We start from the raw sequence: 60948 nt of genomic DNA, 5'->3' as shown, positions 1-60948 counted from the left end.
TGTGGGAGGGGCGGGGCATGTGGGAGGGGCTGGGGGAGAAACGGGAAAGGGGGAAACAATGTACTATTTTAACTCCAATTATTTAACTGTTAAAAAACCTTTTAAATTGCTTTTTAAAAATCAAAAACTAGGACAGTAAAGATGTCGCAGGTGCTAGTCTCCAAGCCTGGTGACCTGACTTCGCACCTACCTGGCAGAAGGAGAAAACCCATTCTGCAATCTGTCTGCACCCCTCCCACCCGCAGGCCAGGCGCTGGGCGAGCGAGGCGGGATACTACCCCACTGAGGGAGCAAGCGCCAGGCAGAGTTGGGGTGGGGGCTCTGCTCGTTTCCATGAGAACAGGTGTGTTTGTGAGGCAGTGACACGAAATACCTTCACCCCACGCTCGTTATTCATTAGCTCATCCAAAAGCCTACCGCGACTGCTTAGAGCCAGAGAGGAGTGACGCCCAGCAAGACTGCGCCATCCCATGGGACTCCAGAACCTCACGGGTCCTAGAACTTAAACAGCAGATGGGCAGGGGCACTTCTCTCTCTCTCTCTCTCTCTCTCTCTCTCTCTCTCTCTCTCTCTCTCTCTCTCTCTCTCTCTCTCTCTCTCTCTCTCTCTCTCTCTCTCTCTCTCTCTCTCCTCTCTCTCTCTCTCTCTGTCTCTCTCACACACACACTGGTGTCTCTGTCTCTGTCTGTCTCTCTCTCACACACACACACACACACACTCACACACACACTCCATGTTGGCTCACTCACAAGGATAGTTCTCATCTTTATTGCCCTGTGCCTACTGAGCACAGGCCGGGCACCTAATTATTTACAGAATTTTCGAGACAGAGGGCCCACCGAGGTTCAAAAAAACACTATGTGACAGAACACAAGCTCAGTTCAACATTTTAGATCATGCAAGCACATTCCACAACACTGAGCTGCCCACATTATGCCAAAAAGAATTTTGTGTGTACTCAGATCTATAAATTCAAAACTAAGCAAGTAAAATAAAAGATTTCTTCTAATTTTTTTCTCACTAAAGTTCAAGGAAAAGGGTCACACACACCCAGGGAAAACTCGTTTCTGTGTTAATCTTTTAAAATTAGCCGTAGTATTGTACTGGCTTGTTTTTATGGCAATTTGACAGTCTAGAGTCTTCAGATTGGCCAGTGGGCAAGCCTGTGGGCCATTTCCTTAATAACTGATAAGGGAAAATGCAAACCATTGTGGGTGGAGCCACCCTGGGGCCTGCTGGTCCCGCCGTCTAAGAAAGCAGGCTGAGCAAGGCATCCAAAGCCAGCGGTGAGCAGCGCCCCTCCCTGGCCTCTGCATCAGCTCCTGCCCTACAGGCTGCAGGCTGGAATAAACCCTTTCCTCTCCAAGCTGCTGTTACCTTACAGTCATGGGCTACTCAAACAGTAGTCTAGACTTCAGGGCTCAGAGCCACAACCCACCAGGGTCGCAGTGAGCGTGTGACACTCCCAGGTGCTGGAAACCAGCTGATGCTGGTGCTGCCAACCCAGGGAGCAGAGCTGTCACCTCCCCACGATTTTCCGACCATCGTAAGTGTTTTGTGGCCCCAGATTAAAGGGAGCGATCAAAGAGCAAGGGTACAGGCTGCTCTGAGGGGGCCAGAGAGACTTTCCCATGTGGTGGAGACAGGAAGTGTGTCGGCGGCGGAAGGCACAAAGGGCCTGGCCTCCCCTCGCTGCCGAGGGCAAGGGACGGTGTACAGTGGTGGCGGGAAGTGGCTTGCCACCCTCCAGAATGAGCACAGGAAATGAAAACTCAATCGCCCCATAGGCAGGCTAGATGCAGCAGGAAATGGCAGGCCATCCCTTGGTCCACACAGTGCAAGCCCCTGCCTTCCACCTGAGTCAGCAAAACACAGCCCTGAGAAGCGGGATCTGCGGGGAAGCGGGAATGAGGCATTTCCCTAACCACGGAGGAAGAATCCTCTGCTAGTCTTCCTGTACACAGGGGATGGAGACCCACACAGCAAGCTAAGAAGCCTACGGCAGATTAGTAACCTATGGTGCATCTTCAGATCTGAACTCAAGACTCCAAGAGTAATGTGCTTCATATGTTGTGAATGGGAAAACACACCAAACGTGTCTGCCAGCAAGGCTAAGTTAGGGAAACCACAAGCCCTGAGACAAAAGCAAACCTGATACTTGGGAACTCAGTACCTGTCCCGTGTGGCTCTAAATCATTGTGAAATGCAAATCTGCGTGCGTATTAGGGGCTGCTGCAACGCCTTCCCTGACAGTTATTACTCATTCCCAGCGGGCTGATTTTCTTGAAATTGGAACACTTTTCTTATTTGAAATACCTATTTATCGAATATGGCAAAGCTGCATGATGTCTGTGCATGAGTGTCTTGGTCATCTTAGTCAGTTTCTAATGTCATGGCCATACACAGCACCCACGCCAGTTTTTGTCGTTATATTGAACCAGCCATTCCTAAAGAGCTTGCTAACCCTGTATAGACCCACCCTCAACCTTGGATGCCTCGTTAAGCGGAGAGCTAATAAAGAATGGAAGCTCAAGCTCTGTCAAGCTCCTGAGTAATTGCAAGATACACCGAGGCTGCAATCACTGCTCCAGACAGCCTGCGTGGCAACTTCTGTGTGCACAACAATCACCCGGGACCCTGTTAAAACACACAGATTTGCTTCTGCGCTTGGGGGTAGGGCCAGGGAGTTTCCTTTTCAAATAGCTCCCGAGCAACCCTCCCAACCTGGCTGCAGCTTCAAGTCACTTAGGTGACTCCAGCTGTAACCCCCAAAGACTGACTTGACCCAGAGTGACCCAGGCAGTGGTGCAGAGTCCCCCAGGCTATGTTAGTGACCCAGAGTGATCCAGGCAGTGGAGCTGAGTCCCCCCAGGCTATGTTAGTGACCCAGTGTGACCCAGGCAGTGGTGCAGAGTCCCCCAGGCTATGCTAGTGACCCAGGCAGTGGTACAGAGTCCCCCAGGCTATGCTAGTGACCCAGTGTGACCCAGGCAGTGGTGCAGAGTCCCCCAGGCTATGCTAGTGACCCAGGCAGTGGTGCAGAGTCCCCCAGGCTATGCTAGTGACCCAGTGTGACCCAGAGTGACCCAGGCAGTGGTGCAGAGTCCCCCAGGCTATGCTAGTGACCCAGAGTGATCCAGGCAGTGGAGCTGAGTCCCCCCAGGCTATGCTAGTGACCTAGTGTGACCCAGGCAGTGGTGCAGAGTCCCCCAGGCTATGTTAGTGACCTAGTGTGACCCAGGCAGTGATGCAGAGTCCCCCAGGCTATGTTAGTGACCCAGGCAGTGGTGCAGAGTCCCCCAGGCTATGTTAGTGACCCAGTGTGACCCATAGTGACTCAGGCAGTGGTACAGAGTCCCCAGGCTATGTTAGTGACCCAGGCAGTGGTGCAGAGTCCCCCAGGCTATGTTAGTGACCCACTGTGACCCAGGCAGTGGAGCAGAGTCCCCCAGGCTATGCTAGTGACCCACTGTGACCCAGGCAGTGGAGCAGAGTCCCCCAGGCTATGCTAGTGAAGCCCCGCTGGAGGACTTCCGGTGGCACAGGTCATTTGCTAAGCAGCTCCCATATATGGTAAACTTGCTGCTCCTGAGATGGACACAGGGCTCACTGGGCACCCAATGCCTAGACTTTAGCCGCCAGACCTGTATTCTAAGCAAGCTTTGTCCTTAATGAGATCTTCTGTTGTCTGTTTTTTCTAAGACCCATGATCTTAAGCACAAATCTGAGCTTCATTTCCTCCCCCCTTAATGAGGACTGGGACCTCTGAAGACAACTGCAAGTGAAATGAGACTTGTGGGGAGCTTTGGAAAACATGGGATGCAAATCAACACGCATGCATGTGCACATACCATGGACAGGCAAACACACAGTCACATACCACAGGGACACCTTCTCTCATACACACAGTCACACAGACAGACAATACACACAGACACTTGCCTGACTTCACAGACACACACAGTCACACGGTCAGTCTCTCTCTCTCTCTACACACACACACACACACACACACACACACACACACACGTACTGTGAAAGTATGCACAGTCCAGTTTCTGACAAGTGCTTAGTGGTGCAGTTCCAGACAATGACGGACAAGTAGAGGATTAACTGATCCAGCAAAAGGACAAAGGACTGCCATTTTCCAGGTTGTCAGCACTGTCTTTTGTCGCTAACTTCAATGACAGCTACTTAATGAAAACAAAGGTGAAGGTCCACAGTGGCACATCAGCATCTCATGGAGAGCTTGTGAGCACACAGAGCTGAAGGGTGACGCTCTTCACACAAGTGTGAGAAGAAAAACGGCAGTCAGAGGCATGGTGAGGAACGGCAGAGAAACTTTGTTTAATTTGGAGAGTAAGGGTTACACTTGGGGAAGGCAGACTCCGTGTTAACAGACACACGTTGTAAAGCCAGTCTGACGGAGCAAAGGGAGGGTCTCTGGGCTCCCCATTTCACACCCAGTCAAGGCCACAGTTAAGCACAGATCCGAAGAATCAATGTTCAACAAGCTGTCATCTCAAGAATTCTTATCCGGGGACATCAAAGAGTGAACCTGAAAAACAGAAGCAGAAGGGTGAAATGTCACGTCCCAAGGCTTTCATCTAAACTGTAAACCAGAGCGTGGGACAGCCATGGCCCTCACTCATCCTGAGCACCAGACGCATTTCAGGCAGACTGCAGTAAGCGAATAAGGGCAGCTGTTTTCACGAGAGTGTGTGAGTGGTGTCGATAAGACAATGCCCACACCTACATTCCAAGCTCACCAAAATGGCAGCAAGTGAGGAGCAGAAGAAACCGGCCTCCAACTCTCCATCACAGCATCCTGCCTGCATCAGCATCGGCACTCAACATCCTACACCAGCATCACCATCTACACCAGCATCACCATCTGCACCAGCATCAGCATCTGCACCAGCATCAGCATCTACACCAGCATCAGCATCTACACCAGCATCACCATCTACACCAGCATCACCATCTGCACCAGCATCATCTACACCAGCATCATCTACACCAGCATCACCATCTACACCAGCATCACCATCTACACCAGCATCACCATCTACACCAGCAACACCATCTACACCAGCAACACCATCTACACCAGCATCAGCATCTACACCAGCATCAGCATCTACACCAGCATCAGCATCTACACCAGCATCATCTACACCAGCATCACCATCTACACCAGCATCAGCATCTACACCAGCATCACCATCTACACCAGCATCAGCATCTACACCAGCATCATCTACACCAGCATCATCTACACCAGCATCAGCATCTACACCAGCATCAGCATCAGCATCTGCACCAGCATCAGCATCTGCACCAGCATCAGCATCTACACCAGCATCATCTACACCAGCATCAGCATCTACACCAGCATCACCATCTACACAAGCATCATCATCTACACCAGCATCACTATCTACACCAGCATCAGCATCTACACCAGCATCAGCATCAGCATCTGCACCAGCATCAGCATCTGCACCAGCATCAGCATCTACACCAGCATCATCTATACCAGCATCAGCATCTACACCAGCATCACCATCTACACCAGCAACACCATCTACACCAGCATCAGCATCAGCATCTACACCAGCATCAGCATCTGCACCAGCATCACCATCTACACCAGCATCACCATCTACACCAGCATCAGCATCTACACCAGCATCAGCATCTACACCAGCATCAGCATCTACACCAGCATCAGCATCTGCACCAGCATCAGCATCTACACCAGCATCAGCATCTACACCAGCATCAGCATCTACACCAGCATCGGCATCCTGCAAACAAAGCACATATGTCCAATTTGAGGACAGACTCAATACAGAAAGTCAGATTCCTCAAAACTTCACAAAGGGCCAGAGTCATTAGAAGTGCTTTCTTGTTTACTTAAAGTCAGCTCTCTGGGTAAGATGGGAAGTGACTGGGCTGCTACTTTGAGCTGGGTGGACTTCTGACTCTGAAACACTTGAACCTGAGACACTAAGGCCAGCCCACATAGAGAGGAAAGAAAGCATCTTTGGCAGTAGTTTTCAGAAACCCAACTCCCAAAGAGCAGTTCCCTTCTTTTCCAGTGAAGATGTATTTAGCGAGATGTATTTGACAAGAGAGGCCTCGGGATTTCTGAAATGTTAGCTCAGCACAACTGGGCCCAGTGGACAACTCAGAAGAGCCCTTTTCAACTGTAAAAAAAAGGCTATCAAAAACTGCCACAAACTCCTCCCTGAGAGTGAGACACCAAAATGGGGGTGCCATCTGCCCGGCCTGATCTGCAAGGTCAAGTACAAGGGACGATGAGGAATACACTGTCTACAGAGATGAACTCGGTAACGCCAGGCAGCCCGCCTCCTGGGATGGGCTCTTTCCCAGCATGCTCTCTACTCAGACACTATCTGGACAGCTGCCATCAAATCCATCCTTCCCTGGATTCTGATTACCCAATTAAAACTGGGACTAGGGGTGACATAAATCAAAGACTACTGTGCAAAACTCCCAGGGGCAGAGTTCAGTCTGAATCACTCTAATGTTACAAGGCCCAGATCGTAACTTCTAAAAATGAAGGACACTCCAGAAATCAACTAGACTAATCCTCTCATCTTAGAAATGACAAAATAGACCTTGATAGCTTGGAAATTTTATCCAGAGCTGTGCTGTCCAACCTAGTAGCCAGTAGCTACACAGACTTATTTAAATTTAGTTAAAATTAGGTGAAATTATGGGTTGGGCTGGGGATATAGTTCAGTTGGCAGAGTACTTATGTAGCATACATGAAACCCCAGGTTTGAGACTTAGCCTCCATAAAACTAGGCATGGAGGCACATGTCCATAACCCTAGAATTTGGGGAGTGGAGGCAGGAGGATCAGAAGTTCAAGGTCTTCATTGGCCATATATTGAGTTCAAGGCCAGCCAAGGATTCAGAAAAAAACCTGTCTAAAAACATAAAAAGGAAATTAAAATTTAGTTCCTTGGTTAGCGAGTCAGATGTCCATCAACCAGCATCAATCACATGACTAGTGGCCACTGCCGTAGGTAGCGCAGACCAGAACAAGGTGCCAACGCAGGGTCACCCTCACTGGATGAAGTCAAGTCTCCCAGTCTGCATTCCCGTATAGCTCTCATTACCATAGTAATGATGCCTGGCTTTACAGAAACTTCTAAGGGTCTGTGTTTCTCTCTTCAATTTTCCCACTTAAAAAAAGAAAGGTGGTGGTACACGCCTTTAATCCCAGTTTGAGACCAGCCTGGTCTACAAGAGCTACTTCCAGGACAGCCTCCAAAGCCACAGAGAAAATAAATCTGCCTTGAAATCGAAAAAGAAAACAGCAAGTTTAAGATATTTTAGCAAACACAATCTAACAATATACATACCATACATATAATATGTATGTATAATATATGTACTATATTATATAGATATGTTTTATATTATATGTTATATTAATTATATTTAATACAATTAATTTAACTTATAATTATATATTTATGTGTGTATTTACAATCATCACTCAAAAGCTCTTGAAAAGAGTGAACAACACACACTGCATTTAGGCTCCGGGCGTCCACTATGAAGAGTCCACTCAAGTCATTTAGTGCCAAGGACAAGTCATTTAGTGCCAGGTATAAAGTAAGTTTGCGGTTCCGTCTCCCCACCACAGGGCAGGCAAAAAAAATGGCATGCACTGGCGTAAAGGTGGTTATGGGAGAAACGAGAAGCCGGGAAATGCGGGGATGGCAGCAGCAAGCATTTTACAGACGGTGGTTCTGTAACCCTGCACAATAATTCTGAGCAATCCCACTTCAACGTTCCGCCTTCAGTGACCAGACTGTGGGAATGTGAGTAAAAAGCAAAACCAAATGATCCACAAAAGTGACCATCATAACGACATCAGTGAGAACAGTCATGAAGGCCAAGCTCCTCACTGTGCAGGCAGGGAAACTGAGGCCTGCCATCAGCCTTAAGGTCCCGAGTGAACGATTTAAAACCACGTGACAAATGCAGATGTGAGAGGTGTGCACTGTGGACCTGAGCGCCCAGAGACCAGGGTCCTGTGCAGCCCCGTGGGTGACTGAGACTTAGGGTTGAGTCACCAGGGGGTGAGGACAGGAACAGAATTCTCAGCAGGATCTGCCTAGCTGAGCCAGGTACAACAGTGACCTCCTGTATCCCACACTCAGGAGGCAAAGGAGCAGATCATGAGTTCAAGGGTAGTCTTGACCACAGAGCGAGACTGTCTCAAACAAAACTGAAAATAAGTTTAAAGGAATTTAAAAACAGGGCAAAGACACCTGATAAGTCCAACAAGCTAAGTTCCAGCCCCAGGGCCGATGTGGTGGAAGGAGGGAAACCATTCCCATAGGCTGTCCTCTGATCACGTGCCAAAGCTGCACAAGTGCACACACATACACACATACATACACACACATACACACATAAACACACACACATAAACACATACACACAATACACACACACATACATACACACACAAACACACACATACATACACACACATACGCACACATAAACACACACACATAAACACATACACACAATACATACACACAAACACACACACATACATACACACACAAACACACACATACATACACACACATACAAACATAAACACACACACATAAACACATACACACAATACATACACACAAACACACACACATACACACACAAACACACACATACATACACACACATACGCACACATAAACACACACACATAAACACATACACACAATACATACACACAAACACACACACATACATACACACACAAACACACACATACATACACACACATACGCACACATAAACACACACATACGCACACATAAACACACACATATACACACACATACACACACATGAACACATAAACACACATACATACACACACAAACACATACACACACATACACACATACACACACATGAACACACACAAACACACACACATCTGTGTCTCTCTCTACCTAAAAAGATCAACCAAAAGAGTTCAGTCACCAATTAAAAGTCAATTAATATTTTTAACTATTAAGACTAATCATACAGGACCTACTCATCAATTGAAAAATTAAAGACTGCTGCCAGCAGGGCTCACTGTTGGAGGCAATAAAGGGTCTAGAATAACAGCAACTGACAGGAAGGGCAACCCAGTGAACACGACCCTGGGGTGGTGCTGAGGGCTCCTAGCTCAGCACTGCCCACTGCTGGCCAGGATGTAAAGCAACCCCTGGTGAGCATCTGAGCTCACCTGAGCCTCTGCTGCCCTTCTATGACTGGAAAGGAACTAGCTTAGGTCATTCCACCAATGTGCATCCACTAGGTGGCAGCAGAGCTTAGAGGGTAACATGTAGGCTGGAAGGTAGCCCCGGCTGCAGCTGATGTCCCAGTCCCGTGAGTGTGTAGGCAGCACTAAATGGACTGCGGTGGGTAGCTAGGCAAGGTAGACACCAACATGCACAAACCCACACAGACACACACATACATAATTAAAATTAAAAAGAACCCTGACATTGGGTCTGGGCGATGCCTGTAGTTGTAACCCCAGCATGTGGGAGGCAGAGGATCAGGACCTCGTTTGACATGACCTTGAACTCCCAGGGACCCTGTCTAAAGGCAAAACAAACAAAAGATTTCTCACAAGGCTCCATGGGTCTCTCAGCACCTGACCTACAGATGGGAATGGCAAGCTCATCTTTCTGAGGGGACCTGAAGATAAACGACACTGCACAGCACGGAAAGCAGCATCCAGCGGGAACTGTCTGCTCCTCTCGGCAACCCTCAACCACACTGCTTTCTACAGCCGATGCCGTTTTCTTCATCTGCCTTTTCTTGTTGGTTTTAAATGTCAGCTTCAAACTAATTAAACACCAGCTACATCGCAGATTTCTTAAATGCCCAACTCTCGATTGGAAATTAAGAAGGTTAAGCAGCGGCGTGAGAATCTAGCCCACATTTCATTTCATAGGAGTAAGGAAGCAGACTGACAGTGTCTCATAAATAAATGTTTTCTCAGAGCATTGAGTGGTATTGTTTTGTTTTACTTGGTTATCCTACCTTCTGAGTTACTTTAACTATTGAGGCCTCACTTGGAAACTACGTTTAACATGTTTGGCACTGTAAGAATACACGTGCGGGACGGCATAGTGCCATCAGGTGGAAGGCGTCTGGAAAACGGGCTGGGCGCTCCCCAGAGAAGGCTTCCTACCTTTCCTAAGAGCCTGTTTCCTCCAAAGTGACAGAACACTGCCATCTGGGACTGGAAGACTCTGCATTCTCTGAGCCCATAATTCCCAGCTGAGCAGGTGGCCCTGGGCTGTTAATATGATCTGCACTACTCCGTTTCTGCTGAGCCTGCTTTTTTGTCTGTTTTGTCATAATTTTGAAATACTGAGTTCTTGGAAGCCAAGTCCTCCTCCAATCATGACAGCACTGGGAAATAATTTTCTATGATCTGCTATCTTTCTGAGCCTTGAGAACACCCTTGAAATGTGTTCTGTCCCTTCTTAAATACATACAGTAACTCATCTAGAAAACACCTTCACAAATCTAACCCGAGGTGGTCAACACCGGGGGCTCCATTTTCCAGCTCCACTCAGGGGATCCGAAGGAAATGGTTAACGGTGGGAGCTGGGATTCACTCATCACTGCTTCTCCCAGGCACAGTCACCCCGTTCTCCGTCCCTCACAGTACTCTGTTCTGACCTCCGCTAACAAACTAATCAGGCTATGTTTTAACTATATGTTTATGGGTCTTTTACCTTACTTAAGACAGGGCTCATGTTGTTCAGGCTGACCTCTAACTCCATATGCAGCTGAGGATGAACTTGAACTTCTAACCCACCTACCTTAGCCTCCTGAGTGCTGGGATGACAGGCATGTATCATTATGTCTGGTTTGTGCAATGCTGGTACTGAACCCACAGCACTCTACCAAATGAAATACATTCCCTGTGCGGTGGTTTGAAAGAAAATGGGCCCCATAGGCTCATAGGGAGTGGCCTTGTTGGAGTAGGTGTGGCCTTGTACAAAGAGTGTCACTGGGGCTGGGCTTTGAGGTCTTAGAAGTTCAAGCCAGTCCTAGTGGCTCAGCGTCACTTTCTGCTGCCTGTGGATCTAGATATAGAACTCTGAGCTTCCTCTCCAGAACCATGACTGCCTGCACACTGCCATGACAAAAATGGACTAAGCCTCCGAAACTGTAAGCCAGCCCCAATTAAATGTTTTCCTTTATAAGAGTTATCATGGTCATGGTGTCTCTTCACAGCAATAGAAACCTCTTTTTGTTCACACTTTTTAAGATATAGGTCTCAACTGTTCACTTTTAAAGGCATTTTCCTTTCCTTGCATTTCCTTTCCTTTCCTTGCACTTGCATTCCAGTGTTATAGGCACTGTCTAGGGATGAGGGAGGGATGGAGAGCAGATCAGGTCTCCAGGGACTGAAACTGAATTAGGATGGTAGGATGAAGTGGTTCTCAAATGTTTTCAATGACTAAAGCATCCCAACAAGTTACCACGACCTAAAATGAAGGTTTTACCTAAACAAAGAGGGTTCTTTAAAGGTGGATTTCCGTGCCATTTGAAGCAAGTGACTAGTTCCTGCTAGAAAACGAAATGCGGGCACTGCCTCATCACTGCATGCACTCTGCAATGCGTCACTCTGATGAGCGCTCTGATGCTTTCAGTGCAAAACACAGGTTCCCACGTAGTGTGCAATGAGATTGGTCCTCAGATAATTTCCCCTAAAAGGTTATTATTTTCTAAGATTCTCTTCTCCTACCACTAGAAACAATAGTCCTAAACTTTATGGTGTAAAGACAAAGAGCACAGACATTCACTGGGGAGTTGCACAAGCACCAGGCCAAAGCATCAGTAGACAGAGGCCACTCTCTATAACCACACAACGCTGCAACTGGAGAAGCTACTGGGCTGTCCTGGGCCCATTTTCTCATATAAAAGGAACAATATTGATACATGTATGAAAAAAAATCCATGTACCTACCACAGCTTTAAGACTAATTCAGAGGTGTGGCGATCTGAATGAGAATGGCCACAGGCCTGTGTGTTTGAATGCTTCCACCAGGAGGTAGAACTGTCTGAGAAGGATCAGGAGGTGTGGCCTTGTTGAAGAAGGTATGTCACTGGGGTGGCCTTTGAGGTTCCAAAGCCCATACCACTCCCAGTTAGCTCTCTGCTTCATGCTTGTGGCTCAAGATCTAAGTTCTCAGCTACGGCTCCAATACCCAGTCTGCCTCCCTGCTGTCATGATCTCTACCATTGCAATCATGGATGCAAACCCTTGAATACCACTTTCTTCTACAAGTTGCCTTTGTCATGATGTCTTACCACAGCAAGAAGAAAGTAAGACAAGAGGAGAGGGTAAAATAAGTCATACAACCTACGAAAGGGGTAGGGTGGAGAGGCTTTCAGTTCTACAAAAGGGATCTAGGCCCACTTGTGTTTCTCTATCAGAATTCTGTAAAGTTTGTTTGAGGGGCAGGCATGGCTTTAGTGCCCAACGAGAGATGAAGCAAATAAACCAAATGCTATCAGTCTGGCTCCAAATCTCCTCCCAAGTTAACCCAACTTTATCATTTAAGTTTGGGACACATACTAGTAAGTACCAACTGTTACTCATTCACACTACTCTGAATGCCAATCATGTAACAATGGCCACATTTAACAAAAATGGCTATCGAAATTGGAAAAAATTTCAAGAACAAATCTAAAAGCAAACCCTGCAATTTATTATTCTTCAAAAATCTTTGGGTGCGCCGGGCGTTGGTGGTACACGTCTTTAATCCCAGCACTCAGAAGGCAGAGGCAGGTGGATCTCTGTGAGTTCAAGACCAGCCTGGTCTACAAGAGCTAGTTCCAGGACAGCCTCCAAAGCCACAGAGAAACCCTGTCTCGAAAAACCAAACAACAACAAAAAATCTTTGTGTGCACACCTCAATCCCAGAAGGCAGGAGCTTGCAAGCCTGAGATTGGCCTGGGGTACATAGAGAAACCCTGTCTACAACAAGAATAAAGGAAAAGTTTTCAATTTTGAATTAATTTCATTCATAGTTACTAGTAAAATACATATGTTGTATTCTGTACCTTAATGATCTGCAGGACACTAAGAATAGACTGTTGAGAACAGCAGGCTGATGGCCATGCTGATAAAGCCCATTATGAACCTCCAGGAAATTCTGCAAACATCTCACAGTACTCTGAGAACTCATCCAACTAGGAGCAGAGCCAATCTCCTCTAATTTCACCTGCTAAAATCAACACAACAGGACAAGGACTGTGATCACCACTTACATTCTGCCAACCTCCAACTCCGTGCCTAAGGAAATGGGAGCAGCTCAGCCAACGAAGTTCATGACGACAAGGTGCAGGATAGTGCTGGCAAAGAGGAAATCCGCAAAGGCTCGCTCTGGAGAGATGCCTTGGAAATCCGCCTTGTTCTGGGGGTTGATCTGTATTCTCAAGCAAACTGGGTAAGAAACAAAACACAAAAGTCACTATCTGGAAGTATAAAACAAGTGATTTCTAATCAGTATACAAATACAACCCATGATGAAAAATCTCCTCTAACAAAAAGAATGCGCATGTACACCCAAGAGGCACACACAGGAATGATGCCGCCAATGTGCACCAAGCTAGAAACATTTCATGTCTAGTCACAGTACAGACCAGAAATTATATATAGTGCATGTAAACAAAGAAATACTATATGGCAATGAAAAGGAACTTCTGTTAGATACAGTTGAATAAACGTCATGATATGTTAGGCGCCACAATCCAGACATAAAGAGTACATGCTACATGATTTCATACGTACAGGACCTTAAAACTAGACAAAACAGTCACACACCTGTAGTCCCAGAACTTGGTGGGGGAGAGGGAAAGGGAGAACTGCCCCAAGTTTGACACCAGTCTGGGCTACAGAGTTAAGATCCCGACTCAAAAAAGCAAATAATAACAAATAAACTAGCAAAATAAGTCAGGACAATGGTTCTCATCTTTCAGGGACAGAGAGGAACCCTGTACGGTATGACAGTGTTCTCTGTCTTGATCTGGATGGTAGTTAAATCAGAGAATTTTAAAACTCATCCCAAGCTAGGCAATAACGCAGCATACCCATAACCCCAGCACTTTCCAGGTACATGGAGAAGGGGATCCACTCAACATCACCCTCCACTCCACGGCAAGCTCAAGGTAAACCTGAACTTCATGAGACAACTGTCTCAAGAAACTAAAACTAAAAATAGGGCTGTGAGATAGCTTACTGGTAAAGGCACTTACCAACAACCCTGATACATGCATGCATACATGCATACATGCATACATACATACATACAATGAAAACTGCAAAAACTAAATGAAGAACATATCAAATTATATACTTTTACAATGTTTTTGTTTGGTTGGTTTTGGTTTTTTTAGACAGGGTTTGTGTGTGTGTGTGTGTGTGTGTGTGTGTGTGGGTGGGTGGGTGGGTGGGTGGGTGGGTGGGTAGCTTTAGCTGTCCTGGAACTCCCTCTGTAGACTAGGATGGCCTCAAACTCACAGAAATCCATCTGCTTTTGCTTCTCAAGTGCTGGGATTAAAAGCATACGCCACCACCGCCTGGCTCTCTTTTACAATCTTAACTATTATTTATTAAAGGAAAAATAAAGGGGAGAATGATACCCCAGAGTTGCCACAAGAACTCTCTTAATCTAGTTGATTTAAAGATATCTAATTACACCTACACAGGGCTATAGATGCAGTAGAAACAAAAGCTGGGCTGAATGACAACCCTATGAAATACTAAACATTTCTACAAGAGGCATGCATAATACATGGTGGAGATTACAAATACAGCTGCTCGCCCTTGCAGACCTCGTACTATAAATATCTACCTTTGATATAAAGCTCTAGTGGCTGCTTATCCACCTCAAAAGACTGCAAAGACCCACCACGAGACTCCTGACAGTGATCTCTCCCGCCACATTTCTGTATCCCTCAAGTCTCTAACAAGGCAGCAGCCAGCCACCCAGACATGAAAAGCAGCTCCAGGGGTATTCTCTGCTCAAATACCTTTATGGCTGTGACAAAGAGTCACACCTGCTTCAGGCTAGCACCCACTCCAGCATTAACAAAGCAGCAGCCACTCAGAGGAGAAAGACCAGACTAGCGCTCCAGAATCCATCACCATAGCAACAGTTTCCATCACCCTAGGCACAGAAATACCCACGGAAGTGCAATGATCTTTATGAAGGACACTGACTGAAGTCAGGGATCCACTTAAAATCTTGCTGCGAAAGGTCAGGCTAGACCATCTTTTGGGGAAAGCAACTGGCAATACTACTTAATACTTAAAACTGTTTTTATCTTTTTGACTAATGTGTCTAACAAAACATAGTATGTTTGTAAATTTGAAAGAAAAAAGAAAAAAGGAAATGGTCCAAATGTCATCAAAAGGAATAATTATCCTTCAGACCTGCAATGAAATCCTATGCAATTATTCAGAATCAGGTAAATGACTTTTACTGAGTGAAAAGAAGCCAAAAGCACAGACTCATTCCAGGTCTCTTTTTGTTATGTGTCTGTAGTGTTGTATGTATATGTTCATGTATATGTTCATAATACAGGTAGGTGCACACATACATGTGTAGAGACCAGAAGCTGAATTCAGAATCTTCCTCATTCACACCCCACCTAGCTTTTTTAAAGATTTGTTTTTACTGCAGGAGCGTGTGTGTGTGTGTGTGTGTGTGTGTGTGTGTGTGTGTGTGTGTGTGTGTCTGTCTGTCTGTCTGTCTGTCTGTGGCTCTGTCTCTGTCTGACCTGTGTATATAGGTGCTCCCGGAAGCCAGAAAGAGGGCATTGTATTCCCTGGAGTTGTAGTTACACACAGCTGTGAACCTTGATGTGGGCCCTGAGAACCAAACTCAGATCCTCTGGAAGAGTAGAAAGTGATCTTAAGCGCTGAGACATCCCTCCAGTCCACCCACTTTATTTCTTGAGGCAAGGTCTCTCACTGAGCCTGAAGCCCATGGATTCAGCTGGGTTTGCCGACCAATTTCCCCCAGTTTGGGCTACAGATGTGTGGCATGCCCTCCTTTCCCTGTGATGGCTGGGGACCCTCGCTCAAGCCCTCATGCTTTTGCAGCAACTGCTCTGGCTCAGGCTCCATATTGCTCTTTCTACAACTTTAACTTTTACATATAATTATTATGTTTATATCTTTATATATAAATATTAGATTACTTGGTTGCAATCTAACAGAAATTGTAGAGAAAAAGATACAGAACTATTGACAGCAATGGGGTAGAAAATGAGGTAGTGTTTGGAGTAACTATAAGAGAACAAGAGAAAAGCTCTGTGAAGGAGGATATAGCCACAGACTGATGCTAACCCTACAATGACCAGAATAACTCAAATTCAGTAACGGTGCACAAATCAACCCCACAAACACCCAATGTACAGAGGTCATCCAGACCAACACCCATTTTTGAAAAATTGTTTATTCTGTGTGTATGGATGTCTTGCCTACATGGACACAAAAATCACATGTCTACCTGGTGCCCAAGGTTAGTATATAGCATTAGATCCCCCAGCACTGGAGTCACAAGAATGGCTGTGAGCCACCATGTGGGTACTGGGAATGGAACCTGAGTCCTCTGGAAGAGCAGCCCATGCTAATGCTGAGCCACCTCCCCTCCCAACACCCTACTGATGCAGAAAAAGCCTAAGCAGCTGAGATTTTTGCCAACATGACACAAACTAGAGTCAGCTGAGAGAAGAGAACCTCAGCTGGGGAATTGCCTCCACCAGAATAATCGTGGGCATGTCTGTGAAAAATAATCATGTTTCATTCCTTTTAAAAAATGTATTATATGTATTTACCACTGTGTGCCTGGTGCCCTAGGAAGCCAGAAGAGCACATCAGACCCTCTAGAAGTGGAGCTACAGCTGTTGAGCAGTTCATGTGGATGCCAGGAATTGAACCTGGGTCTTCTGGAAAAGCAATCAGTATTCCTTAACTGCTAAGCTGTCTCTCCAACATTTTCTTAACTAATGATTGATATAGGAGGACCCAGCCCACTACAGGCAATGCTACCCCAGGTCCTGGGTTGTATAAGAAGCAGGCTGAGCAAGTCACGGAGAGCAAGTAAGTAAAGAGCAGTCCTACACGGCCATTGCTTGCTTCCGTTCCTACCTCCATGTTCCCGCTCTGCCTTGCCTTGATGACGAGCTATAACATGTAAGCCAAAACAAACCCTTTCCTCCCCAAGTTGCTACTGGTCCCAGTGTTTACAACAGCAACACAAAGCAAAGCAGGACACTGTCCTAGAAGTGGTGGGAGACAGGAGTGCTGGAAAGAAAGAGCCTCCAAGAATAACCCGGGAAGTTTTCTGAAGGCTACTTACCAAGTCCAGGGTCAGATAAGCTGCCCCATGAGAATTACACCCCTCCAGAACCTGTGCTACCCATAAACATGTCACATTCCTCGGCTGCTTTGGACACAAAGGTAAAGAAACATGCTTGCTCCAGAAATGAGCCTTCAGTGTCTCCCTGAGCACTTCCAAAGATGGAAACCAACTAACTCCTGAGGCAGCCTGTCCCCTCCCAGCAGCTCTTATTTCATCTCTCTCCTTAAATGCTCATTTGTTCAGCAAAATATTTATCAAGCATCATTGTAGATGCTGAGAATATGGCACAGAGCCAGACAGACAGGAGTCTGGCTCCCGAGGAATTTACAGTCTGTGGAGAAAACACAAGTGTTTCCAGTCACAAGTCAGCAAACAAACAAGAAAATTTTGGGCAGGGCACACACTGTGAAGAAAATGGAGCGGGATAAGAAGGCTAGAAAGCTGTCTTTTTAAAATGCTCCTAAAGCCCTTGTTTGAAGGCTAAAGAGCAAGATCCAGGACTGAGTAATCAAGACAGTAAATCGGTCTTGACATGTCTTGGAAGTAACAAGTCAGACACCAAGTATCAGGGAGCAGAAGACTCGGGAAGGAGTCTGGACTTAGTTAAAGGGCAATGTAACACACAGCAGGGTCTGCGGAGCTGCAGGGCACAAATGACTCATTCTCTAAAGGTTAGAACTGCAACATGAAGAACGGTTTGTAAGACTAGAGATGAATGGCTCAGGAACTGAAGAGCTCAAGGTTACGAAGATAAAAATAGGCAGAAATGAAGGAGTCACTTCATATTCTGGAGATGAAAAAACTTGCTGGTGAAATGGATGTGGGAGTCAAGAGAAATTATGAGATCAGAGGGACCTGAATATGTGGCGGAGCAGTCTACCCAAGGTTGGCACTGTGTACTGCTGGTGAAGAAGCAGATGGCTGGGCAGGGAAGGTTCTATTTGGGATATATACCCTTGAGAGGTAAGACAGACAGCAAGAACAGAAAGGAAGTCAGGGACTGGACTTCCGAGTTTGGACAGGTCCAAACTAAAACATAAATAGCATGGTAAGTGCACGCATAGACATGGAACTTAAATTCACCTATGCAAAGAAATGCAAACTGCGACAGCCAGCACAGCAGGGAGGGAAAGGCGGTGGGTGAGGAGGAGGCGGTCACAGGAGTGTGGAGAAGAGTTTCACTCAGAAAGAACAAGCCAACTGAGCTACATGCTAAACGCAGAGCAGGGCGGTAGGTGAGGCAGAAGGCTGCTCCATCGGGCAGCATGGTAAGACAGCTGGTGGTGGAGGCAGACCACCACAAGAGCACCGAGGAATAAAGGGAAAGGCAGAACAGCAACTGTTCTCTCAACAAGTTCTACAACAGATGGCTGCTGGGAGAGCCTGGGGTCCAATGGAAGTGCTTTGTTTGTTTGAGGCAGAGTCTCTGTACATGGCCTTGCTGGCCTGAAACTCACTGTAGACCAGCCTGGCCCCAAATTCACAGAGATCCTCCTGCCTCAGCCTCCCCAGCACTAAGATTAAAGAGCACCACCATGCCTGGCACAACTTTTTCAAATTAGACAGTATTAGAGCATGTCTAAAACATAAGACTGATCCGACAGAGAAAATCCATGGTGCTGAATGAAGGGATAATTGCAGAAGCCGTTCAGCCAACCAGAGGAGACTAAGACTCCTCTGACTAAGCGGAGGGGCTGGCAGAGGACACGAGGGGGACACAACAAACCACAGTGGGGAGCGGAGAGACAGCACAGGAGCAGGCAGATGCCACAAGTCAACGGAAGATGAAGACATTCCTGGCTACGTTCACTTTGTCAGTAAAAAGCTGAAATGCAACGTAACTGTGAACGCAGGCAAAGAAATGAAGTTACAAAGCACATTTTGGTAAAAGTAAACACACAAGAGGTATCCTGCAAGACCACTGGAAAGACCAGGAAGCCCACCAGGCTCCTAGCCTCACCAGCACCACGCCCAGAGTTACCTGTCTGCATCTCTCTTCAAACTGTAAGAGTAGGGACGGCATCTGTGTGCCTCACAATTGAATCTGCAGCACCTGAGCAGAGAGCCTGCCAAATAGAACTCGATGTTCCTTAAACTAAGACGTGTCACAATTTAACATGCACAGTCCTACCAAAGATGCAGACGTGATATCACCTGCCCTGCCTTCCAGAGGGCAGACAAGCCCAGCAAATGCAGCCTAATGGAGAACCCGTCTCTCTTCTTCCTAACCTCTCCCCCCACGTACAAGAGTGAAGCAGGAGGAGGCCTGGGTCTGCTGGGAGTCAGGAAAGGTTCTCCACAGGGAGGAGGAAGCACTTGAACTGAGAGGTGTAAGATAGCAAATAAAGGTACAAGACTGACATCGGTGCTCACGGAATGCCAAGTAGCTTCCTGACACTGAAGGATAAAGGGCAGAGGCAGAGATGTAGAGGGAGGGGTCAATGAAGCCGGCTCCCAAGACAGCCTGTGTGTCATGAAAAAACGAACAAAACAAAAACTTGACTTTGGGAACCACACACAAATGTGGTTAAGCAACACAATCAAGCTTGTAAACAAATCAAGTTAAATAAGATGCTAGAGGCTGCCCCATCAGAAGCAGCTGAGGTACCGAGAATAAAAAAGTGATGGATAGGACATTTAGAAGCAGGACAATCAGCCATGAAGTTGGAAAACTACCAATCTCCTGGACAGTAGCTAAGAGGGATCCACAAACCTAACAGACACTCCCTAAAGTTGCCGGACCCCAGTCCACATAAGCCAATGGCTCCCTTGAGACAGAAAACACTCTGAATTAGTCTCCTTGTCTCTCAAATCAAACTCCTTTGGGTGTTCTTAACTGAGAGCACTAAACTTAATTTCGTAAGTCTTAAATGTGTGACAGCATGTGTGTGTGTGTTAAGTGTACGACTGTGGTATGTGTGTGTAGATGCACATGCCTGTGTGCATACTTTCAGAGGCCAGAGGTCACTGGATGTCCCGTGTGTGCTCTCTCTCACTCCCCTCCCTCTCACTCCCCCCCCCTCACTTCTCTCTCTCCCCTCTGGCTCTCTTCCACCCTCTGAGACAGGGTCTCTCACTGAACCTTAGTTGAGAAGCAGCAAGACTCAGCAATCCTCTTGATTCCCCTCCTGCCCCCAGTCCTGGGGCTACAGGCATATGTGGCCGTACCTGCTGCATATGTAGCCATGCCTGGAGATCTGAACTCAGACCTTCATGCTTGCTCTGCAAGCACGCTAACCTACTAAGCTATTTCTCCAGCTCCCAAACTCTATTTTTTTTTCAAAAGCCAAAACTGTTTCCTACATTTGAGAACAGAAGGACCAAAGTTGTGACTTAAAACAATTTCACAGACTAGGAATAAAGCCCCAGGGTGGAGTGTTTGCCTAGTAACACATTTTTAGCCATACTCATAAGGACAGACTTAACCATTCCCCACTTACCCTCCCTAAATAGTACTTGAGATGAGCAAATTTCAGTTAGGTTAAAAAAAGGAAACTAAGAAGGCTGCCAACAGTGGAATGTTAACTCAGAAGAGACAGATGTCCTTCCTCCAGTGAGAGCTAACCATAAGACAAAGAGTCAGCTATGAGAATGAAATAGGAAAGGAAAACTACTCCCTTGAGGTCCTTTTAAAAACCTGCTTACTAGCCGGGCGTTGGTGGTGCACACCTTTAATCTCAGCACTCGGGAGGCAGAGGCAGGAAGATCTCTGTGAGTTCGAGGCTGGGCTGGACCGACAGCCTCAAAAACAATACAGAGAAACCCTGTCTCATAAAAACAAAACAAACAAAAACCTGCTTACTATACTGTTGAACAAGCTCATCCCGGTGGCCAGTCACCTCAGCCCCCTTCCTAAGACCCTGAGTCACCCAGCCATGAAGACACAGAAGACACCACTGTCTTAGCAGGCTTTTAAGTTTGATGGCAGCATTCTAACCTGGTTGAAAATGTACTGACCAAGTTCCAAAGAGCAAATGTGAACAAGCAAAAGGGATAACCAGTCAAGCTAAAGAGCATCCTCCTCCAAGTCACACATCTTACACCAGCTTCAGGTCTGTCCTTTCCTTCCAGAGACAGAAGAGACGGCCGTTGGATGGCCGGCTTGCATTTGTCGGGAGCCATGCAGCCCAGTCTCGGATCAGCACATGACTACCTGACCAACAGGTGTCCTTGGTGCAAAGCACCTGTGCAAACAGACTCTTACTTGGCGAGGAACTGGACAGTGAAAGAATTTGTAAAGTTCATGCACCTTGCAGGCTCTTTTCTCTCATTATATTATTGATTCTTTGGGTGGTTTTTAGTTTTGTCAGTCACACATGCAATAGCTGAGCTCTATGTATAGAATAAGGTTATGTAAGGGATGGGAATGTGTTTTGGGGGAAACAAAGGGAACAATGGGGGCTTTCATAATGACTACACTGTATTCCTTAAAATATGATGCATTTCTTAAAAGTCAAAAATATGAGCCAATAATAAAGCTGTTCATGTAACCCTGGTAAGAAAAACTGTTTAAGTATAAATAAAGAGGGCTCGAGCTACTGGGGACCACTGGAGTGCAATCCACTTGGTGGTCAGAAGTTTGTCTTGCTCGGACGCTCCCTCCCCACCTCAGGACCTGAACCTGAGCCGAGGCTGGACACGGCAGTGCGTTCATTTACTATGTACTTAGTGGGAGTGCACGGTGGAGTCGAGAGGACAATTTGCAGGAGTTGGCTCTCTCCTTCCACCATGCAGGTTCCATGGTGAAACTCAGGGCTCTCAGGCTTGGTGACGGGCACCTTCACCTACCGAGACATCTCACCAGCCATGGTGTCATTCTTAATTCTCAGATGACCTCCTAAATAATTTGGTCTCTCACCCAAAGCTCCAGCACTCAGCACCACTTGGTCCTTCAAAATCCTCCAACCTAATTTCCTGCAACCTCCCTTCACCAGTCAAACTGTCCCTCCATTCTCTTCTAATAAAACACATAGAAAAGTAAAAAACAAAAATAAAAAACACTTCAGCAGGTGTAAGATTTCCTGTCTCAACAATATGAACAAAGACCAAACACACAAATTTCAAATTTTTCATTAAAACACGTTATTACCAGGCAATGATCGGGACTAGCAGAAGAGGTTAGGTCTAGTAAACTTAATGCTGCTAAAAGAAACATGGCAGCCAGGATAATGAACAAAGTAGAGGTACATGGAACTCTTTGAGTTCAAGGTTAGCCTGATCAGCAGTTCCAGCCAGCCAGGGCTACACACTGAAACCCTCTTTCAAAAAGGGGAGGGATGATGGATGGATGGATGGGTGGGTGGGTGGGTGGGTGGGTGGGCAGCTCAGTAGTAAAACACCCCTAAGTTCACAGTGAGAAAGAAGTATGCAAATAACTTTCTGTAGCAACAATAAATTTTTCTTTTTTCCTCGAACCCACTTTTCTTTCTTTCATTCTATTGCCTGTTACCTAAAAGATTTGAAAATCTCACTACTGATAATGTCCTCACTGCTAATGTCCTAATAATGTCCTCACTGCTAATAATGACCTCACTACTAATAATGTCCTAATAATGTCCTCACTACTAACAATGTCCTCACTACTAATAATGTCCTCACTGCTAATAATGTCCTAATAATGTCCTCACTGCTAATAATGACCTCACTACTAATAATGTCCTAATAATGTCCTCACTGCTAATAATGACCTCACTGCTAATGTCCTAATAATGTCCTCAACTGCTAATAATGACCTCACTGCTAATAATGTCCTCAGTGCTAATAAACGTCCTCACTACAAATAATGTCCTCGCTGCTAATAAAGTCACTACTCATAATGTCCTCACTAATAATAATGTCATTGCTAATAATGTCCTCACTGCTAATAAAGTGACTACTAATAATGTTCTCACTACTAATAATGTCCTCAATACTATAATGTCCTCACTACAAATAATGTCCTAACTGCTAATAATGTCCTAACTGCTAACAACGTCCTCACTACTAATAATGTCCTCACTGTTAATAAAGTCACTACTAATAATGCCCTCACTACTGATAATATCATTGCTAATAATGTCCTCACTGCTAATAATGTCCTCACTACTGACACCAGTCTCATTACTAACAGTGTTCTTTTGGTAAGCAGTCTATCCAATAACAAGTCATACAGCTCCCACTGGAACCTGACAATTTTAGCTTTAACAGGCACAAAAACAGGACTTCAGAGTGGGACATATTTCTATCTCAGTTGGTAATGTGCCTGCCTCAAAGCATAAGAACCTGATGGTTCATTTGCCCAGCACCAAGTAAAATCTGATATGGTGGTACTCACATCTGTAACTGTGGACCTGGAGAGAATGGGAGAAGGGACAGACAATTCACTACACAACAGAAAGACACCCCCTTGAGCTCTCTGGCCAATACATGCATGCATGCACACAGACACCCACAAAAATATTTTTGAAAGGAAAGATTTTTAAAAATCAGTACTTGGCATAAACAAAAGTCACCAGAGGGAAGGGAGAAAAGAAGGAAGGAAAAAAATGAAAAAGTCAAACTCTCTGGTTTTATCACATTAATCTAACTTTTTCAACAGATCGTTCTTTTCTACGTAGTCCTGGGAAGCCAACGTTACCCAGCGGCTCAACAAGTGAAGGCTTATTTAGAATCAGCTTTCAGCCCCACCCTGTTCCCACACTTCCATAACCAAAGGCAAAAATAAAAATGAAAAAAAAAATCAGAGGTTCTCAGCCAAGTTCTTTCTCCTGGTTGGTTAATAAAATCATCCTGAAGTAAAGAGATTTGTCAGGTCTGGCTGATGGTGCTAACATATCCTCCAAAGACGACTGAACGAGCTAACTCTGCAGCTCTAGCTCTGACTGGGGCACAAGTCATGATGTCCAGAGGCCTATTTAAGTTCTGAAGTAAAATGATCTCCGGTGTGCCTGAGCTAACAGTGTGAATGTGTACACGTGACATGAGATCTACGTTAAGGAGGTATCACTGTAAGTCAAGTGTCCAGACAAGCCCGGTGCTATATTCTGTCTGTGCCCAAACCAGCTTTACACTGAGGGGGGAAAGCAATAGCTAATAAATCCCCAAAACACTGCTGACCATAATACACGTGGTAGCTAACACTCCTGAGCCAAAGCTGTTCCCAGTTTTCACTCAATTCCACGGGGAAAGAAAGACCAGACTTCAGATGAAATTCGTGGAAGTAATTCTCATTAAATCTGGAAGTATACACGATTAGCAAATTAGGAAAACCAGAAAGAAAAGCTAACACACAATTGTGTGAAGAAAAATCTGAATTCGGGGATAATGAGGAAAACAGGGGCTCACACACACTCAAACACAGTGGGGGCACCTAAACAGCCAGCATCCACTGAAGAGCGTCACGAGCAATCGCCAATATGTATACCCCTACGCCTGATGACAGAATCAGCTCAGGGTTGGCTTTTTCACTGAAGGGTCCACCAACTTTAAACTTGTCTTAAGGCTCCATCACAGTCAGAGTGGGATGTTTCCTTAGAGCAGTACTAACTGCGGGGGATCACCAGAAGAGAGTTTCTTCCCATCTTCAGTTGCAGCTCCTGGCCAACAACTGTGGGGCATTAGAAACGTGACAACATTGCTGAGCCTGTTGTTTCCTGGAATCCCAAGAAAAGAAAGAGTGCGTGACTTCGCGGGCGCCAGCCGTCTGCCAGCTACCAAAGGGCAGGCACTGTGAGGACGGAGCTGCGCGCCAAAGCGGAGCATCATTGCCGGGACACAGAATCATTACCCGCTAGGATGAAGCTGCCCACACACGAGATGAAGCCGGAGAGGAAAGAGTTGAAGGGGAAGGTGCCCACGAGGAGACAGTAGCCGAACTGCAGCGCCCCGGTCAGCAGTATATACAGGAGATAGGCGTCCAGCAGCTTCAGGCGCTGCGGAGTGGAGCTCAGGTACTCCTCCAGGAACCGCGAGATGACCGACACCACCGAGGCCGACATGACGAGCGCGGGACGCTTCGGACACCGGACGACCACAGGCAACGGGGTTCGCGCGTGCGCGCTGCGGGCCCGGGCCCCGCCCACGCAGGCCTATTGGTCGGCCTTGGCGCGTCACAATGAGTGCGCAGACGCGGATTGCATCCCTACGCGGAGAACTACAGCCGGAAATAGGTTCACGCTCCTGCGTGTGGGCCTCTGCGGAGCTGGAGACGTGTACTAAATCTTTACTTCCGCCCCGCGTTGGTTGACGCCCACTGTTGCTCCGGCGACGAGATTTGTGACAGGAACACAGGGGAAAGGTTCCCCCGCTGACAGCGAAGCTTCCCAGAGAGTTCCGGCTCTCTTTGGTCCCCACTCACTCCCCTCCCCCCGTGCTGTCCACCGTGGTCAAACGTGAGAATCTGCTTAAGAGACCAAGCTGGCGGTCTAGGGATCCAACCTGCCTGGCCCTAATTCTCTTCAAAGCTCTGTCTGCAGATGCCTAGTGACAAATCGTTACAGCAGATCAAGCTCCTCCGCAGTGAGAACCATGCTTATCCCGGGCAAGCGCCGGTTTACACTGGCGGGTGAGGGTTGACCTCCACAGGATCCTGAACTAGAAGGCCGGATCAGGCCCTACGAAGAACCTAAGCCAGCAGGTATTCATCCATTCGACAAACGTTTGCTGGGTACCAACAGGACCGATACCTTGCGGCTAAGTTGTAGGGACATTCGAGCTAGTCAAACAGTCATTGTCTAAAAAGAGAGGTGGTCACTTGTGCCTAGAGTGCAGGGTCAGAGACAGCAGCAGTCCGTCCCAAACTGACGTCTTAAATCTGTTGTAATATCCCGAGATGGCAATGTTGAAAGGCTCACAAGAGCATGTCTGTCTGGTTCAGCACGACCCTCCCCCAAATCATTTTATAGAAAACGAAATGAAAGTTGGAGGTTTTAACTTAAAACTCAAGCTCTGTCTTCTAGTTTGCATTGCTTTTACGAGTTCACAATAACCAGACCTTCTAAACATAGTATCTCTCACCTTTCATTTGAAAATATCTACCCACTAGCTAAATGAGCAAAGTTTCTAAAACAGAAACTCAACAGCATTCCCTTGTCCCTTGCTACTTGTATTTAAACTGGAAACACTTAGCATCACAATCCTTTGAAGAGTAAAGAGCCTCGAGTAGGTTCCAGTCAATCATCTGTGTCCTTGGAAAGCCTTGGTCTGTTGGGAGAGGTAAATCTGTATTCACACAAAGGAGTTTGCCCTGTTTGAGAAGTTTAGCCTCAGTGCTTTGTGTTACTGTAGAGCAGGTGAGGACTCCTAGTCCACGTAACATGGCATGCATCTGCACTGAACTCTTCTCCCTGTCTCATCACAGGTAGGAGAGCAGATTGCTCTGGTACTCAACCTAAAACAAAGTGGGCCGAGTGGCTGCTGTTGACCATCTAGTTATGAATTCCTCAAGAAGTTTCCATACCCATCACTCCAGCTCTGGTTTAGCCTTTGATGCCAACTACCACCATTAACATCTCCATAGGAACTCCCCAGGAAGACCGAATCAGCACAAAACATTATTTATTGACACAATCACCACCGTTCTGAGACAAAGCCTTTCTAATACAATGAACTAAAGATTTTTCTCCATTACCTGACTGAATAAGAAAAAAGTTTTGTTCTGTGTTCGGTGTATGAACTTATCTAAACTGTCAATAGGAAATCATTCTATTGTTGGTTTTGAGTCGTGTGAGTCAGAACATTGGTATGTGTAAAAGTTCATGTGCTGAGTAGTAGATAAAAGTGCAAGTTCCAGAGTCACAAAGAGGGTTTTGAACTTGACTCCACCTACTACTAATTATCTAATTCCCAGCCTGATCACTTAGTGTTTAATCTGTGGTTTCCTTTTTCCTCTTCCTTTTGACGAAGTTCTTCTATGTAGCCTAGCCTGGAACTTACTATGTATTGCAGAGTGGATTCTAACTTGCAATCCTTCTGCCTCTGCCTACCCAGTGCTGAAATTACAGGCGTGCACCACTGTGACACCTAGGTCTCATTTTCCATTTCTATGACATGGAAGTAACAATACCTGGACCACTGCAATGTCGTATTAGGATTAAATGAGCTAATGGAAAACATTAAACATTTAACAAAGTGCATGGTGCATGGCAAATGTTCAGAAAGTGTTTGCTCTTATTAACAAGTATTCATTCTGATATGAACCATCTTTTTCCTCTTTTTCTCCAAACAATTAAAAGTCGGCCATACTGCGGAGCTCCAGTAATCTGGGCATACAAAAGATGGTACCAGGACTGCAAATCAGCTGGCTGGCAAAAGAAATTGGATTTAGAGTTAAGTCAGAAAACAGAGACAACCTTAGAGACTAAGGTGCTCAACAACATACGATGTGGGAGAGTGGAGGGGCAAGAGGTGGCCTTAATGGCAAAGTCCATGACTTGCAGCCTTTCTTCTGGGATAAGAAACCGTGTTCTCTACTGAGACAAATACAGTGCCTGAGTGTGAACAGGAAAAGACCCTCATAAACACCCTCCATGGGCAAAAGACTCTCAGTTGGTTCCCTTTGTATTTCACTTTGGCTGTGATTTTTTTTACACTTTGGTTCCAATTAGACCAAGACCCGTCATTCCTAGTTCTCTAACTCAGCAAATAAAGCATGCTGCTTGTTTGTTTTGTGGCCCTAGGAATCTAGCATGCTAAGCATATACTGGACCTCTGACCTATACCTCCATCACAGGATTCTTTTCGAAAAGAAAACTATAATGGAATCAACTTTCAGTCAACACAAAGTGAGTTTTCTCAACTATGGCATCTTCTGATCAAGCCATGTATGTCTCCATGAATCTGTCTCCCTTTCTCCAGTCATTCCTGCCATGTAGCAACTCAGAACCCTTTGATTTCCTTCTCTCCTAGCTCTCTGGGGGACCCTATAAAACTCCAATCTTGCCAGGTGTGGTGGTGCACACCTTTAATCCCAGCACTTGGAAGCAGAGGCAGGTGAATCTCAGTTAGTTCAAGGCCAACCTGGTCTACAAACTTGAGTTCTACCCAGAGAAACTTTGTCTCAAACAAACAAACAAGCAAAAACCCACACACACAAAAGCCTCTTCTCTGGAAAAAAATCATTTGTCATATTTTCCTTTATGAGAGTAGCATTTACCTTTGCAGAGGGTTCCTAAGACTTATTGAGCTCCCTACAATGGATCTGAAAGCACCATGTTTAAGCCGAACTACCCTGTCAGTAGAATTTTCTTTAATGAAAATGTCTGTACTGACAACAAGGCACGTGTGGCTACCCAAGCAATAGAAATATAGATAAGAGTAACCAAGGAAAATTTATTTGTTCTTTGTTCATTTAAAACTAAGCCAGAGACTGGATGGGTGGCTCAGCAGTCAAGAATGCTTGCTGCTCTTACAGAGGACCTGAGTTCAGTTCCCAATACTCAGGTCAGGCAGTTCACAAACACCTCTAACTCTAGCTCTAGGGGAATCCGACACACTGTTTTGGCCTGTGTGGGCATTCTCTCTCATGTGTACCTAACTCACCCGAGTGTGCACACACACACACACACACACACACACACACACACACAATTGAATATTTAAAAAAAATTAAGCCACATGCAGCTATCACTGGCCAGAGGACTTTGAAGCTGTGTCAGTCCCTGTGTTGAGTCTAAGACTCATCTTGTTCATTCAAAGGTCAGCAGTACCCATTTGAAGGAATGATGCATTCCTTCCAGGGCTGGGCTGTTTCAGCTTATCTGCTCACCTACTTTTGGAGTGTTTAATGTTGACTTGTAGGCACAGGAAAAGGGGGTTGACCAATTAGATTCTATTCCTAAAGACTATATTAATAGGGCTGCCGAGATCTCAGAGGTTGAGAACACTGGTTACTCTTGTGGAGAACCTGGGTCTGGCTCCTAGCACCAACAAGGAGGCTAACAGCCACCATACCTCCAATTCTAGGAGATCAGCAAGTATGCTTGTGGTACACATTCGAGCAAAACACTTACACATAAAATAATCTTAAATTTAAAGAATACAATACTTTAATAGCACTCAAACCATTTATTGTTAAATCATAACCTTATAGACATATGTGCACATCATGTGTCTGGACTTCAAGAAGGGAAAATACATTTTTCTCTCTAGAGGTCTGACTAGCTAGGTGCAAAGTGTCCATTTCATTGCATATAATTCTAGCAGATCTACCCAACCCTGAGTTATCTCAGTTCTGGGGATACCTTAAGGATAAATTTAGTTGTAAAAGGCATTTTCCATATATTCAAATTTCTTCCTTCTAAACAAATATTACAGTGGGAAATTATGCTAAAGCTGACTTGGCACACATAGAGACAGAATGAAAATGCTCTCTGCACTATAATGAGATATATTCTAGAATCTAAAATGTTCCAGTTCCACCTGATCCGCCTTGCCTCAAAAAGACCCGCATTTTATAGGTTATCAGGAAAGTGACAGCTTTTGTTATCCTGTGAAAACAGCCCAGGATTTCTATATGGTGTCATTTGGATTATAGCCCTCAAATCCTTCATTCTGTAGACAACCATTCATGCATCTGCTTATGAAACTACTCATTCATCTATCCAGGTGCCAAGCACCTACCTTGACCACCTGCCCTAGGTGCTGAGAGCAAAGCAGTGTTCTAGATAGGCAAGTTTACCCACAAAACTTAGTCTCATGGAGGGAAACATGAGTAAGAAGAATGCAGCATGCTTCCATGGTGCTCTGAAGGAAATAGTCATGTGGTAGAGTGTGGAGGTCTCCTTTAGAATGGGAGAAGCTATCACTGAGTTTGAACTACATAGTTGCCAGCTCCCAAAGCCAGCCTGGGAAAGTCTGTGGGGACCACCAAAAAAGGTCATTTCCTTTCTTTTTATTGGATTCTTTGTACCAACATGTTTGACTTTGAACAGAAGATGTAACCTTTTAGAGTAAGTTTGCTAAATGCTTCCTTGAAGTATCTTAGTTAATTCTCACAAGACACAATCCAAAGGAAGAAGCAACCTGATAAAATGACTTGCCCAAGATCAGGAAATGTATAATTGGCAAAGCCAAGAACTTGAACTTGGCCCAGACTAATGACCATAGGCTCCATGCTTTTAATTAGTTAGTGGGTCTCCTGGAACACCAGCACCATCAATGCTTCTGAAAAATTGCAGCTTTCTAGCCCCCAAACAAACTAGGACCTGAGGAATCGGGAGCCTGAGTTATTAACAGGCTTCACAATGGTTTCATGTACTGAATTTTAGGACCATTCAACTTGGCTAAAAGAATGAATGAAAATTTTTGAAAATTCCAGTTCTGTTAAACTTTAAACCCTTATAAAGATCAGTTTAACACTGTTTTAAGAAGAATATCAGAATCTGCTAGGTCTTTCAAGAAGACCAAAGAAAAAATACTTTAGGACTTGGAACATAGCTCAGTGGACAAAGTGCCTACTTGGCAAGCAGGAAGCCCTGGATTCAGTCCCCATCCTGAATCACCATGCCTGCCAGCACACACCATAATCCCAGCACTCCAAAATTAGAAAAAGGAGAATCAGAAGTTTGAGGTCATCCTCAGATACACATCAAGTAGGAGGCCAGTCTGGGATGCATCACACACACACACACACACACACACACACACACACACACACACACACACTGTGTATATGTATATAAAATCTCAGAAGAAGTAGGAAGGAAAGAGGGAAAAAAAGAAAGGTACTTATGTAAATTTCTCTTTCCTGAGTGGATAATCTGGGATGGAGCTGCTCCAGGGATGGCACACCCTTTTACCAGTTCAAATGAATTCTGTGGCCAATTTCAAGATTTGGCTCTTCCGCAGAACCGACCTGAAATGTGCTCAGAGCTTCTGTGTGAAGTCATGTCACATCCCACAATCCTGTGTCCCACACCTACATACATGAAGCATGCCCAGCCTTACATATTAGTCCTTTAACTGGCCCTCCTGGGGGGCGGGAAGTCCTCCAAGTGAAAGCAGGATCGAGATACTTTTTCGTTAGAAAACTAGGTTGGCCAGACATCCCCAGAGCAGTGGAATGTTTATCTTGACAGATGTCAAACCTCTGTTTAAAGCTGTAAATACAGGATGTCCCAAGTAGTGCATGGAGCATACTTAGTCTTAAAAAATGCTTTCTGTCTCAAACTCAAATTTACCTAGGCGGTTTTGTTTTGTTTTGTTTTGTTTGTGTGTGTGTGTGTGTGTGTGTGTGTGTGTGTGTGTGTGTGTGTGTTTGGAATCTGGAAATCTTGGGTTACAATATCCATGGCCCGTTTATAAGGAGCAACCTATGATGTCCCCACGGACACAAACCATTTCAACAGGACTGGGAAAGGCAGGTGAAGCATCAGGGACCCGAGCTGTAGCGGGAAGCTTCAGAGTGTGAGGGAAAGAAGAGGCAGCTCCTTCACTCTTTGAGAGAGAGGCAGAGGCGGGGCTGGTGACTTTCCAGTGACAGACTCGGAGTTTTGAACTACCTGTCTCCCTCGCTGTCCGCCAAAGGTGGGTGATGCGGATTAGGACCCTACTTTTTCTAGACCCTACCCTGGACGCAGGGTAGCGGGAGCGAACAGAAGCGCCCAACTGGTTCCAGCCCCGGCAAAGTGCAGCCCCTCAGGCCAGGGGCGCCGGTTCTTGAACCCCACTAGCGGCCTATGCCCCGCCTCCGGCTCCGCCCCCTTTGTTATCCGATACTTCCCTGGGTCAGCTGGTTCTGGCGTCAGGATGGGCTGGCTCAGCTCGACCCGGCAGGGCTTGTTTACTATGGCTGATGATCTGGAGCAGCAGTGAGTTACTCCTGTCCGTTTCTCTTTCTATCTCTGTCTGTCTGTCCGGGCCAGGATCCGGGGACTGTCTGTCGTTGCGGACAGCTTCAGACTTCCCCGCCTTTCCTTTTCAGGTTGGCTTCCAGGGAGGGATGGGGTGCGCTGAGGAGGCTGCGGAGCTGGGGGGGCGCTGAGGGATGAGCTTGCATGCAGCCTGGGGATTCTGACTTTCCACTTAGTCTTCGCGAGCTCCCCTTGGTAACACAGTTTGATTGGTGGTGATGTGCGAGGGGTTAGCTTGCTTTTCCCGCCCCCAAAGCAAGCTTGAGAGACGCGGACGTGGGGGCAGCAGCCGGGTGCTTGTCGAGACTTGCTCCGGGACTGAAGTCGTGGGTGTGAAAGGCCCTGAAGGAGAAGGCATGGGAAGGAGGGAGAAGTCTCCTCTGTGTTGGGACTAGTGTGGAACTGGCATGCAATTTCCTTTAGCCCTTGGCCGCCTTGACACGTTCTGCTTCTAATCCTAGTTGATGATGTTTTTAATCATTATAAACACGTTTACTGCAGTGGTTTCAGAATTAGGTTTGTTAGATTGGGTGGGAGGAATACCGCTATCCAAGGGCATCAAGTTTGGGTCGCCACCTGTGGGTGGTGAGACGATGGTTTAATAGGATCAGGAAAAAGTTGCTCAGAGAGAATGACTCAGCTCCAAGGGTTTCATGGGAACAGGGCCTTCCCTTGACCTAATATTTGTCCTTTTGGCAGAAGGAATTAACTTTGTAACAATAGTAAATAGTAGCTTAGGGAACTTGAAGGAACTGCCCAGGAGAGCATTGCTTTCTAAGAGGAAACTTACAATGCCTACAGTGCCTCGGGGAAACAGCATTAGAGGCAGCAAAGATGCAGGCCATTCAGCTCTGTTTTACAACACCGCAGCAGATGCTGGTGCCCATAGAAGTTCAGGGACGTGTTCAAGATGACCAGGGTCTGGGACAGGTTCTCACCCACCACAGAACTGCTCTGTTACTCCATTAGGGTGAGGCACCACCCAGGCCGGGCTAAGGCCATGGGTGAAGGGCTTTGTACTCTGCCTTACTCTCCCCTCCTCAGCTCCTCCCTCCCTCATAGCACTGGCACAGTGTGACAGGCACTGTTGCCTGTTCTCTTTCTGGATCGGGTTTTGGAGAAGAAAGGCAAAGGTGTACACATTGTTCCCTGCACCCCGCACCCCCACCCCTTCCAGAAATGTGTGGACCACACTGCTGTCTGTAGGACAGCATTTCTCTTGAGCTCTGCTGTAGATATGTGGGGCTCAAGTGTCATGATCTGACTTGTTATAGTTTCTACAATGCAGACAGGAAGTTTCTTTTCTGAGACTGTGGTCCTGGTACCGGTGCTTCATACAAGGGATTCTGGTAGACTGTTCAGAGGGTCCTAGGTGTCCCTAGAATTACATTGGTTGAGTCTGACAGCGTTCATCTGCCCAAAGTCATTGGTGTACCACTCCCACAGCAACACTAGGTTTTCTTTCAAACCTCAAATTTTCATTGAGAGTAGCTACTTAAAAATGGCAATAATATATACAGGTAATGATTCATCTGAGGGAAAATAATGTTGATTTGGGGTTTATCGGTGCTAAGCACTAGTCTATATGCTTTAGATGTTAACTCATGAAGTTTTTAGAAACTTGTGAGGTAGATACAATTACCTCCCATTTAAGGCTGAAGAAACTGAGACAGTAAATTAATGTGCCACAGTCTCATTGCTGGTAAGTGGCCATGCTGAGATTAGAACTCTAGTTTCTGGCTTTAGATCACATTCCCTTCAGAAAACAGAAATAAAATGTGGGTTTGTACTGGAGTGTTCAGATATGACTTCAAAAAGCAGAGGCCGGAAGACCCTTTTATAACTTGCTGGTGACCTTTCTGGGATCAGACTACCACCTGTGCTGTAGAGGCTGGGCTAGGTGATTTCCAAGAAAACATCCTAATCTAAAGTCTGCCTCACACGATGATCAGGATGCCCATTGTGTATGCTATGAGTAGATGGGATGGTTCCTACTTGTCTTCTCATGCTCATACCCATAGGCCCCTACTGCAGCTTCTGACCACCATCCTATAGCCTTCTCCCAGGTAGAGCTCACCAAAGAAGTATAACATGAAACATAGGGAAGGTAGAATAAGAACTGTAATTCACTGAGCAATTAAATTTGTGGCAGGTACCTGACAAGGTTCCTTTCGTATCTAGAGTTCAAAGCTAGTCTATTTATCAGTGGCAGATCTGTGATTCAAATCCAGGACCTCTGTTTACTCCAGAACCAGGGCTTGTAACCTTCGTGGCTTAGTCACTGGGTGTGAAGGAGAAAACAGTGAGTTACCAGTTTTACTCTAGGACATAGGTAAGCTCTCTTCTCACTTCACAACCAGAAAAATAGGCCAGAGGCAACCTGTATCTCTCAGTGACATTAGGACATGAACTCAGATAACCCACTCCTGCTCCCTGCCTACCCCAGCTCCAAGTTCAGGGCTAATGGATTTCGCAATCAGAATAGCAGGCACATACTTCCAGAAGCATGGAAGACAACAGATGGTGTGGGAATTGGTCCGTCCTATCCTAAAAGAACAGCTAGTTCTGGGGGTGGCAAAGAGTAATGGAAATATTAGTTAAAGTCACTCCCTCTCACTTTGGAATTTCCATGAACATAAATATGATAACAAGTCAAAGAGGGGAGTTGTAAAGCTCCAGGAAGATAATAAACGTGGAAAGTCAAGTTTTGTGGACATGGTGTTCTGATTATCTACGAAAGGCCATTGTTAACAGCCATTGCCAAGGAAGAGTAACATTATATCAGACTGCTAAGGCATTGCTGCCACTGAAGGCCATGAAGGACGGCCTCCTGAGGCTGGGAAACACCTTGTTCCCTTGATAACTCCTGGAGCTGTCAGCAAGGCTGAGGACATCAGAGCTTCCTTTTCAGCGTTGTCAGCAAGTGCCTCTCTATCTTGTAGGCCTCAGGGCTGGCTGAGTAGCTGGCTCCCCACTTGGCGCCCCACTTCCATGTCTCAGCTGAAGAATGTGGAAGCCAGGATCCTCCAGTGTAAGTAGAGGGGGCAGTTTGCTCCTCCCTTTAAAGTCTGGAAAGGGCACAAGACTTTCCCCAGGCCCACTGATTCCTGATGAACAGTGCATGGGCCAGAGGCAAGAAACTCCGTGGTTTGAGGGGAGAGACAGACAGGACACAGTATTCCACCACACTGGTCCCTCAACTCCCTAGGCCTCTGGTAACCCCTCCTACATCCTACAGCTTCATCCTGAACCCTATACGTTCCAATGTGCATTAACGCACGCATATTCCACCCCACCCTTCATCTTTTCCTATCCATTTTTCCTCTCTTCTAAACACATAGCTAAGCACGTTTTAATTCAGCCCCTTCCTGTGTATCTAATATTGCTGTTTCCTGCCTTCCACTCAGGTGTAGCCTACCAGCTGTCTGGTTACCACAGTGATTTGAAGTTCACACAGACCAGATGCCATGAGCAATATTGAAGAAGGGTGACTAGCCTTTGGTTCAAACAAGACCCTGAGGTCATACCTCCCTATACCCCCATCCCATCCTGATCACCTGCTGCTCTGCCCAGCTGGAGCTACTTTCTCTGGGCTTTAAACCTCCATCCAGATGCAGTCTGACTCACACAGGAAGCTCTTACATATGACTATTGCCACACTAGCAGAGAGAGGGGGAGGGAGGAGAGAGAAACCTGCCCAGCTCAATGTCTAAGAGGAGTAAACCCTTGGCTCAACCTATTCCCATCACCACCTCTACCTGGCTAGACCACAGTTCTCTCTGCTCTCTGTTGTCTCCAAACACATGCATATTTAAGAACAATGAGTTCAAGAGTTGTATGACATAAGAGACCCAAAGGGAATCTTTTCAGAAATAATATGATCCCTTTTATTGCCTACAGACCAAATGGTCTACAAATTTCACTTGGATTTGAATTCACTAGTATGTGAAGTATAAAAGAGAAACTACCCTGGTACTTATTAAGTCTTTGAGAATGATTACATAAAACTTGTCATTGGGAAGATATCATTCTCATTTCCCATACTACAAGAACAACTGGGGATTTATGCCTAAGAACAGGGTCAGTACATGGAAATCACTAAAGACATCAAGAGCAGGGAGTTCTTTCTGAGTAGATTCAGCAAGATTCTTGCTGAAGAAAAGTCAAGGACTTACACATCAAAATCAAAGGTAGAAGCCAAAGGACTGGATCAAATCTAAAGACCAGGGTAGGGAAAGGGGCTTGCCTTGCTAATCTGGTTTAGGATTCCGGCTAAGGAAGCTGGAGATGGTTGGGGGCTGTTTAAGTTCACATTTTGTTCCTGAGATAAAACATTGACCAAATCCCTAAGTTCACTTTTTGTTCCTGAGATAAAACATTGACCAAATCAAACTTGGGGAGGAAAGGTTTATTTGGCTTAGAGTTTACAGTCCATCATGAAGTTTAGAAGCCAGGGCAGGAATCTGGAGGCAGGAACTGAAGCCGAGGCCTTAGAGGGGCACAGCTTACTGGCTTGCTCCTCCTGGCTTCCTCAACTTGTTTTCTCTTTATTTATTTTTGTTTTTTGAGACAGGGTTTTTCTAGTGGCCTGGCTGTCCTGGAACTCACTATGGAGACCAGGCTGGCCTCCTAAGGTGACCTTTAGGAAGAGAAAAAATGAAGTGTAGTCCAGGCAAAATGTCTATGCTCTCAGGACACATTCTTGTTGGTTTACCCTGGAATTCTTCCCTTCCCAGGTCTCCAGAACAAGTTCCTGGCCCGTTATGTTTCCCTCCCAAACCAGAACAAGATCTGGACGGTGACTGTGAGTCCAGAGCAAAAGGACCGCACACCTCTGGTGATGGTACATGGCTTTGGGGGCGGTGTGGGCCTCTGGATCCTCAACATGGATTCGCTGAGTGCCCGCCGCACACTCCACACCTTTGATCTGCTTGGCTTTGGGCGAAGCTCAAGGCCAACATTCCCAAGGGACCCAGAAGGAGCTGAAGATGAGTTTGTGACCTCAATAGAGACATGGCGGGAGACCATGGGAATCCCCACCATGATCCTCCTGGGGCACAGTTTGGGGGGATTCCTGGCCACGTCTTACTCTATCAAGTACCCAGAAAGGTAATGCCATGCTACCCTCCTCCCTCATGAGCTGGCTCCCTGCCTCAGTAGGCACATTCCAATATTTGTTTCCAGTAATACTCTCATTTCCCAGCAATTTAAGCCATGATACCTCCAAGAAAATACAGTGTATCCTCTATTTTTCCTGTTAATATAGAGTTAAACACCTTATCCTGGTGGACCCATGGGGCTTTCCCCTACGGCCAACTGACCCCAGTGAGATCCGTGCACCTCCAACGTGGGTCAAGGCTGTGGCATCTGTCCTGGGACGTTCCAATCCACTGGCTGTTCTTCGAGTGGCTGGGCCTTGGGGTGAGTCACCTCCAGAAGAACTCTGTCTCTAAATTGAGGCCACCCCATTCACCACAGCTTGCCTGGGTGTACCTGGTGTCCTATCATCCTTTGTTCATTAAACAGAGGCCTGACCTGACCTGGTACTGTCACCCAAACCTGATAGTCAGGACAGATCTCTTCATTGGAGGTTTCAGGTGACTGATACATTCCCCCCACCATCTGCATCAGCAGATAGAACAGAATGGCTGCCTTATGTGTTGGCAGATCCCAGAGGAAGAAAGGCGCTAGCTATGACGTGTGCCCTCTCTGCTGTGAGTTTGTGTGACAGACAGCCTGCCAGTGACTCGGGTGCAGTGACCACCACTGGGTCCCATTGCAGGGCTCACCAGCACCTACAGCAAGAAGGGTTCTGAACCTCGGTTCTAGTAGCACAGTACAGACAAGTCCCTCTGAGCCGTGGGCTGCTGTAGGATCCAGAAGATTCTCTGTGAAAGAGACAGAAAGCGCAGGGCGCACTGTAGGGTGTGTGTCGGAGGCTCTGCATTCCCCCTCACGCTGCCACAGGCTTCCCTCCCTTTGAGGAGCTTTTTACCCCGTGAAGTGAAAAGCAGATCCTATCGAAAGGTTGGCGCCCTGTATTGTTCTGATAGCTTTCGTTTGTACAGAAATGTGAGCAGTTGCTTGTTACAGTGGCTGAAGCAGAGTGGCTCCTAAGAAGAGTGGGGGTGGCCACCGATGTAGAGGAGAGCTCTGGAAGAAGGGGAGCAAGCAAGGGTACAGATGCCAGAGGAGCAGGCGGGCAGAGGGCTAACCTCAGAGAGCAGTGACTCCAGCAGACTCCCACCATCCTCCCTGCCCTAACCATTCTCCTCTTTCCTGGCCTTGGGCCTGGCCAGGCTCATCCAGGGCCTCAGCTACTGTGTTGAGGACAGTCTTGGAGGATTGTGTCTGAGGATGGCAGGGCCTGTGGCTATATTCAGTGCGTCTCCCCAGACGCCTGCCAGGCCAGAGAAAGAGGCAGGCCCAGTGCTCACAGACTACCTGCATGCTTATCGCCTATATGTGCACTGTGCTGAAAGGCGCAGTGGCCCGAGCCTGGGCCAGCTAAGGTCACCTTTCCATGTGCCAGATCTGTTACAGCCTGAAAATGATAGTTTCGTCTGCTACCTTCAGAAGAGTAAAAAGCCATGAAGGTTCCCATGGAGTGGGGTGGGGGGCACACAGCTCCTCACAGAACTTGTGAACCTGCTGGAAGTCCTGGGAATTCCTGAAATGAAAATTGCCTGGTTCCTTGGGCATGTTAGGCTGCCACTGAACTCTTGGTGACCAGCGGTCATCTGCTTCCCAGCGGGCTTCTTCACTCTGTCATGTTACATGCATAAAGGAAATAAATGCTTAGAGAGGTAAATTTGCTTAAGTTTGTTTAAACATAAGCAGGCAGGAGTTTATCCTCCCCACCCGCACTAGCCGCTCCATGGGTTTTGTGGGTTTGGTTTGGGTGGTGGTAGTAGTTGTTCTGTGGTATGAGCTTAAAGTAGGGGTAGTAGTTGTTCTTTGGTATGGTCTTAAAGTAGGGTCTCACTGTGTCACCTGACTGACCTTGACCTTGAAACAATCCTCCTGCCTCTTCGTGCTGAGGGCTGGAATTGCATGCGCGGGCCACCACACCCAGCATCAGGCTGTTTCTTTGATCCCCTCCCAGGACCTGGGCTGGTGCAGAGATTCCGTCCAGACTTCAAGCGCAAGTTCGCAGACTTCTTCGAGGATGACACCATCTCAGAGTACATCTACCACTGCAATGCACAGAATCCCAGGTAAGGGCGGCTCCCAGGGCCAGCCCCGGGCGATGGCTTAAAGAACTGCAGTCTTCCTCTGTTCTTCTGCAAAACCAAACTCAGGGGACACAAGCACCAGCAGGCTTGCTCATTTCCAGAGAGTTCCCTAGGGATGGTCACTAAAGGTATAGAAGATAATAGATTCACGTAACCAAGCTCTCCCTCTCCAGAGGAAGACCTCATGGCTTCCCTGGGGATCAGCAACTGGCCTGATGAGCACCAGTGTGGGAAACATTTAAAAGGCAGCTTTTAACTGAAAAAGTGATTAAAAAAACATTTTTGTTGTTGGGTTTTGGTTTGATTTTATCGGCAAACGTGACTTTCGTTTGCTTGTTTGTTTTTGAAGCAAATAGAGAAAGAAAAGTCTTTGTCCATCTACAATCTTCAATTTCTAAATTCCCGCATTTTCAGTTTAATATGTTGTATAATATTGCTTCAGAGAGACTCCTAGAATATGTCCCCTTGTATACATACATGTCACATACCTATAGAATACATGTCTGGAATACATTCAAAGAAAGATATGTATTTATTTCAATTACATGCACTATGAAATAGCTTAGAATTGTCATAAAAATTCTTTCCCTCTTTTAGAGGTATAGAAGTATCCTGAGAACTGTGAGAAGTTCTCATCTGTGGCTACTCACAGCAAGCTCCAGAAGCTTGCTGACCTGCAGTTTTGGCAGCATTGACAGCCAGCACAGAGCCAGGAAAGTAATCTTCTCCCACAGCCAGACCCTGTAAGAGGCTGATACCAGCAGGTCACATTAGTAGCTCCACCCTGTGGAGCCCTCACCCTGACTCTGCAGGAGCCACAGACACCACCCACCTCTTTCCAAGCCTGTCCTAGTCACTGTGGGCCCAAGGCAGTGAGGAAGGCGAGCTGGGCCTTCCAGTCATGGTGAGCATTAGTCTCAGTACAGTGTGGGAACCAGTATTGCATGTGATTGTAGCTCACGGCGGGGTCCTGGTTAGACAGTGCACCACAGGAACCTCAGCAGTCAAAGCAGGCACCCTCAGTTTCCTGCTCTGCCTCCTCTCAGCCCCTGTGGGCTCATCATCAGCCCATCAGGTGGCCAGCTCTTATTCTGTCCCTCCAGCCATCACTCTGTTTTGTAACACTGACAAGTTTTCAGTGATTCCCATCAGCCCTTTGGAAAATGTGAACTCTGGCCACAGGGAAAATGCCTGCGTAGTACTTTCTTCACTCCACCTAGACTTAGGAGCTCTGTATACATCTTAATTCTTTCCATCTTGACCTAAGAAAGTAGACATAGTTCCCTCCAGTTTGTATATGAGAAAATCAGATGCTAAGAAGACATCATCTAAATTCATGTCTGGCACTGCAGAGTCTGTAATGCAGTGTCTCCTGGAGGTGTTCTCTGCTTCTTCTGGCATAGACAGAATTCATCTTGGGGTGCAGAAGAAACCAGAAATGTCACTACACTGAACAGGCAGAGCCCAGGAGGGAACATTGTCCTCCGCCTCCCCACCTCCCACAAGAGCTGCAAGCTAGTTGGAAAGCTGGCTTCTGTCCCAGCCTCTCACAAACCTGATATGGAGACTGAATTCGCATTTGTGTCCCCAGCAGGAGCTGCGGGTCCCCGGTGTCCACTCCTCATCCCAGAGTGTCTGTAGCACATCCTTCTCGGTATAGCACCCACTCTTCAGGCTCACCTCTAGTGAATCTCCCTCCATCTCCTGAGCAGCTAAGCTCTTACCCATGCTCTGTAGCTCTGACCCCCTTTCATAGTCCTTGGGACATTCTAAGTTAAAGCACAGTCATCAGATTGTTTCCTTAGCCACTGCCTTCTGAAGATATAAGCAACAGTGCTAGCTCCAAGCAGGGTAGGCACAGCAGCCATCTGTCTGCTTCCCGTGCCCCTTCACCCAGCCCAGGTGTAAATACATGTTGCATAAATACTCGCCATGTTCTTGGACAGCTCTCTATGTCATGGGGGTTTTCACAAGCATGCCCTGAGGCATGTCACTCATCTCTTAATCTCGTTAATATTTCATGAGCCAGCACTGGCTATGAGGAGAATATAAAGACAGTATAAGTCCAGCCTCGGGAAAGCCGCGCGTTGACATTTTCTGCTCCAGGGTTTGTTTCCCTGTCAGTTGCTCCCTGTTTTGTTCTGTCAGTGGGGAAACGGCATTCAAAGCCATGATGGAGTCCTTTGGCTGGGCCCGGCGCCCCATGTTGGAGCGAATTCACTTAATTCGAAAAGATGTGCCCATCACCATGATATATGGGGCTAACACCTGGATAGACACCAGCACAGGGAAGAAGGTGAAGATGCAAAGGCCCGACTCCTACGTCCGGGACCTGGTAGGTTGGCTTGCCAAGAAGTGGGGGCTGCAGTGGACAGTGGGTGGGAAAGTCTTGGGTGACAAAGGGTGATCAAAATCAGAATGAAAATATACAGATGAAATAGAGCACTGGCTTTGAAAGCCACCACCCTGCTAGATAGTTAGGAAGTTCCTTTTTCTGTGCAGTTGAGTTAAACTTAAAGGCAGGTTCCTGATGAGCAGGCATGTGCTTCTGTTCCAGACCTCCAGCCTCCCCATCCTCCCTACTAAGCCAGAGCAGCAGGCTGCATAGCAGAGGTTGCAGTGAAAGACTTCCTGCCACACGCCTGTCTCCTGCACCTCCCATCCCCACTGAGCCACCTATGGTCCTGTCTCCTGCAGGAAATAAGCAGTGGTGGGGTCTGTGAGCGGGAAAGACAGTGGGTGTCCCCCTAAAATAAAATGGCTTTTGACATCCATTGCTTCCCAAAAGGATGTGCAGCATCCAGAGGAAAGGTAGTGTCTTCCTTCTGAGGAGAGCTGAGGGCCTTGGGGGTGGAGAAAAAACTGGTGTGACCACTTCCCAGTGCTGGACTTAAGAGCTGTCATCTGTCCACAGGAGATCGAGGGTGCGTCTCACCACGTCTATGCCGACCAGCCACACATCTTCAATGCTATGGTGGAAGAGATCTGTAACTCGGTTGACTGAGCTGCTCTGAGAGGAAGAGGAGGAAGCAAGAGTTGCCGTCACCTCCCTGTCTTAGTCACCTGTGTCCTTTTCTCACCAACTAACACATGCCAGCCAGGCAGAGCGGGCTGTTCCCGAGACAGGACCACAGTGGAAAAGATCCCGTGCTGAGGGCAAGGGGCAGAACCCACAAGAGGCCTTGAACTCCCCGCTCTGGGAAGAGCATAAAGGGTTGCCTAGTGCCACCCATCTCTCGACACCAAGCGTTACCAGGTGGTGATTATGAGGAGGTTACACAAGCCATGCCGTCTCCCCGCGTGGCCTTCCCTTCCTCTGGCGAGGAGGGATCCCAGCAGCCTTTCTAGTTTGGGAATGTGTCTGAGTGGGTTCCATACCGCAACATCTCTCTTCTCATCACTCCATGCCTCTATCCAAACCCAGTTCCCACTTACCCACCAGGAGCAGCTCAGTTCACCTGCACAGCCCCTTCGTGACCTTGGAGGTCACACCCCAGCCCTTACTGGCAGATGAGGAAGGAGATGGGGTAGGAAGGACAGAGCACAGCTCTGCATGATGGCTTCCGGCACATGTTGCAGGCCTCATCCACTAAGGTTCCATGCAGACACCACTGCTGTGGAGCTGGTTTCAAACTAGTCTTGCTCCATATTGTAACCTGTTACACAGGTACACTGTTGTCTTGCCCTGTGTCTCAGTCCTGGTTGCCTAAATTGGGACACTCGAGACCCTTTCCCCTTCTGCCTCCCACTGTGAGGCTCTAAGCCTCTTCTGTGCCTTGGGCCCTGAAGCCCCATGTGTGGTATAGAGCAAAGACGGCTCCTGGTGGAGACGGGAACGGCCCTTCTCCCTAGAGTCTTGTCTGGGTTCACACAGTCCACAAGCACCTGCAGCATTTTCTACACAGCCCCAGAGCTGGGGTCCCTGAGAGCCCCGGGCAGGGCTCACTGAGGAGCTCTAACCCAGCAGTTCTCTGTCCTCATCAGTCACAAAATGCTGTCACTGCCTGACCCTCCAGCCTGCCATTGGTCTCCATGGTCTCCAACTCATGCAGCTTCAAAACTGCCCATCAGCCCTCTCCCGTGGATCTCATTCCAGGTCCTGCTCTAAGGCTCTGGGTACTAGGCTGGGCCTGGCCCCGGAGGCAGGGCTGCTCCTGCCTGCCCCTCTTTTATAAAGCCAACCCTTTCACCTGAATAGTATTAACTCCTGGTGCTTTGTACTACCGGTCCAGCTGCCTCGGGCTCCTTTTCTATATTAATAAAGAAGAGTAAAAACGGTTGGTTATGAAGATGTTTACTATTGATCCAACAAGACCACTGAGTGACTGCCTCACAGCAGTCCATGTGGTTTAGTCCCCAAACGAGAATGGAACCAAAGAGGCACCACTTCCGTGCCGCTCCCCCTCACAGACGGTCTCAGACAGCCCAGGCATGATGGAGGCCTTAGTCCAAAGCACAGACGGCCCTTAGTCCAAAGCACAGACGGCGTACGCCTCAGTCGATAGAATTGTGAGGCGTTGGGTGTTAGGCTCTGCCCAGTCAGTGCCCTGTCAACATAGGTGGAGGCCTTCACAACCCTCCCCCAACCTCTCTCCATTCTCTGAGTCTCAGCTCAGACATTCCTTACGCAGGGAAACCTGCCCCTCCCACCGCCCCAACCCAGCAGTTCCTACTGCATTCCTACTGCCTGTCTCCATGGAGACCCAACCACCCCTCTTTGAAATTGTAAACAGGACTGAAGAGAGCTGCTTAGTGGCTTAGAGCCCTTGCTGCAACTCAGAGAACTGAGTTCAGTCCCCAGCACCCATGCCCCATGTTAGTCTGGTAGCTACCTGGAACTCCATTCCCAAGTATATCTGACCCCTCTGGGTTCTGCAGCCATTTGCACACACATGCTCACATGGATGTGTACACACACACACACACACACACACACACACACACACACACTTAAATGGGATGGAGTGACGTCTTAGCAATTAACAGCACTTTTGCGGCTGTTGCAGAGAACAGTTCTCAGAAGACTCACCAACACTTGTAACACCAATTGCAAGGCGTCCAGTGTATGCACTGGCCTCTGGATGCATGTATACATGTGATGCCCACAAACTCACACAGGCACACACATACACATAGATTTTAAATTTAAAAAACAAAACTCACCAGCACTTGCTTAATATCAATGTTTCTTCCCTAACCAGAAGCTGTGTAAGGACAGGGGGCACATTTGGCATTTATTCCCATAATAAATGTTGGTTTTGAGCAAGTTGAAGAAGTGAAATCAAAACAATGTTTAAATAGTCACCAACAATACCTGCACTTTCTGGCTAACTTCAAGTCAGCCCAGAATCCCTCTCTAACTGCAAGTGATGTATGCTGGGTAAGTAGATGAACTCACGAATAAACAGACACCAATGCCTTCTGGGGTGATTACAGAGTCTGACCTGTCCCAGGACCATCTATGCTGGAGGTTGTTGTACAGTGGACATATTTTAGCTCTATCGTACACATGTCAAGAGACAAGAACTACAAAAACGAAAGACATGTTGCCTTCCTTGATGAGAAATCCCACTCTCCATGGAGAGAGACACTTAACCAGTTTTTAAGTAGAGTAACTAAAAACTATAGCTGAAAAGTAGAAACTGTGACAGGAAGCCTGTGGCAGCAGTGATGGCAGCTGAGCCTGAAGGGAGGGTGACAGGCGGAGAGGACAGTGTGAGAGAGAAAATCCACTGGTTCTGAGATACATTTGGAGCGGCTCACACTGAGCCATGGCTGTGTAAAGAAAAAGTTTGGGGGGCAGGGGAAGGGGGCACATGCCACACCACACATGTTCTCTCCTTCCACCTTTATGTGGGCTCCAGGGATCAAACTCCAGGAGTCATCAGGCTTGCAGTGGCAAGAGTATCTACACACAGAGCCATCTCACCCATCGGAGAATGTGTTCACTCTGAGAAACACTGTCAGTCTCTCTCTCTACCTCTCTCTCTCTCTACACACACACACACACACACACACACACACACACACACACCATCTGATGAATATTCCTGACATTCCCAGGGCTGGAACTAGGAAATGACCATGAACACACTAGCTAATTGGCACCATTCAAAATGGGCTCCAAGGACTTACAATGCCATACACTCAGGATCCTAAAGACCTAGCAGTTTGTATGGAAAGATTGCCCAGACAGAATGCCTTGAAGACACAGGAGATGGCGGGACTACCAGGAAATATGCTCTATCTTAACGTTTTCATCAAGGTAAACCAAAATCAAGTCTGATTTCATTGTCAAAAGAATGGGAAACTCCTGAGGAGTGCCTCTCCCTCTCTGATATGTCGCTAAGAGCACAGCTGCAGGCATGGTGTGTAGGCAGAGGTGACCTGTACGGTGAGTGGCCAACACAGTGTCCCAGCAGTGCAGTGTGTGGTGTGGTGTGGTGTGGTGTGGTGTCACTAGACATCATGTGACCTTTGGACTCACACAGCCTTCCTTGGATGGGATGGGAATTACTCTTCTCGTTGCAATTTAAGGAAAAGAAGGGGTTGTTTTGGCTCATGGGGGTAGGGGAACAGACCATGATGGGGAAGTCACAGCAACAGGAGCCTGAAGCTGTCAACCATTGCATCCACTGTCGGGAAGCAGAGATGAAACTGCTACTCCTCTCGCAAACTGCTACTCCTCTCGCTTTCTCCTGTTTATTCAGCCTGGGACCCCAATTCACAAAATGGAACCACCCACATTCAGGGCTGGTCTTCCCACCTGAGTGAAAACTCTGGAAATGACCTCACAGACTCATCCAGACATTTGTCTCCCCGGTAGGTCTAAATCCCACCATCACAGATATGACAGAAAGGTCCCTTGTCTTTCCTTTGCGCCTTCTGTCCCCCACAAGAACCTGGTCTACCTTGCAGGGCACCTGAGAGTTCACAGGTGAACTGCAACCCAAGCCTGGTGAAATATCTCAGTATGAACCACCTCTTCTCGAATTATTTTTGGGTTTTGTTTGTGTCAGTTTTGCTTTTTGAGCCAGGGTTTCACTGTATGACCCAGGATGGCCTAGAACTTGCCATGTAGCCCAGACTAGACTAGAATTTAAATCCTCCTGTTTTGTCCTCCCAAGCGCTGGGATACAGGTGTGCTCCACCATGACCACCTGTTCTCAATAGCCTACGTTCAGTCCTATTATTCCATAAAGTCTCTGTCACTCTCCTGCCAATGGTCACTGTTGACTGAGGTTGGGGAGGAAAATCAATCCCTGCCTAGCACCTTGGTGAGAATTACTCATTCCTAGACAACACTAACAGTTATTTCATGGTTCTGGAGAGAATAACTCATTCCTAGACAACACTAACAGTTATTTCATGGTTCTGGAGAGAATAACTCATACCTAGACAACACTAACAGTTATTTCATGGTTCTGGAGAGAATAACTCATTCCTAGACAACACTAACAGTTATTTCATGGTTCTGGAGAGAATAACTCATTCCTAGACAACACTGGCAGTTATTTCATGGTTCTGGGTGCACAGAGGTCTTCTCTTCAACCCAGGAAAACGCTATACCCCTGGTTGGTGGCTTTGCTAAAGGATTAAAGTCTACAGACTCGGTCTCACTAGTGATTGGTGTCCCTTCTCCCTGGAGTGCCTTAGACCTAATTTGTTGTAATTCAGCAACCCCCCATTTTAGCTAACACACATGAAAAATTGTACAAAGCAGCCACTGAGGAAGACAAGCATGGAGTTGCAGCATGCATTGATGTTATCATTTTCTCAATTTGAAGAGCCTGACTTTGGATAAAAAAAAGTGTTTGCAGCTGACAACATGAAGGGTGCAGGGGCCCCACTGTGTGGCCCAGGCTAACCTCAGACTTCTGAACCAAAGCAATCCTCACCCCACAACCTCCCAAGTAGCTAGAACTGCAGGTATAAGCCACCATGCCCAACGTAGAGACAAGATTTTTGTCAGGCAGGGCTCACAACTCAGGAGAGGAGACTTATTGGCCTCTGATGAATTTGTACAAAAGTCAGTTAGGTATCATGTACTTCTTAAATTTTTCAGAGACAGAGAGGAAAACCTTCCAAATAAAACTGCAAAACAACATGTACTATCAGTGGTGTCCTAAATGGACTGTGGCCAGCAGCTGCCCCATGGCTCTGTAATAATTCTATTCGCAATATTTTCCAGCTCTAAAGCCTAGTAGTGCGGCCACTGGTAAGATGCACACATGTTCCAGTAAGCAACCCTAAGGAAACACTGGGTCACACACAGAAAAGAAAAACAAACTTGGAAGTAGAAGGGGACTAGGTGGAATGAGGAAGGGGACCAATGGAAGCAGGGGAAGGACAAGAGGGGACAACAGAGGGATATGATGGGAACAAATTGTGGACATGTATATGGATGTATAATGAAATCTATGATTACCTGTGAATAATACATCTTAAAAACATTTCTAAAAAGTGCCAGGCAGTGGTGGCGCATGTGTTTAATCCCAGCACTCTAGAGGCAGAGACAGGCAGATGTCTGTGAGTTCGAGGCCAGCCTGGTCTTCAAAGAGAGTTACAGGACATCCTCCAAAACAATACAGAGAAACCTTGTCTCGAAAAAGCAAGCAAACAAATTCTAAAAAGAAAACAAAGCCAGGTTGGAGCACAGAGCCAAGCTGGCCAGGGAGCATGGGGGCTTCTTTCATCATTGAGATAGCAGTCTGATCAAGGTAAGTCACCACAGAGTCTTAGGTCTCAAAACATCAGGGTCATCCAGTCAATTCTTGTCTTGTGGACAGTTTTTCTTGCTACTGGGTTAAAGAAAGTATCAGGCAGAGTATTTGTAGATTTCAGAAAGTCTGATTTCAGCATTTTACAAGAAAAATCACCCAAGAGACTTGAAGAGGTCAGAGCATTATTATTTTTAATTGTGTGTGTGTGTGTGTGTGTGTGTGTGTGTGTGTGTGTGTGTGTGTGTATACGTGCACACACCATGTTGTGCATGTGGAGATCGGGGGACACCCGTGGAGTTGGTTCCCTCCTCCTGAATTCACTTGTGCTCCAGGGATCCAACTCAAGTTGTCAAGTTTGCATTGTGAGTGCCCTACCTGCTGAGCCATCTTGCCTATGTTTAGGCCATCCTTTCGTTTGTTTTTGTCTTTTGTTTTGGGGATGGGTTTAACAACTATTTTGTTTGTCTTTGTTTAGTTTTTGAGACATGGTGTCTCTACATAACCATAGCTGTCCTAGAACTCACTTTGTAGACTGAGCTAGCTTCACAGAGACTTCCTGTCTCTGCCTCTCAAGTGCTAGGATTAAAAGGGTGTGGCACCCAGGGTATTCTTAAACATGCAGTCCCTAAAGGGTTTCTCTCAAAAGATCTACAGAAGAAATATAAGAAAGAATCTTCACCCATGGAAAAAAAAACTACACTGGCTATTATCTGATGTGATCCAGTTATGGGCAGAAATAAACATTAAATTTATCACATTAAAAAATAAATAAAACTGGCAAAAAGCAAAAACAGTTTGTGTAAAAGTTAAACCAAAACAAAGATTTGAGTAATCTGGAGATTCAGTTTCTGGTGTAAGGGAATTACACTGCTCCAAATAACGATGTAATGTTAGGTCTTGCTCCCTGCATTCACCACAGGACCCAATGACTCCATTGTACCTTAATCTGAATGTTGGGATCAAATAAACATTTATGTAACAGTTTTGTTTGCTTCATGCATGTAAAAAAAGTTTCCATTAGCGGAAAAAAAAGCCTAAGAAAGTGCCAAGGGTGTAACTCGGTGGTAGATAGTTTGCCTAGCATTCATGCGGCCTGGGTGTAATCACTGACATACAGAAAGGTCAGGATGGACAGCATGTCAAGGTCTTAGAAAAAAAGAGAAGAGGCTGAGAGGGGAGGAGAGCGTGAGAGAGACAAAAAGAAAGAATAAAGAAAGAGGGAGGAGAAGGAAGAGAGGGAGATGGGAGGGAAAGAAGGAACAAGTGGAAGGAAGGAAGGAAGAAAGGAAGGAAGGAAGGAAGGAAGGAAGGAAGGAAGGAAGGAAGGAAGGAAGGAAGGCAGGCTAGGAAATAAATATTTGTCTCTGTGTAAAGGGCATTTGAAGGAGTAACTCATAAAAGAAGATACAGAAATGACCAACAAGCACATGACAAAGCTTACCCCCTAAGGAGCAGTCAAACAGCTCAAACTAATGAGGCAGTGATTTTTATAAGCAGATCAACAAAAATTTACAGTTATTGGAAATAATTAGTAATAGCAATGGCAAAAAATGGGCTTCGTCATGCAAAGTTGGGGTGGAAAGAAATCGTTCCCACATTTTTTGGAAAAAATGAATAGGTCATTGTCTCTGCCTTCAAATTTTTCCTCTGGTGAGGAAGACAAACATAATAATATACAAATAAGGTCAGGTGCTTCTATGGAAAAAAGAAAGCAACAGTAAGAGGACCAGAAATCACAAGGAGGGAGGGTCTTTCTGTGTAAGAAAACAGGAAACACCATCCAAAGAGATGGTGGCCTAAGCCCCGAGATGCATGTGTGTTAGTGTGACCAGAGAAATCTTAATAGATGGTGGTTTGAAAGAAAATGGTCTCCCAAAGGGAGTGGCCTTGCTGAAGGAAGTGTGTCCCTGTGGGGGTGGGCCTGAGATCTCTTTTCTCAAGGTTCACAAAGTGTGACAGTCATTCGACTTCCCATTGCCTCTGAGGCAAGATGTAGGACTCTCAGCTCAAGTAGCTCATCTGCCTGCATGCTGCCAGGCTCCACACCACCATGCAATGGACCCAACCTCTGGAACGGAAGCAAGCCACACCAATTAAATGTTTTTTATTTATGAGTTGCTGTAGTCATGGTGTCTCTTCAAAGCAATAAAATAACAATAAAAAACAACCTACTAAGACAAATAGCATGGAGGGTGAGTCAGTTCAGAGCAGGCAGAGACTCCTCAAAAAGGAAGAAGGAACCTTCAGCTCCTGGAGCATGGTCTGCACCAGATCCATCACAGCCACAGTACATATGCTTCTGCCCTTGTCCGTAACCCCACAGACCCAGCCCTGAGAAGCATCTTGTCTGGCTTTTTTCTTTTCTCTCCTTCAATGAGGTTCATTAAACTTTTTCCAAAGTTACTGTTCTACAACTGGGAGAAAAGGGCAAACTTTCCCATGCTAAACTTAGAGCCTCCAATAACCAAGGGATTAGGAACTTCCAATCTGAAAGCCAGTAGCAGCCAAGGGATTTGGAAATGTCTGGGGCCTTGTTATCACAGTTATGAACCACAAGAGAACACACACAGCTTCACTCCAGAGAGGGGAGAACTTTTGTTAAAGTAGCAATAAAGGCACATTAACGGAAAGTTTCTGGTCAAGAGGCTAGAAATTCTGGCCTGGGCAGAAATCTCACATTCAGGATGGACAGGGTCAATCACTTAGCGTAGACACTACCGCTCAGTAAGGCGGGACTGCCCTAAGAAGGCCTGTTTACCTTGAGCCATGCTGAAGAGATGGGTGGAATAATTATCCCTTTAATGAGGTGATATACCTTCTCCTTCCTGGGCTCCCTGCCCTCTCAGAGCAGTCTCCATACTGAGAAGCTGCGGGGTTCAGCTGGGTCTGTCCATCTTTCTGAAAGGTCAACTTCTCCTTTTGATTGTTTAGTCTCTTTTGTCCAAGTGCTGGCTAGCTTCTTCTGGTACTTTGGCTTCCTACTCTTTCTTTAAAGCCCTCCCCCCACCATATGTAGCTACTTGCCCACTTCATGGATTAAACCCATTAGTGATTAACTCTGAGTCACCAATAATGCATCAGTGTCACAGTAAGGGAAGAAACAAAAACACTTCCCTTGGAGTCTTTAACCAAGAATGAGACCAGATTTGAATTCTCTACTTTGTGTTCTTTGTGTCTTCCGTCCTGGGTCTGTCTGAATGAGTATGAACCTGTGCCTGCCTGAAGGCTGTGCTGTGAATCTGCCCCTGTGTCTGTGTCAGTATGTGTGTATATCTGCCTCCATGTATGTATATATGTGTGTATGAGCACCATAGGCAAACGGTGACCACAGAGACCAAGAAGAGTGCACCAGATCACCTAGAACTGGAGTTATAGATGGTTGTGAGTCCTCAAATAGGTGCTGGGAACTGAACCTAGGTCATCTATAAGAGGAGTAAGTGCTCTTAATCATTGAGCAATCACACTAGTCCCCAAGGTATTACTGTTATGATCTATCAGTCTTCTTAGGACTGGCTGGTATTGAACTCTCACTGGCTCATGTATTTGAGCATTTGGTTCCAGTTGCCAGTGCTATTTGGAGAGGACCGGGAGGTGTGGCCTTGCTGGAGGAAGCATGTTACTTTGAGAGCATAAGGCCTCCACCTATTTCTAGTTCACTATCTCCACTTTGTGCTTATAGTAAAGGATGTGAGATCTCAGTATCCTGCTCTAGCTGTCAGCATCCCTGTCATGATGGACCCTTACCCTCTGGAACCGTATGCCCCAATAAACTCTTCTGTAGGTTCCCTTGGTCTTATGGTGTTTTCTCACAGCAACAGAAAACTATGAACATACCCAAAGTCACAAGGGAAAAGACAGAGGTATGAGGGAGATTTGAAGGCCTTCTCCACAGTGCAAACCAACTGCTCCTCATCAACAGAACCTAAAACCAAGGTCAGATCCCCTCACATAACAATCTAATAGTTCAATGAATCGATGGAAGCAGGAACTCCCCAGGACTTAGAAATTCCCTCGTGGGGATGACTTAGAGAAATTCAAGAATGAACAGCTGCTGGGATCACATGTGCTTTGTATAAGGAAGTTGACATGCTTACTAGAAGAAGAGGCACTGGGATTATCAAAGAAGACACAATGCAACTGTGTTAAATAATATGTCAAAATTTACTGAACACCTACTGTGTGCCACTCTGGATGTTTTATATATGTTATTTCATCATTTAAGAAAACTCTATGATAGGTATCCTTATAACCCCTAATCCACCAATGTGGAAAACAGGCCAGGGAGATATCAGACACTGAATCCCAAAGCCACAAGGAATGTTGCTGCTCAATCAGAATTCAGAGCCTGTGTTGCTAGGTGTCACATGTTTGACACGCTGGAAACCATCTACTAACTCAAATAGTCTCAATATGACTCTGGATATGAGTTACTTAGCACTACCACAGAAGTTTGCCTGACCAGAGGCATAAAAGTGTTCCTCTTAGAAAATGCCCTACTTTTATACATGCTGGCTTGGTGCAAATTCTTCATCCCCCCCCCAAAGTAAAGACCTGGGCTCTTCAAATTAAGGTGTCCCCTTCCCCCTTGTGCTCTCAGTTCTGATGGAACTGTTCTTGGTGAAAAGGAAGGCGAAGGCTGTCAGAAGGAGCCTGTGGAGGCCAGTGGACCCAAATCCCTGCTTAGTACCATTCAGCTGATGATGTGTGTTTGGTGAGGTTCAGCGGATCCTGGGTCTGGCTATGGAAACATCTTGCTTCCTCTGTCTGTCAAAAGGATACCCACCATTCTCGGCTAGTTTCCATCACACTAGACAGATGAGATCTAAGGGTCATCAAGTGCTTGCTGGTCTCCTACAGAAGGGCATTGCTTGTTGTATCTAAGCTAAGCATGCCCTGCCACTTATCTGAGCATCTCTGCTGCTCATAGGGGAAACAGCAGTACGTGGCTGTCGACTTGTGACTCCAGTGGGCACCATGCTCTTTCTCATGACCAACTCTTTTCATCACTCCTATAGTACTCCTAGATCATCTTTGTAATTACAAAAGTAAATTTAATTTTTCCCCATTTTTATTATAGGATGGTCAGATGTCCCCCCACCAAAAAAAAGTTTCCACAATAATGGAATGAACATCCACAAAACCTACCACATAGTACTAACTAAAAATTCTTAATAAAGTAAGGATTGTATGGAGTGTAAAATATTAAGAAGGCCAATTTTGTATACTCAATATTGAAATAGTAAAACAACCCCAACTATGAAATCAGAGAAAATATGGCATCCTCATTCATCTGATACTGAATACAACAACCACAAACTTTAGTTGATTAATTTCAGGTACCTTGAAAGAAAGAGCGCTGACATGTTTCGAGAAAACTAACCCCAAAAGTTTGCTTCAAAATTGCCAGTGCTGTCGAAAAGGAAAGAAGCAAGCAGGCTACAAAGACAGGAGGTCAATTCAACACACGGGTAAGAAAGTCACCAGGGAACCAGAGCTTGGAAAAATCTGACAGAAACGCAGGAAATGAAAAACTCTGTGAGTCGAATAAAATCACCCTGGAAGTCAACAGGTAGAACCAGCAAGAGAAGTAATTAAGGTATGGAAGACAAGGCTGAGAAAGAGCTACATTTCGATAAAACATCAGCAAGCAGGACCACAGCATCCAAGAGGTAGGGGACATAATCAATACAGCAAATCCCCAAACCCATGTGGAAGGACCTGAGATTAAAAAGAAACTAAACTCAGCCGGGCGTTGGTGGCGCACGCCTTTAATCCCAGCACTCGGGAGGCAGAGGCAGGCGGATCTCTGTGAGTTCGAGGCCAGGCTGGACCGACAGCCTCCAAAACAGAGAAACCCTGTCTCATAAAAACTAAAAAAAAAAAAAAAAAAAGAGAGGAGAGGAGAGGAGGCTGGGAGTCCAGGGAAGCGGCGGTTCTTCCAGCAGCATCAGGTAAACAGGCCGGCTTCCCGGCCTGTGCCCCAGTACCTGCAGATCGCCTGGGACCTGCACAGAGCTCCCAATCCCGGCGGGAGCCAAGCACCCCAGACTCCGGATCTTCGCTCACACCAACGAGACCAGGAAAGGAGAGGAGGCTGGGAGTCCAGGGAAGCAGTGGTTCTTCCAGCAGCATCAGGTAAACAGGCCGGCTTCCCGGCCTGTGCCCCAGTGCCTGCAGATCGCCTGGGACCTGCACAGAGCTCCCAATCCCGGCGGGAGCCAAGCACCCAGACCCCAGGTCTTCTCTCCCACCAACGAGACCAGGAAACCAGAGGACCCAGGGAGACCAGGGGAGTAGCTGTTCTGGATCAAGTACAACAGGACCCAGCATAGGGTCCAGGGGACCAGGTAAGAGGATAAACGCCCCAGATTCCTGTTCTTCTTCTCCACCCACGGGACCAGCATTCGGACAAGGAATCGAAGAACCACCAGATTATTGGACTTGCTAGCACCCACCAAAAGGGAACTCTGGTCCCCAGACCAGTAAGGGGCTCTTTCTGCACCCACTAGAAGAAGAGATGGGAAAGAGACAATACAAAAACACAGTCAGCAACAGAAAAACAAATATGACACCGCCAGATTCTAGAGACTCCACACCAGCAAGACCCCAACATTCCAATGCGGACGAAGCAGAAGAGAACGACCTTAAAAGCACTTTCATGAAAATGGTAGAGGCCCTAAAAGAGGATATTGGAAAATCCCTCAAAGAAATGGAAGAAAAAACAAACCAAAAAATGCAAGAATTGGAAGAAAAAACAAACCAAAAAAGGCAGAAAATGGAAGAAGAAATGAAGCAAAAAATGCAAGAAATGGAAGAAAAAACAAAGCAAAAAATGCAAGAATTGGAAGAAGAATCATACCAAAAAAGGCAGGAAATGGAAGAAGAAACAAAGCAAAAAATGCAAGAAATGGTAGAAAAAACAAAGCAAAAAATGAAAAAAATGGAAGAAGAAACAAACCAAAAAAGGCAGGAAATGGAAGAAGAAACAAAGCACAAAATGCGAGAAATGGAACAAAAAACAAACCAAAAAATGCAAGAAATGGAAGAAAGAACAAACCAAAAAATTCATAAAAGGCAACAAACGGACGAACAGATAAACAGAAAATTACAAGAAGCAATGCAAACACTGCAAGGGTTGAAAACTGAAATAGAGTCATTAAAAAAACACAATCTGAAGAAAGGCAGAAAATAGAAAAGCTGGACAAACAGACAGGCACTACCAATACAAGCATTACCAACAGAATAGAAGAGATGGAAGAGAGAATCTCAAGTGTTGAAGATACGCTAGGAGAAATGGATTTATCAACCAAAGAAAACCTTAAATCCAACAAATCCTTAACACAAAACATCCAGGAAATATGGGACACCATGAAAAGACCAAACCTAAGAATAATAGGTATAGAAGAAGGAGAAGAAATCCAGCTCAAAGGGGCAGAAGGCATATTCAACAAAATCATAGAAGAAAACTTTCCCAACCTTAAGAAAGACATGCCAATGAAGGTACAAGAAGCCTACAGAACACCAAATAGAGTGGACCACAAAAAAATCCCCTCGCCACATAATAATCAAGACCCCAAACATACAGAATAAAGAAAGAATATTAAGAGCAGCTAAGGAAAAAGGTCAAGTAACATATAAAGGCAGACCTATCAGAATTACACCTGATTTCTCCATGGAAACGCTGAAAGCCAGAAGGTCCTGGATAGATATTCTACCTACACTAAGAGACCACGGATGCCAGCCCAGACTACTGTACCCGGCAAAGCTCTCAATCACTATAGACGGAGAAAACAAGATATTCCATGACAAAACTAGATTCAAGCAATATGTGTCCACTAACCCAGCCCTACAGAAAATTTTGGAAGGAAAACTCCAACCCAAGGAAGCTAACTACAACCAGAAAAACATAAGCATTAGAGAATCTCTCTCTACCAACAGCCAAAAGAACAAAGGGGTGAAATTCCACACATAATTCCACCAACAACAACCATCGCAAATCGAAGAAGGATGAGCAATCATTGGTCATTAATATCCCTCAATATTAATGGCCTTAACTCACCCATAAAAAGACACAGACTAGCAGATTGGATTCGAAGACAGAACCCTTCCTTCTGCTGCATACAGGAAACACACCTCACCCTTAAAGACAGACATTACCTGAGAATTAAAGGTTGGGAAAAAATTTTTCAATCAAATGGACCCAAGAAACAAGCCGGGGTAGCAATCCTAATATCTAACAAACTAGACTTTAAAATAAAATCAATCAAAAGAGATGAAGGAGGTCATTACATACTCATCACAGGTGAAACCCACCAAGAGGAAGTGTCTATTCTGAACATCTATGCCCCAAATACAAAGGCTTCCACATTCGTTAAAGAAATATTATTAGAACTTAAATCTCATCTAAAGCCCCACACAGTTATAGTGGGAGATTTCAACACACCACTCTCACCACTAGACAGGAATACCACACAGAAACTCAACAAAGAAGCAAAAGGGCTAATAGAAGTAATGACCCAACTGGGATTAACAGATATCTATAGAACATTTCATCCACATAAAAAAGAATATACCTTCTTCTCACCACCACATGGAACCTTCTCAAAAATCGACCACATACTTGGCAACATATCAAACCTCAGCAGCTACAAAAAAATTGGAATAACTCCATGCATCTTTTTTTTTTTTTTTTTTTTGGTTTTTTCGAGACAGGGTTTCTCTGTGGCTTTGGAGGCTGTCCTGGAACTCGCTTGGTAGTCCAGGCTGGTCTCGAATTTACAGAGATCCGCCTGCCTCTGCCTCCCGAGTGCTGGGATTAAAGGCGTGCGCCACCAACGCCCGGCAACTCCATGCATCTTATCAGACCACCATGCTTTAAAATTAGAATTCAACAACAACACAAATCGCAGAAAACCTACAAACTCATGGAAATTGAATAACGCTCAACTGCACCATCCCTGGGTCAAAGAGGAAATAAAAAAAGAAATTAAAGACTTCCTCGAATTCAATGAGAATGAAGACACAACATACCCAAACCTATAGGACACTTTGAAAGCAGTGCTACGGGGGGAAGTTCATAGCGCTAAATGCTCACATGAAGAAACAGGAGAACAGTTATACCAGAGAATTAACATCACAGCTGAAAGCTCTAGAACACAAAGAAGCACACTCCCCCAGGAGGAGTAGACGCCAGGAAATAATCAAATTGAGGGCTGAAATTAATAAAGTAGAAACCAGGAAAACAATACAAAGAATCAACGCAACGAAGAGTTGGTTCTTTGAGAAAATCAACAAAATAGACAAACCTTTGTCCAAACTTAACAAACAGCAGAGAGTGAACACGCAAATTAACAAAATCAGAAATGAAAAGGGGGACATAACAACAGACTCTGAGGAAATCCAGAGAATCATTAGGTCATACTTTGAAAACCTGTACTCCACAAAATTCGAAAATTTAAAGGAAATGGATGACTTCCTGGACAGCTATCAATTGCCAAAACTAAATCAAGAACAGATAAACAATTTAAATAGACCTATAACCCCTATGGAAATAGAAGCTGTCATCAAAAGTCTCCCAACCAAAAAAAGCCCAGGTCCAGATGGCCTCAGTGCAGAATTCTACCAGAAATTCAAAGAACAGCTTATACCAATTCTTCTCAAAGTGTTCCACACAATAGAAGCAGAAGGGTCTTTGCCAAACTCTTTCTATGAGGCTTCAATAACCTTGATCCCCAAGCCACACAAAGATACAACTAAGAAAGAGAACTTCAGACCAATATCCCTCATGAACATTGATGCAAAAATACTCAATAAAATACTGGCAAATCGGATCCAAGAACACATCAAAACAATCATTCACCACGATCAAGTAGGTCTCATCCCAGGAATGCAGGGATGGTTCAACATACGAAAATCCATCAACGTAATCCACCATATAAACAAGCTGAAAAACAAAAATCACATGATCATCTCACTAGATGCTGAAAAAGCCTTTGACAAAATCCAACACCCCTTCATGATAAAGGTCTTGGAGAGATCTGGGATAACAGGGACATACTTAAACATAATAAAAGCTATATACAGTAAACCAACAGCCAACATCAAACTAAATGGACAGAAACTCAACACAATTCCTCTAAAATCAGGAACAAAACAAGGCTGTCCACTCTCTCCATACCTTTTCAACATGGTACTTGAAGTTCTAGCTATAGCCATACGACAACAAAGGGGGATCAAGGGGATACAAATTGGGAAGGAAGAGGTCAAACTTTCACTGTTTGCAGACGATATGATAGTTTACATCAATGACCCAAAGAACTCTACCAGGGAACTCTTACAGCTGATTAACACCTTCAGCAAAGTGGCAGGCTACAAGATCAACTCAAGAAAATCAGTAGCCCTACTATATACAGATGATAAAAGGGCTGAAAGAGAAATCAGAGAAACATCACCCTTTACAATTGCCACAAACAACATAAAATACCTTGGGGTAACGCTAACCAAACAAGTGAAAGACCTGTATCGTAAGAACTTTGAATCTTTAAAGAAAGAAATTAAAGAAGCCCTCAGAAAATGGAAAGATCTCCCATGCTCTTGGATAGGTAGGATCAATGTAGTAAAAATGGCAATCCTGCCAAAAGCAATCTACAGATTCAATGCAATCCCCATTAAAATCCCAGCACAGTTCTTCACAGACCTTGAAAGAACAATAATCAATTTTGTATGGAAAAACAAAAGACCCAGGATAGCCAAAACAACCCTGTTCAACAAGGCAACGTCCGGAGGCATCACCATCCCTGACCTCAAGCTCTATTATAGAGCTATAGTCCTGAAAACAGCTTGGTATTGGCACAAAAATAGACAGGTAGAACAATGGAATCGAATTGAAAACCCGGGTATTAACCCACACACGTACGAACATCTGATCTTTGACAAAGAAGCTAAAAATATACAATGGAATAAAGAAAGCATCTTCAACAAATGGTGCTGGCATAATTGGAGACTGGCATGTAGAAGAATGCAGATCGATCCATGTCTATCGCCATGCACAAAACTTAAGTCCAAATGGATCAAAGACCTCAACATAAATCCAGCCACACTGAACCTCTTAGAAGAGAAAGTGGGTGGTACCCTTGAACGAATTGGTACAGGAGACAGCTTCCTGAACATAACACCAGTAGCACAGGCAGTAAGATCAACAATTAATAAATGGGACCTACTGAAACTGAGAAGCTTCTGTAAGGCAAAGGACACAGTCAGCAAGACAAAAAGGCAGCCCACAGAATGGGAAAAAATATTCACTAATCCCACATCTGACAGAGGGTTGATCTCCAAAATTTACAAAGAACTCAAGAGGCAAGTCTCCAAAACACCAAAGGACCCTATTAAAAAGTGGGCTGCAGAACTAAATAGAGAGTTTTCAATAGAGGAGTCTAAAATGGCTGAGAGGCACTTGAGAAAGTGCTCAATATCCTTAGCCATCCGGGAAATGCAAATCAAAACAACTCTCAGATACCATCTCACCCCTGTCAGAATGGCTAAAATCAAAAACACCAATGACAATTTATGCTGGAGAGGATGTGGTGAAAGGGGGACACTCCTCCATTGCTGGTGGGAGTGCCAACTGGTTCAGCCACTTTGGAAATCAGTGTGGAGATTCCTCAGAAAAATGGGAATAAACCTACCACAAGACCCAGCAACTCCACTCTTAGGCATATATCCAAAAGATGCCCATTCATACAACAAAGATGTCTGTTCCACTATGTTCATAGCAGCTTTATTTGTAATTGCCAGAATGTGGAAGCAACCTAGATGTCCCTCACCTGAAGAGTGGATAGAGAAAATGTGGTACATCTACACAATGGAGTACTATTCAGCAGAAAAAAATAATGGAATCATGAGATTCGCAGGCAAATGGATGACACTAGAAGAAACCATCCTGAGTGAGGTAACCCAGTCACAAAAAGAGAAACATGGCATGTACTCTCTCATATATGGATTTTAGACATAGATCTGGGGAGTGCCAGCCTACAATCCTATGGCCAGAGAGTCTGGGAAACAGAAACTTTATTTAGTGGCTGATCGAAGAAGAGGCAGACTCCCTTGGTTAAGTACTGAGCTGAACTCAAGAAAGCCAGTAACAGAGAGGGAGGACTGATGATCAAAGGGATTAAGACTGGGCTGGTCTAACCCCCAGAAACAGCTGACCAGACAAAGGTTAACTCTTGAATCCCAGGCATTAGCCTGGGAAGCCAGCATGGGACTGATCAAGACCCCCTGAATCTGGGTGTCAGTGAAGAGGCCTAGGGATTCTATTGAGCCTTGGGCAGCAGATCAGTACCCATCCCAAGTATACACATGGACTTTGGCCTCCAATAGAACAATGTGAGGTGCACTCTCACCCTGAACTCTTGGGAAAGGGTCTAGGCCCTGCCCTATATGAAATGACAGACTATGGACACCCCCATGGAGGGCCTCACCCTCCCTGGAGAAATGAGGGGATAACGGGGGGGGAGGGCACGGGAGGAAGGGAGGGAATGGGAGAGGGACCTGGAACTGACTTCTGAAGCAACCTTGATTCTTATCTAAATTTAAACTGGAAAATAAAATAAAAAAAACTAAAAAAAAAGAAACTAAACTCACAGAAAACCCAAACAATAAAATTATAGCAGAAAATTTCCCAAATCTGGGGGATGACGGTG

The 60948-nt window shown here is 45.9% G+C and overlaps 2 protein-coding genes across 6 annotated transcripts; one reads left to right on the top strand and one right to left on the bottom strand.

Moving 5' to 3' along the window:
• Positions 1-4323: 4323 nt before the first annotated feature.
• Dad1 (defender against cell death 1) lies at positions 4324-25514 on the bottom strand. 2 transcript variants are annotated; one of them, XM_013124862.3, is made up of 3 exons: positions 25227-25514; positions 13359-13533; positions 4324-4558 (listed from the first exon to the last, which is right to left on the bottom strand). In XM_013124862.3, the coding sequence occupies exons 1-2, from the start codon at positions 25435-25437 to the stop codon at positions 13403-13405; spliced, it is 342 nt and encodes a 113-aa protein (XP_012980316.1). In that variant the 5' UTR covers positions 25438-25514; the 3' UTR covers positions 4324-4558; positions 13359-13402. The 2 variants fall into 2 exon arrangements, with proteins under 2 accessions (XP_012980316.1, NP_001268553.1); NM_001281624.1 differs by lacking the exon at positions 4324-4558 and having other exon boundaries at positions 13357-13533; positions 25227-25451.
• A 165-nt stretch (positions 25515-25679) lies between these two features.
• Positions 25680-43802, top strand: Abhd4 (abhydrolase domain containing 4, N-acyl phospholipase B). Of its 4 annotated transcripts, XM_040740742.1 has the most exons (8): positions 25680-26075; positions 28117-28221; positions 35232-35320; positions 37026-37398; positions 37556-37710; positions 39395-39506; positions 41673-41859; positions 42439-43802. In XM_040740742.1, the coding sequence occupies exons 3-8, from the start codon at positions 35281-35283 to the stop codon at positions 42526-42528; spliced, it is 957 nt and encodes a 318-aa protein (XP_040596676.1). In that variant the 5' UTR covers positions 25680-26075; positions 28117-28221; positions 35232-35280; the 3' UTR covers positions 42529-43802. The 4 variants fall into 4 exon arrangements, with proteins under 4 accessions (XP_040596676.1, XP_040596677.1, XP_040596674.1 ...); XM_040740743.1 differs by lacking the exon at positions 28117-28221; XM_040740740.1 differs by lacking the exons at positions 25680-26075; positions 28117-28221 and adding an exon at positions 32141-32247.
• The last annotated feature ends 17146 nt before the right edge of the window (positions 43803-60948 follow it).

This window comes from Mesocricetus auratus, unplaced genomic scaffold (assembly GCF_017639785.1).
Source record: "Mesocricetus auratus isolate SY011 unplaced genomic scaffold, BCM_Maur_2.0 Super-Scaffold_100707, whole genome shotgun sequence".
In the NCBI taxonomy this organism is placed as follows: domain Eukaryota; kingdom Metazoa; phylum Chordata; class Mammalia; order Rodentia; family Cricetidae; genus Mesocricetus; species Mesocricetus auratus.
Note: the sequence above shows the minus strand (reverse complement) of the source record. Positions and strands in the feature narration are given on the sequence as shown.

Bases quoted from the DNA above. Each gene is read 5' to 3' on its own strand.
- Dad1 (XM_013124862.3), bottom strand. From the start codon at position 25,437: ATGTCGGCCTCGGTGGTGTCGGTCATCTCGCGGTTCCTGGAGGAGTAC. The intron at 13,534-25,226 runs GTAATGATTCTG...TTTCTTACCCAG, and splicing joins GGGCAGCTTCATCCTAGCGG to TTTGCTTGAGAATACAGATC.
- Abhd4 (XM_040740740.1), top strand. From the start codon at position 32,186: ATGGGCTGGCTCAGCTCGACCCGGCAGGGCTTGTTTACTATGGCTGAT. The intron at 35,321-37,025 runs GTAAGTAGAGGG...TTCCCTTCCCAG, and splicing joins GGAAGCCAGGATCCTCCAGT to GTCTCCAGAACAAGTTCCTG. The intron at 41,860-42,438 runs GTAGGTTGGCTT...ATCTGTCCACAG, and splicing joins ACTCCTACGTCCGGGACCTG to GAGATCGAGGGTGCGTCTCA.